A 72089-nucleotide genomic window follows, 5' to 3' on the forward strand; every position below is an offset into this window, starting at 1 on the left:
CCATAACATGGCTATTTATTCCTAAGAGTATCTTGGATTTTTTGGTGCCTCTCTTCTCTCTGTTTCTCTCTCTCTCTCTCTCTCTCTCTCTCTCTCTCTCTCTCTCTCTCTCTCGTTCATTCTTGTTGCTTATGGTGTTTGTGACTCCATTAGAGGTGCAACACATGGGGCACTAGGCTTTCAAAAGTCAAGATTAAAGAGGTTTGTGATTGTTATTGCTACATAAACATCAAGGTGATATTCCTAACCCTATTGATATGTAATTTGCAGATTTGTATGGTAGTGAATTAGCGTTTATTGCTTTGGTATTCAGTGTTATATGTTCAAATTAGAAAAACCTAGATTAAAGCAATTACGGTTGCATTAACACCATAGGAATGGTGTTATGATCATAGTCCATCAATAACATAGTTTTAGTTCATAATAAAACTATAAAAAGACTGTTTTTCCAATTTCTGTAATTGTACTCTTTAAAAACCCTGTAAGTCTAACTGTGCCTGGCTCCACCAATTGTAATTGTAAATTGTAATGTAATAGTGTAAATCGTATTATTGTAAAACTGGTACTATGTATTCGTACTCCTTGGTTTAATTATCCATACACTAAACATATTATTTAATATCATTTTCTCAGTTATTATAACCATACTAAGACTAGTGGGCCTGATATGATGCTTTGAAGGCGTCAGAACTGTAATGGCATTTGTCACTCGTAAGCATACCAATCTAACTCTAAATAGTTTCAGTGCGGGATTGTAAATCCCGTATAGATCTATACACATATGCATCGCTCCCTGTCCGGAGATTCTGATTATAATATCAGGACTTTAACAGTATTGCTTAAATAAAAAGAAACTAAACAATGTCTTACAAAAACTATATTAATGCTTACGTGTATAATTGTAACGACCCAAATTTCAAGGCCAAAAATTTCATTTTTAAATTAACGCATTTAATAAACATTTTACCAAAACCTTGTCAATAAGACATTTCATTACAAAGTCATAATGTTGTATTTCAAACCATAACATCATAAGTATTTAAAAATCAAAGTGCAGTCCCAAAAACTTCTTGCAAAAACATGTGTGTGTCTGATGCGCTGCTACACCGCCGGCTCTTTCCCCATCGATGAAGAGGTGCCTGAAACCAAAACCAAAACTATAAGCACAAAGCTTACTGAGTTCCCCCATCATACCACATACCATACAATATCGTCGGTATCTTTCAACCGATAACCTTCAACGGTATCTTTCAACCGGTAACCATCATCGATATCTTTCAACCGGTAATCAACATCGGTATCTTTCAACCAGTAACCGGAGACTATCTCATCCCTACCACTAGCATACAATCAACAAATATAAGCATACAATCAGGCATATCCGGGTACTGACCTACCATAGGGTCCTAAGGACCACTATCAGGGAAAATAATACCTACCATACACATAACATACTATCTAGATAAACCTCATAACCAACACATAACCAGACCAAGATAATTATCACAAAGACCATTATCTTTTAAATACCCCTTTTTGGTGGGTCGGCATTATGGCCTTAGACCAACCCCTACTGGAAGGTAACTCACCTCAATGTCGTCCAATGTCTGAACTATCCTCGGTGCACAAGTCAACTCCCAACGACTCCTTGATCCCTACACGACAACCTTCAAGTCAACACATACCACATACAACCCCAAACAGGGTTAGCCTAAGTTCAGTCAAAGTGAACATTGGTCAAAGTCAACATTAAGTTGACCTGACTTGCCGAGTTGGCCTACCAACTCATCGAGTCCATGCTTCTATAATCCCACACAAAACCCCGGCTCCACTCATCGATTCTAGCAAAAACTCGACGGGTTCTCCTTCAATCATAACATCGGGACCATCTTCATCCGACTCGCCGAGTTCCTACTTGAACTCGACGAGTTCATCTCCAACATAAGAACTTTTCCAGTCTATGACTCACCGAGTTGTTTGAACAACTCGTCAAGTCCATCTTCAAAGATTGGGAGATTGCTATGGACTCGTCGAGTCTGCTCATACCACTCGCCGATTCCCATGACTTCCAGGTCCCTTTTTGCATCTAAACCCACAAGGGACTTCCTTCCTAACACTTAACCATTCACCGAATGGGTTTCGAAGCACAATGGTCACCGACGCGTCGATTGCTAAGAGCAACTCGCCGAGTCCAACTTTGACCAATTCCATACAGTCGATTTAAATGAGGTCTAACACACCAAAAACATAGATATGGCCTCCTAATGTCCATTTTATACGTAAAGTTCCAAACTTGATGCACATGCATGGGGTTTTTAGCTGAAAAATCCATATAAAGTTTCCTAGAATGTGCATGGGCCTCTCATGGCCCTAAAGTTGGCACCGTTATGCCATGAGACCCCTCTTAAGGCCCATATCTGAAGACTGGAGTCCACATAACACCCTTTAAATCCAAAAATGGCTTAAAAGCCCTAAATGCACCCAAGATCAACAATCTAAAGATGAACAACCAAATGGAAGACCAAAGCAGGAGCATTTTACCTTGATTAAGCTGAAGATGGAATGAGATATATGGATCCACAAACCTAAGTTGAATACTCAAGCTGCTCTTCTTCCTTTCAAGCTTAATAAGTCAACAAAAGCAACAAAATGGCCTTAACACACACACACAATCGGCTTGGGTTTCGACATGCAGATCTAAGAGAGTGTTAGGAACAAGGGAGGTTGACTTAATGTGTTTATATAAGGTGAAAACCCTCATATTAGGGTTTTTGTCCAGACAGAATGGACTCGTCGAGTCCGGTCCCTGATTCGCCGATTCAACCACTTAACTCCCGTGTCCAAATCGCTTCTACTCGACAAGTTGGGACACCAACTCGTCGAGTCCCAAGAAAAAATGCAAAATGCTTAATTTAAAAATACGTACCAAGAACCAGGTGTTACAAATCTCCCCCACTTATTTTAGACTTCGTCCTCGAAGTATGTTGCTTCTTCTTGCATAAGCTCTGGGTAAAGCTCCATCATCTCATCCACCGGCTCCTAAGTCCACTCCGAGCCCTTTCGGTGCTGCCACTGCACCTTTACTAGCTCAACTCTCTTGTTCCTCAGATCCTTTAACTTCCTGTCAAGGATAGCTACTAGCCGCTCGATGTAGTTCAGGCTGTCGTCAACCTGAATGTCCTCTAAAGGCACTACTGCCAAATCGTCCACCAAAAATTTCCACAACTGGGAAACGTGAAAGGTGTTATGAATCTGATTGAGTTTGGTTGGCAGATCCAGCCTATATGCCACCTTGCCCACCCAGGCTACAACCCTGAAAGGTCCAATATACCTAGGGCCTAACTTTCCCCGCTTCCTGAATCGAATGACACCCTTCCAAGGTGACACCTTCAGGAGCACCATATCCCCGACCTGGAATTTCATGTCGGATCGTCGCTTGTTGGCAAAACTTTTCTGCCGACTCTGAGTAGTCTGAAGCTTGCTCCGGACCTGCTGGATCCTCTCTGTAGTCTTAAGTACCACTTCAGTACTCCCCGTAACCCTCTGACCAACCTCAACCTAACATATCGGGGTCATGCACTTCCTCCAGTACAACATCTCGAAGGGAGGACGGTGAATACTCCCGTGATAGCTATTGTTTTATGAGTACTCAGCCAAAGGAAGGTAAGTATCCAAACTACCTCCAAATTCTAAGACACACGCCCGCAACATATCTTCCAAAGTCTGGATAGTCCGCTCACTCTGTCCATATGTCTGCGGGTGAAAGGCGGTGCTAAAATGTAGATGAGTACCAAACTCGTCATGAAATTTCCTCCAAAACCTGGAAGTGAACCGCACATCCCTGTCGGAAATCACAAAAACTGGCGCACCGTGTCGCGCAACCACCTCCCGGATATAGATGCCGATCAACTTCTCGACCGAGATGCTCTCCTGAATCAGGATAAAATGGGTGCTCTTGGTCAATCGATCGACGATAACCAAGATCGAATCCATTCCCCGCGCAGTCCTGGGAAGCTTAGTGATAAAATCCATGCTGATGTCTTCCAATTTCCACAATGGAATATCCAACGCTTGCATCATGCCGTGAGGTCTCTGATGCTCGGCCTTGAGCTTCCTGCAGGTCCAGCACCACTCTACATACCATGCCACATCCCGCTTCATGTAGGGACACCAATACTCCACACAAAGATCCATATACATCTTCGTCGCCCTAGGGTGAATGAGGAATCGAGATTTGTGTGGCTCCTCTGTCAATATCTGGCGCACACCCCCATAATATGGGACCCACACCCTATGGTGCAGAGTCAACAACCCCCGGCAGTCATAGTCAAAGGAAGAAACCTGACCCACAATCTGCTCACTCTTCCGATGTTCCTCCTTCATGGCCTCCTGCTCGGACTCCAGAATCAGCTCCAACAGCGGAGTCACCACCGTCATCCTCAGGTAGATATCCCTGATCGGTGCTGCCTTGTGGTTAAGCGTGTTGACCACCACATTGGCCTTTCCCGGGTGATAAAGGATCTCCTAATCGTAATCGTTTACCACGTCCATCCACCAACGCTGCCTCATATTTAGATTTGGCTGGTCCATGAGGTACCTCAAACTCTTATGGTCCGTGTAGATAGTACAGCAAACCCTATAGAGTTAATGACGCCAAATCTTGAGGGCGAAAACAACAGCCCCCAACTCCAAATCGTGTGTCTGGTAGTTCTCCTCGTGAGGCTTCAACAGCGTTGATGCATAGGCAATAACATGCCCTCTCTGCATCAGAACTGCGCCCAATTCTGAGATGGCGCATCACAATACACAAGAAAATCCTACATGCGCTCTAGCAGGGCTAAGATTGGCGCCTCACACCACGGGCACATCGTCCACCGTCTCCTTACCCGCCTCCCAGGTGTCCATAACGTAGGCGACATATCCTGTGCAACCGTGCTAAAGGTAACGCCTAGCTCTCTCTGCTAAACATACTGTTGGTCCTCGCTGCGGCCTCTCGCCCTGAACTACCAACTCTCCCCTTCTTGGGGTTCTGATCCGAACCAGTTGATGCGCGCAATCTATCACTACCCTATTGGGGCTCAACCAATCCATTCATATAATCACCTTGTTCCCCCTTAGCGAAATAGGAACTAGGTCTACCAGGTAACACTCCTTGAACAACCTCAAAATACAGTCCCGATAGACCTCCGATGCTCGTACCGACCGGTTGTCTGCAAGCTCGACCTCTAGAGGGCAATCCAACATACCCGAAGATTCCATTCTTGCTAAGCGCAAGAGAGACAAATGATCGGGTGTCACCCAAATCAAACAACACCTGAACTAGGATTCCGTTCACATGGAATGATCCTAAGCAAGGCACATGATATATCAAAATCACAGTGATATACTAGAAAAGCATAAGGATAAGAAATCATACCCATCACCACATCGGGTGCAACGCGTGCCTCCTCGGTTGTCAGCTGAAATGCTTGGCTCTGAACCACTAGAGCCTCCATCTTGACCTTCCGGCCATCCACAACCCAACCCGTCGCTAGATTCAGTGCCACTTCCGGTGCCGCTGCTGCTGCCAATCTAGGGAAATTGGCCTTTTTACGGCACTTCTGATTGAAATGAAAGCAAATCAGGTTTGACATCTGTATCGCCGGGGTAGGGTTAGTACAATCCCTGCTAAAATGCCCAACCTTGCCGCACTTATAGCAGCCTGAACCCGGCCCAGTGCGACAAGCTCCCTCGTGTGACCGACCACATTTCCCACAGCGGTCCCGCCCTGACTGGCCTTTCAGCCTATCATCGGATCCCTTGGGCTTCTTCCCCGAAGCCCCAGCCGTTTGCCACTCCTCTTCCTTCCTCTTCCAGATGTTCTCCAGATCAATCTCCCTCTCCCTAGCCCTGGCAATCATGGAATCCAGGGTAGGGCAAGCTGAAAAAATGACATGCTCCCGGATGTTAGCTCGTAGCATGTCATGGTAGTAGGTCCTCTTCATGTCCTTATCACCCGCATACTGGGGCACCAACAAAGCCCTCTCCCGGAACATGGCGGTGATCTCCACCACAGTCTCCATAGTGTGTCTCAAATACAAGAATTCCCTGGCCAGCTGCTGAAGCTCTACAGCTGGCGCAAACTCTGGTCTGAACCGAGTCACAAAATCTAACCATGTCATAGCCTTAAAAGCCGAGACTCCCAGAGAGTCACTAACCAACTCCCACCAATCCTTAGCCCAGTCCCTCAAACACCCTGCTGCAAATCATACCTTCAACCCCTCAGGGCAGAAGTTGGTTAGTTGTGTAGACTCAATGTTCGTAATCCATCGTCTGGTAGCAATGGGGTCCTTCGCCCCATGGAAATCTGGCGCACCACTCCCTCTAAAGTCCGTAAAAGATAGTGTGTGTGGTCCTGACTGGCTAGTCGACATGTCTCTCCGGAACGCCCTGAGGCGATCCTCCATCAGCTCAATGATCCCCTCCTTGATTGACCCAAAGATAACCGGCATCGCATCAAGGATACCCCTCATGATCCCGGACGCAATGAACTCGCGCAACTCATCATCTACATGCTCGGACCCTGCCCCCGAGCCCGATCCTGACCCAGATCCTGAACCTCCTGCCCCATGTCGCATGACCACCATTCTGAAACAATAAAATACGAAAGTCAGGGTCACATATACTTTTGGAGGTCTCACACACTTTCCAAGTTTCCCGGTTCCATCTAAGCCCTCCTTGATTCAAGTACTGATCCTCTGCTTTCAGTAGTACGGGCCCATACTACCTTCCACATCTATCCATACTTTCCTCAAGAATTTCTTCGACGTCACCAAGTCCCTTTTTACCGATACCCTTTCCTTTGACCTCATCCTAGGCTTCCATAGGGCACTCTCTGACCTACCCTCCGCCATCAGTTGCACTAGGAGTCCCCACCATCTCCCCCTAACTAGCTTGCAGATACATGCATATCCGCTCCTAAGTTAGTTAAACCTAGTCAGAACCCCCATAGCACAAAGCAAGCAGCATTTGTGCTTTGAGTAACTAAACTAGGCATAACCTACACAGGCCACCCTACTGCTAACTAAACAGTCCTAGTATACAGCTCATGCGACATGCACATAAAGCATCCTTCCTAGATCCTTATCCCTAACTAGCATGCAATTCTCAGAATCATATATCAGGCACACAAGGCATCCTCCAACATCCTTAGTTCTATTCTAGCATTCAGTTCTCTGAATCAAAACCATATAACATAACATAACAAGTATAGATATCTTGGGGAAAACTTACTTCAGCCCTGCCGGTCGCACGCATCACACACTTTATCTTTCTAAAAAATTTCTCAGTTTAAACTTTAGAAAACCATTTTTCCTTGAAAGATCTTTCAGTCCCTTAGTTTGAGTCCATACACCCCCAAGAGTGTGTCCGAATCCCTCAAACCAGGGCTCTGATACTAACTTGTAGCTGTTGGATTAATGTCTAAGTCCATAACTATAACTGGTAAGACTTGACCCGACCCGGCATTGTCCATTTGGGTTGCATGGCATCATGCACTTGGATAGACTATAATGAGAGAAATAAGACGCTGATGGTTACTAATATATTATAAGTTCTAGTATATTAATAATAAGAATAATAAGATTATTTCATTAGTATTGATCAAGAATTAATCTAGGATTAATTAAGTGATCAAAAGAAGACTAATTAAATATATGGGTTGATTGTACAAATCATCCATACTTATATAGTGAGCTAAGGCTCCATGGATTATCTAGTTGGGCTAAAACCCATATGATGCTCCATGGATATTCCATGGTGTTTTTGTACCCATGGATCATGGAAATGAAAGGCCATGTCAATTAGGGTTTACATGGTGTATCCCAAACTATATAAGCATCTTATTCTTGACCAAAATCGGCCACTAGAGAGAGTAAGAAAGGGCTAGCCGATTTTCATGAAGTGTAGAATTCTCTCAAGTTATTCCAAGTGTATTTGATGTTGTGTGAACCATTTCAGGTGTCACACTTGGGGCACTAGGCACTCAAGCTTCATGAAGACTTCCTACATCAAAGAGGTATGTATTCAATCTTGTTACATTCATTGTTTTGTATGCTAGATTAGGATAATACCTTGGAAAGTTATTATTTGCATGTATAATAGAGAAAACATAGATCCAAGGTACTTAGGGTTGCATGTACACTTAGGAGTGTTAGAATGCTCATAACCCAACAGTGGTATCAGAGCCTAGGCTTGTTTTCTTGTTATACTTGCAAATGGAGCTGAAAAATCGAGTTTTGATGCTATCTGCCCAGCAGACTTGCCGAGTCCAAGGCAAAAAGCATCCAACTCACCAAGTTGGATCGTGCACTCGACGAGTTGGAGCCCCAGACAGCATATATTCGACTTTTTTAGCTAGAAATGGACTAGCAACATTACCCTAAGATGTTTTTGAATTTATAAACTTGCTTTTGATGTGGTAATGTTAATGCTAATCAAATTTAAAAGATAAATGTCAATAGATTCATGTTTTGTATTAGTTTAAGGTTTAGACTAATTACATGAAAAAGTTTGATTTGAATTATCTTGTTCTTATGAGTTGCGTAGATTAATAGAAAAGCTGAGTGAAATAGTTGTTTTCAATCAAAATTAATCTAAGAGTTGCGTAGATTAATAGAAAAGCTGAGTGAATTCTCTCAAGTTATATGAAAAGTTACATTTAAGTTTCATAAAACTCATAAAAGTTGGCAAAGGTTACAAAATGAAGAGTCTAGTTCTAATTAATTGGTGTTATGACTCCATAATTTGTCCTCAAGTTATGGAGGACCAAGAGTCTCTTCATTAAATAATAAATAAATAAAATGTAACCTTAATTAATTCCATAAGTTATAAAATAAAGAAAAGTTAATTCTTTTATTAGTTTAAAGTCTTCCATAACTTGTCCTCAAGTTATGGAACTTGAAGAGTTTTTGGATTAAAACTACTTTAAACACATAAGTTATGGAATTAATTAGTTTTGAATAGTTTCAAAACTTGCCCTCAAGTTTTGGAATTTGTAAAGTTTTCTCTTATGAATACTTTAATTCCAAGTTAGCCCTTAGAATTTTAAGAGTTAAAATTCAACCCTTATACTTTATAATATCATAAGTTAATAATATATATGTGTATAAGAGTAAAGTCAGTCCTACCGCTAGTACGCCTCATTCACGAAGCCGGTCTATAAGGTGGGTATAAGGTTGTTGCCTATAAAATGGCAACTTAATAGGTGTCCACTCTCACCCACTGCTTGCTTGACAGGTGGAGGGTCGTTAGCCGAACAGGTTTGACAGGAAAATAGTTCTCCCTTCATTAAAAGTATTAATGATAAATACTAAGTAACTAAACTCTTAATAATACCCAATCCTAGTTACTTAGGAAAATGTGAATAAGGTGCTAATGCATGAAATTACACTTTGCACTTTGTTTAAGTCGGTTAGTGGAGCGTGTGTGGTTAACCGGCACACTAACTCGTATTTAACAAGGTAGGCAAAGGGTAACTTAATGTTTATCATAGTATCGATGGAGCGTGTGTGGTTAACCGGCACATCGATTGAGGGGTAAACACTTAAGGGTACCAAGTTATTTGCATGGTTACTTCACACCTTGTTTTGTGATTCTCGGCATCCCAGTCACAAAACCTGAAGGGCACACTCGAGATTGAAACATGTCATTGAACAGTTCAATGAATCTCAAAGATCTAGGAGTTTCAAAACCAATTAAAACCTAATTATTATTTCGTTTTTCATGGTGGAAATTGGTGAATCGTCATTCACCTACCTTCAAATATTTTATAACTTGGATTGTGGCATCCCTCTTCTAAGTTATAAAATAGTTTGTTGGGTCCTAGCCTTAATATTTCAGATTGGGTGTCATATTAAGGACTTTAGATCAACTATCTTGAATATCTCCCAAAACATGTCTGGTTTAGACATTTATGATCTTCCCAAATCTCTTGAAACAAGCTTTCCTAAATGAAGATGATGTCCCTTGGAAATCATACTTCTTTCACCTCCTCAAATTATTCTCCCTAACCCACATGTTCAAAGTCACTTAAGCCCTATTGGCAAGGAAAGGTCTAAGTGTGATCACATCTTGGAGATGTAGTCACATATTGACAAGTCGGGAGAGTTGGGTGTCAAAGTCTTGAGAAAGTTGGTGGTTCAACTACTTTCGAAGTCACATAGTGAGTTCTTTTGGAACACCTATGAAACAGACTATGACAAGACCCTTAATGATCTTATCTATTTGCTAAGATCAACTTCCTAAAACTTTATGGACATTGACAATGGTGACACTGGAAATACAGAAAAAGCATTCTCTTCCCAAGGAAAGGGATTGACCATAGTCAACTAGGTTGACCAAATGGTAAAGAGAAAAGGCTAAGTCTGTGATAGTCCCATGTTTCATTACCAAAGGGTCCATATGTTTATATTGCCAAAGGAAGGGGCATTAGTTGTGAAGCTGCCTAATTTTACCTAAGGATGTTAAAGTCAATAAGTTTGACTCTACTTCAAGTAAAGTCCACTATCTAACTCTGCTAAATTTCTATTCTGAGATTCTTGATACATGGTGTGACTGGGTCACATGGTGATGTTTTGAGAATCAAAGAAAATGAAAGAAACTTAAACAAAGAGTATGCTGAATCTGATCGCGTAGATAGATTTCTATCACATAGTTTGAAGATTGGATTCTTGAGCTACTTCTTAGGAGTTATGAGATCTTGCTCAAGAATAGATAACAACAAGTTTTCATATGGATTGTAAGTATAAGTTTTTCCGCAAAGTTTTAAAATAAAAGAAAATTTTTTATTTTATTTATTTTAAAATATCCTTACAATGGCATTTGAGGAAAAATTGTTGCTTATATGATTCCATTAATAGCAAGAGTGGAAATATGAAATTGATTCATTCATTTGTGGTAATATCTAAATTTACCAAATAAGGAAAGATTCTTATCATGCAAGTCTCAATTGGACCGGGACTTGGAATCATCCAAGTTGTATAGCATGATGAATGAGAACTTTCAAGTATTGGAAAACTTAAGACTGATTACTTGTTCACATGGATGTGTGAGTCAAGTGAAGGACTAAGGGATCAAGTACACATTCTTGTGCACTGGTCGAGTTTACCACAAAAGATCGATAAGACTATTCGTCATAATTTACTATAGCTCAGTAAATATGGTTATACTTACAAGCTTAAGTGCAATTCTGAGAGATCGGAAAGAGGTTCCAATCTAAGGCAGAGCGAATAAGAAGAATCAAATTAGGCAGAAGGATAGAAGTTTCTCAAATCTGAAAAGATGGGAGAGTACTTTAGTATCAGTTTTGTGATCATCTTAATGATTAAGAAACCATATCAAAATTAGTTATCTAAGGAAAGAAGAGGAACTTGAATTGTTGAAGTGGTTAAATCAAGAAGATGAGTCATACTTCGTTCCAATACAAGTCTTAGAATCATACTCCAAGATTGTAATTTGAGTGACATGTCTTAAAGAAGGTTTAAAACACTTGTCAAATGTAAGAGTAAAAGTTTTCTAGTCTTGTACATTTGAAATTGGTAAGTTGTGAGGTTTTGGATAAAACAAAGACCAACTAAGGCCAATTGTGTGAAGTGTTTGTCTTGATTAGAATCCGCACTATCTCTTGGATGTTTGACAAGGGAGTCTTATAGGTTAAGAGGACAGTGGGAGTCTTAAAGGTCTTGAAAGTCTCAAGAACTAATCAAGAATAAAACCTAAAGTTCTTCACTAGCACACGACTTAAGGTTTATAACCTACCGTGTTGACATATTCTGTGCCCATTCCAATTAAAGTTGGCTTTGCATATGAGTTCTTAGAGTTCTCAATTGGTTGCACAACAACTTGGAAGCAATGGCAGGCCCTTGAGCTGCCAGGTGACAAGAAATTAAGATTGAGTTCAGTCCATATGAGTTTGGATTAGTTATTATCCTTGTCTTATGACTATGGTTTTGATAATTCACATGGACAAGAACACATACATCATTAAATCTAAGTGTCATAAGGTTTTTCTCCGATTCAGGAAAATGATGGTGAGGAAACACTTTCACTAAGTAGATTTTAGCTAGATAGCAATTGTGATATTTGCATTCTCAAAGTCGTTAGTGGAGCATGTGTGGTTTACCGGCACACTAACCTAGAATTATGAGAAGTGGCAAAAAGGTCTAACCATTATGATTACGGAATCCCTCTTCATAATTGTTTAGACACACAAGTGTGCTATCTAAGGGAAGGTGTATGATTTTGATAAAGTTTTATCAAAACAATCTAGTATCAGAAATCTGAACTTTGGTAAGAAAGTCAGCTGATTTCTGAGTAAATGTCAAAGCTAGTTGGAGCATAAGTGTTATGCTAATAATCATCATGTTAGTGGGAGCATGATAATTATGATAAGTATTGCAAGTTAGCAATGTTAATTATAGAAAACAAAAGTTTCAATTGGGAAAGAGTTGTTTTGCTATAATTAAGGGAGAGGAAATTATACTTCATCTCAAATCTATAAGCTTAGATCGTGAGGCTTTAATCGTTCAGTCAAGGAAATATATATGAATTTCATGTTGGAATTGCTCAACATAAGGAAATTATGTATATGGGTCCATTATTTGCGTTCTTAAATTTGATTATGATTACGGCATCCCTTTTCATCATCTGAATTATGAGAACTTGGCAAATAGAAATGGAAATGTTATAGCAAAAGACTGGTTTAGTCTTTATGTGAGACATCATGAATCGTGTCCCATATGCTTCAGATATAGGATCGATTACATGTGCTATATTCATCCTTTCTAAAATTTTCCAAATGCTTGGGGCATTAAGAAGGGAAAAGGTTTAGAACTGGATATGACTAAAAGGATTAAACAATTGTCGAGGACAATCTAAGGTTTACCAAAGATTGGTTGCTCAAGGACAGTTGGAAGTATAGTGATAATTCTGGAAGGACCATATTGACATAATCTGTAAAGAGGCAACTCTTGAAGTGATAGTCAAAATGGAATATGCAAATGTTTCAAAGTTAGAATTTTCAATCTGTTTAAGATTAGGAAACTTAATGCAAGAAGGATGTTTCTAAGGAGCTGATTTCCTTTGGAATGCTTTGTAATGGTTGTTGTCAAGTCTTTCTGACTTTGTGCATAATCATTACAAGAGGATCAATGCATATAAGTTTAGAATCTAACAGATTTCAGTAAATGACATGAATTTGGAATTCTTGTATTTGCAGTAAGGATTTGGGAGTGTGAAATGAGAATCATTGAAGTTATGTTCAATGGATCTAGTTCACAAAGTAAAGATCATAGACAAACATAGTATGCATACTTGGTGTATGGCATGACTAGTGTTTAGAAAACATAGTGTACATGCTTGGAGCATGGCGCAACTATTGTTTTAAATTCAAGAATAAAGTTGATAGCTGAAACAGTATACAATGAATAATGTGTAATCATATGGTGACAAATAAAAGGTGTTTTATTTATGTTCATAGGTTTTGATAGCATATTGGATTCAATTATTATTGTGTTTCACTTTGCATGTTTTGACTTCCCGAATAAACTAGGTTATTCTTCCGGAATGACTAAGTTATTTAAACCATCCACAGTCGGTCATATGTTGGAAGTAGATATGAATTAAGACTGTCATGGGTTGGCTTGTAGAGGTCTAAGGTGTTGGACAAAGGGCTACAACACTCATGTAACGACCCAAAATTTAAGACCAAAAATTTCTTTTAATAAATCATTACTTAAAGTAAAGTCATCATTCCAAAACATAATATGAGTATAAATTTACAAAACACATGTTCATTATCAGAGTAAACATTACCAGGCTGTCTAATCTATGGTGTGTGCCATGAGATCACCCCGAGCTCTTCCCTCCGCTACCAGAAGTACCTGAAACCAAAACTGAAAACCGTAAGCACGAAGCTTAGTGAGTTCCCCACCCTACCACATACCATGCATAACCACATACTGCACATACCGGGCGACGCCCACTATCTTGGGCCTCACCCCCTACCTCGGGCCTCACCCGCTACAACGGCCCCGCCACTCCAGGCCCCGCCTGGCTTCGAGCCTCGCTCGGATACAGATCTGTTTTACTTAGGCCTCGCCTGTCACATGGCGTCGCCCGCCAACAAATAATAAGCCATAAACATTTCACAACACATAACTAACACATACAACTGGTTCTATCCTAAGGCCTCGCCCATGTCCTGCTACTGATGAGTCATGGGACCTCGTCCACGCTCCTAATGGTAGTGAGGTACGGGCCTAGCCCACTCTCACTCCTGTTCTAGTTTGGGCCTCACCCCTATTCTGCTACTAATAAGATATGGAACCCCATCCACACTCTGCTATTAGCGAGATACGGAACCTCGCCCACACTTACTTCCCTACCAGGCACATACATGTATCACACAGACAACAAGTATAAACCATCAGATAAACAATTCCTTGCGCACCCGCCCGCTATTACTGGACCTTGTCCTGAAAATAATACTAGCATACTCTGCCTAGGGCTAACCCTCGGGTCTTCTACTCATAACTACATGGGCCGACATTGTGGCCTTAGACCTATTCACACAAAGGGAAACTCACCTGCACTGGCTGAACTTGCTGATGATCTCACTAGTTGCTGCCCGACAACTCACGGAACTCATGCTCCCCTTGCTTCCCGAACTACCAGTATCAATGCAACACTGAGTCTAACTGACCCCCGAAAGACAACCAAGTCCACCTGGTCCAAGGTCAAAGTCCTAGTCAAAGGCAACCTTCCAGGTCAACCCTACTCGCCGAGTCACCCTACTGACTCACCGAGTTCATAATGTTAAGATTCCTTCCATTCGCGACTCGACTCGCCGAGTTAGTCCATGACTCGCCGAGTCTACCGATTTCTGAGTCCAGACCTGTCCAACTCACTAAGTCTCCACCTGACTCACTGATTCGAGTCTCAACTCAAAGGGTCTGGGGTTTCGCAACCTGACTCGCCGAGTCCAAGAACAGACTCGCCGAGTACAAGGCAATCTTTATACGACTCGACGAGTTGTTCATCCCACTCGTCGAGTTTCTCCACAACTTCATGCTACTCGCCGAGTCCACTCAGAGGACTCGTCGAGTCCCTTCAGATCTCCTTACATGTAGAGGACATTTGAGTCATGCATGAAATCCAAAATGTAGATCCACCCTTCCAAAGCCTTTTCCCCACATAAAGTTGCAAACTTTACGTGTAGAGAAGGAGATCTAGGCAAAATATGCCATAAACTACGTCTTAAGGCAAAAAGGCTCCATGATCCACTCAATGGCTGACAATTTACGGATTTCTAGACCAACATAAGCATTTATCTGAGGTAGCAACCTCAGATCTGAACCTCTAGCTCAAAGGTTACTCTTAAGCCAAGAATGCCCAAAACACACACAAAGATCTAGGTGCAAATGAGGGGAGATAGCAGCTTGTTACCTCCAAGATGAACACCACTGAAGTAGATCTCGGATCTACACCTCCTCCTTGCAGCAACCTACTTTCCCTTCAAGTTCCTTTCCCCAAAGTTCCTTCCTCCAAGCTTTAACTCTCAAAATGATGGAAGCTCTCACGAAATCAAGGGTGCACTGGCTCTTTAGGGTGATATGGGGGCTGAGGGAGGGACATAACACCCTTTAAATAGGATACAACTCTCGGGATTAGAGTTTTCCTCGTTCAGACCAGACTCACCAAGTCACCTTGGCCGACTCGCCGAGTCGGTCGCTTACTCCTCGACCTGGATCCCGTTGGGACTCGCCGAATCGCTCCTTGGACTCGCCGAGCCTATCCTTAAATTAGGGCTTTTCTCTCCTTTCTTGGCCTTCGAAACTTTGGGTGTTACAACTCTCCCCCACTTAAACTAAACTTTTTCCTCGAAGTTTACTATACTCCACTGCCTGCGATCTGCCTTCAATACCTCACCATTCGTTCTAACACCAGCTGCCTAACTTTGCTGGCCCTCCACTCAGTCCTTCAGACTAACGTCAATCCTTACCGATAATGATCTCGGGTGCACCCTGACCCTGAACATCTTGGAAACACGACTTACTCAACCGACAATCTTCCTGGTATTCTCCGGGTACTGCAACATAGGGGTTCACCCCTTCTTTCCTTGCGCGATTTCCTTGCCTTCCCAAAGCAAAGCTCCATAACCATCTATCTCCTCTGCCACCGTGAAGACCCTGTCTTCCCCCAATTTATTACTCCCGCTACTCAGTACGGGTCATCATTGCCAGTATGCACTTGGCGTTCTTTCTACTACTGTTCGGTGTCAAGCAACCCTCGACCGACTAACTGAATTCCACCATACTCTGCATCCCCGCATCACTACTGACTAGAAATTCTGCTATTCCTTATCTGGCTTCCGGATGAACTGAGACCATCCTGGTCCCTACCAACCTATCAATATCTGGATTACCGACTCTCACCGATTGCTGATCCAACACAACCACTAGTCCCTCCCAGCGACATTCGAAGAAAATCCCGCCACCTATACTTCTCAATCTATTCTACCAAGCTGGCACTACAATATTCTGGGATCCTCGACCCCCCCTATCTAGACACTAAGATCCTTACCAGGTCCCACCTGCACTGCTAAAACTCACGGGCCTCGCCCACGGGCCACACCCAACCATACTACTGAGCAACCCTGCTCTCAGGTCTCACCTATACTGCTATCCTAATACGGGCCTCGCCCACGGGTCTCACCTGACTATATCCTAGAGCGGCCTCTTGCAAGGTCTCATCTCTCAATGGCTATACAGGCAACTCCATACCATTGTCATCCATTCCCTATTCCCGATCCCTATCTGAATGCTAGGAGATAAGGGCCTCGCCCGACTCCGCCAACGAAGCTACTACAGAATGCTACGGCTGCCCCGTAGTCTGACAACACTTCCACTACTGACTGCTAGTGAATGCTACGTCCGCCCCGTAGTCTTACATCACTTTCCACCACTGACTACTAACACGAAAACATCTCCTGCTATTTGACCTCAAGATCTCCATTCTGACTCACACGAGTCCTACATGCGACCCTTTAACCTGAATCACATACCCACCATTACCCTTTACACGCACGCACTGATGGGAAGTTCTCAAACTCCCAACCCTAAACTACTCAATCCGTCAAACGCTGAACTACCTCCTTTCCTTCTCAGAAATCACATACCCGATCTAGATTTGCGTGCCCTTACCCTTATACACTCGGAGGATTCTCCCCCACTTTGATCCTGCTTAGACCTCGATGCTCGATGAAGAGAAATCCCAATCCTTGCTACCATAATCAATCCGCTGAGGAATCCCAAGCTTACCATAGCTAAGGGTCTAGCCTGACCATTCTAAAATTTATATGGCTCCGAACTAGCGAGACATACCGAGTCTCTCCAAGGCATGCTACAGATACTGCACCCTAAGTAACCTTCTTCGATACAACCCATCCCTTAATTACTAACCAATATCCAAGGTATGCAGATGGCATAACTCGATCATAGTCAATCCGCTCAAACATAAGATACTCATACAGATAATGATGCAGAACCATAACAATATAATCATGCACAAAATAAAAGAACTAAAAACAGAAGTCGCATACCTGCAACCTCCGGTGCTGCTCATGTCTCCAAAGTAGCCATCTGAAAAGCCCTGCCTCCAACTGCAGGCACCTCCGCACGGCCCTGACGGCCGTCTATGATCCTCAAAGTTGCAGGGACAGGTGCCATCACCCATCCTGCTGAAAGCAAACTGGGGCACTGGGCCTTCTTGTGGCCCCGCTGATTGTAGTGAAAACATATCAAGTCTGATCCCTGAGTGATGGTAGCAGTACAATCTCTGCTAAAATAACCAGTCCGACCACACCTGAAACAGCCAGACTCACCACCACTACCACTCCTGCACGCGCCCGCGTGCGTCCTGCCACACCTTCCGCATCGACTGCGGTCCTGGTAATCCCTCGATCTCGACTCCGATCCCTTGGGCCTTTTGCTCGAACTTGCGGCTACCTGAACCTCATCCGGCTTCCTCTTCTGGATCTGCTCCAAATCAATTTCCCTCTCCTTGGCCCGAGAAATCATATCTTCCAGCGTCTTACAACTGGACCTGCTCACGAACTCCCTGATGTCATCCCTCAGCATCTCGTGATATCGTGCCTTCTGTTGGATTAGTGTCTAAGTCCATAACTATTTTGGTATGTACTTGACCCGATGGTGCATGGTCCTTTTGGGTTGCCTTCACCAAAGCAACTTGATAGGATGATTTATGGAGAGTAAGGATTAAATATGATTTATTAATGTATTATGAGAATAATATATTAAAGGAGAAACCATATTGTTTAATTAATATTAGTCAATAATTAATTGGTAATTAGTTTTGTGACTAAAAGAGATTAATTAAACTTAAGGGACTGGAATTATAATTATAGGATAATTGCAATTTGGGCCATGGATTGCCTTGTATTAAGGGATGGACGAATTCTAATGGGAAACCCATAAGGAAATCATCCATAGGCTTAATAAAAGGAGTCTATGGGTTGCTTAGGGCTTAAACATCCAAATTAGGGTTTCCTTGTTAGATAACCCTAATAGCCCAACTATATAAAGAACCCTTAAGGCTCAAAAACGAAGCTAAGCTTCTTGTAAGGGTTGACACACATTTTTGGCAGCCTCCAACCTCTCTCCTCTTCATCCTCTTGCTTATGGTGTTTGTGAGCCATTAGAGGAGTGACACTTGTGACTCTAAGCCTTCCAAAGTCAATACAAGGAGATTTGGGATTGTTATTGCTACATAACAATCAAGGTAACACTATAAACTTATTCTCATGTTAATATGATTATATGTATGCTAGAATTAGGGTTTATAGTCTTGGATTCAAAGCATGTACAATAGAGAAACCTAGATCCAAGCATTAGGGTTTGTATGAGCACATAGGATGTCATATGACCAAAACCCATCAGTGGTATCAGAGCCTAGATTGGTTTCAATTGTATTGATGCATATTTGATCGAAATAAGCACTGAAAATCGATTTTTTGAGTTTCTGAATGTTTGAGTCGCCGAGTCACTTGGTGAACTCGCCGAGTCAGCTGTACTCGACGAGTCCAGGTCCAGACTCGACGAGTCAAAGGGTCTGACAGCTCATATTCGCGATTTTCTTCCTGTTTTGGTTTTGGATAATTACCATAAACTCGTTTTTGTGATAAAATCCGAATTTTTTCATTATTATGTGATTATCCTTACCTAAATAGAAGATAATTGTCAAAATTTAGATAATCACTTGTTTTATTAGATAAAGTTTGATTATTTGTAATTTAGATTTGAATTATCTTGTGAAATAGTTTCAAATTTATCCCTTTAGGTTTTATAGTTTAAATTTGAACCCCAAAAGTTTTGTTGTTTTGAAATTTAAATAGTTAAAACCCTAATGTTTTGAAAAAGGTTTCAAAACTTTCCCTCAAGTTTTGGAATTTAAAAGTTGATTAAAAGTTTAATTAGAAATATTAAATTCTAAAACTCTAGTAATGTTTTGAAAAGTTCAAATCACACCCTTATGGTTTTATTAATTAATTAAGGAGTATAATTAAAAGAGGTTTAATAAATCCATAAAAGTTTAGGTTAACTATTTAATAAAATTAAAGGTGTAATTGTTAAAGTTAACCACACAGTATTTTACTGAATTAAAGGTGTAATTGTTAAAGTTAACCACATAGTATTTTAAAAGTTATAAAATACACCCTATACTATATATAACATTAAAAGTCTAACATTATATATATGTATAACTAAAAGTCAGTCTTACCGTTAGTAGACCTCATTCACGAAGCTGGTCTATAAGGGGTGTTTAAGGAAATTGCCTATAAAATGGCGATTGAATGGGTATCCACTCTTACCCACCGCACTCTTGACCAGTGGAGGGTCGCTAGCCGAACGGGTAGGATAGGACGAAACCTTCCATTATAAGTATAATGAAATACAAAGTAACTAAATGTTTTTCAAATTCCCAATCTTAGTTACTTAGGCAAAAGTGAAAAGATGCAATTCCATGAAATTACACTTTGTGCCCTTGCGAAGACGTTAGTGGAGCGTGTGTGGTTTACCGGCACACTAAATGGTTCTAAGCAAAGGTAGCAAAGGGTGACTCAATGTTTGTCATAGTTCGGTGGAGCGTGTGTGGTTTACCGGCACATCGAATAGGTGATTGTAACATGTGAGGGCACCATGTAGTTTGCATGGTTATTCACACCCGCTTTATGATCCTCGGCATCCCAGTCACAAACAAGAGGGGCATATCGAGATTTAAACATGCCATTGAAATGTTCAATGAATCTCAAAGGATCTAGGAGTTTTCATAGATTTAAAACCTAAATTTCTTTTTCGTTTTTCATGGTGGAAATTAGTGAATCGTCATTCACTTACCTTCAAATGTTCTGCAATTTGGGTTACGGCATCCCTCTCCCGAGTTGTAGGATATTGTGTTGGGTCCTAGCCTTGGAATTTCATTTGGGTGATTTACCAAGGACTCAATCAATCAACTAACTTGAATTCGTTTTTCTCCCGATGTCAAAGTTCGACAACTATGGTCTTCGCAAATTCCGTGGAACAAGCATTCCACATGAAGATGATATTCCACGATTCGATCAAGGAACAAGAAATCATGCTTCACTTCCTCCTCCTCCTCCAATTATTCTCCCTAACCCACAAGTTCAAAGGCTTGAAAAGTTCAAGATCACTCAAGCCCTTTTGGCAAGTGAACATAAAGAAGGAAAGTCGGTGTGTGCACAAGTCCTAGGGATGAAGTCACGCTGTTGGGATCCGTTGTCTGTGAGGAAATGGCTGTTGATTGGGTTCTTCAGTCACTTCCTAACTCATGTAGTAATTTCGCAAGAGAGTACTATATGATAGACCACGACGTGACCCTTATAGATCTCACCTATATGCTTGTTGCTGCTAAATCAGAAATGGTTTGGCGCAATAGAAAAGCAAAGTTGATTGGTGAATCTACCTTCAAGACCTCTATGGATATAGACAATGGCAATGAAAGACATGCAATGATCGAAAAGTTTGATCATAAGAGAAAGGCGATGTCTGAAGTAGTTCCATGTATTGTTCCAAAAGAGTCAATTTGCTTTTATTGCCAAGAGAAGGGGCATTGGAGATGAAGTTGCCCTATTTACCTAAGAGATCTAAGTGATGGGAGAGTCAAAAGTATGACTACGCTTTAGGTAAGAATCCACTATCTAACTCCATTGAGTTCCTATTCATTAATTCTTAATACATGATGTAATAAGATTGCATTTGAATGTTTTAAAGGATCGGTGAAAAGAAAGGAAGCTTGATAAGAGAGCAAGATGAATCTAATCACAAGATATGGATCTCGATCGCATGGACTTGAAGATTGGATTTTGAGCTTAGATAGTTATGACAGAGTTGTTAGAAATTTTCTTTTACATAGTTTTCAATAGATTTTGCATTGTAAGGACAAATGTTTTTCCGCTGCTTTTTATAAATAAAACAAATTTTGTTTATTTGTTTACTTCCTTGCAATGAAATCGTTATGTGAAAATTGATGTTCGCATATTTCTACAACGAATGAATATGATTCTTAGTTATGTTATTTATGGAAATGTCAAGAATTTACCAAATATGGAGAGTTTCTCATCGCCCAAGTTTCAATTGGACAGAAACTTGGAATCATGCAACTTGGTTGCATGATGAATGAGAAATTTCGTGTTTGGAAATTGGACTAATTCATTGACAAAGTGTCAAGTGAAGGACTAGGAGATCGAGTACACAAAGTTGTGTGTTGATCAAGTTCACCATAAGAGTAACAAAGATATTCGTCATGATTTACTAAAGGCTTAGTAAATATGATTACACTTACAAGATTAAGTGTAATTTTCAATTGATTAAAGGGTTTAGATCAATAGCAAAACGAATAAGAAGAATCAAGTAGGCAGAAAGATAAGAGTTTCTCCATTCTAAGAAGAAGGGAGAGTAGCTTTTATGCTTCATGATAAGTCTTAATGATTAAGAACCATATCTCAATTGATCCTCTAAGTGAGTCTTGGTACAATTGTATGTCCAAGAAGACGAATCAAAGATTGATGAAATGGTCAAATCAAGAAGACAATCATACTTCGTTCCAATAACAAGTCTTAAAGTTAAGATTGTGACAATGAGTAAAAAGTATTAAAGGTTTATAACATTCATCAAATGTGGAAAGTTGTGATGTCTTGGATAAGACAAAGACCAACTATGACCAATTTATGAAGTGTTTTGATACAAGCTACACTAACTCTTGAAAATTTGTTTGTCAAGAAATGTTTATTGACAAAAGAATCTTATATGTCAAGGAGTCAGTGGGAGTCTTAATGGTCTCGAAAAGTTTCAAGAACAAATCAAATAAACCTTATCGATCATCACTAGCACACGAGTTGAGGTTTACAACCTATCGTAAAGACATTATTTTGTTTCTGTGCCAATCCAATCGAGTTAATTATGCATGTGAGTCCTATGAGTTCTCATTTGAATGCGTAAAAGGCAAGGACCTTGATCAATGAAAGGTACATTGATAGGAAAAAGGTAAGATGCTTAACTACTTGGAAGACGTGGTGGGCAGCTGTGCTACCATAAGGCAAGAAAGCAAGATTAAGAAAGTTCGATCCATATGAGTTTGAATTTGTCGTAAACTTTGGTTTTAACAAATTCGCATGGATAGGAACAAATACACCGTTTAAATCTAAGTGTCAAGATTTCCTCCTTCATGAAAATGATTGAGAAAATGCTTTCACTAAGAAAGATTTTAAAAGATAGTGATTGTAAAATTGCATTCTCGAATTCGATCATGGTTACGGCATCCCTTTCCATAATTTGAATTGTGAGGTTTGGCAATTAGTCTTAATTGTTAAGACACACATATGAACTATCTAAAGCAAAAGTGTATAAGTTCAAGAAGTCTTGATAAAAGATTATCAAAGCACTAAGTATTAGAAACATGAACTTAAGAATTTCAATAAGTATTGTTTTTCTAAAAGTTAAGATGTTTATGAATACATGTCGAAGCTAGTGGGAGCATAAGTGTTATGTTCTATAATAATCATCATGATAGTAGGAGCATAAATGTTATGATTGTATGATTATTAAGGCAAGTATTGCATAATTGGCAATATTAATTATAGAAAACAAGAGTCATACTTTGCAAAGTTGTAAGAGTTGAAAGGTTGTTTTGCTATAATTAAGGGAGAGAATATTATGCTTCATTTCAAATCTAAAGGATTAGGTTGTGGAATGTTAATAAATTTAGTCAAAGGTACATAGTGTGTTCTTAAAATTTCGATTGTGATTACGGCATTCCTCTTCGCAATTCGAGTTTTGAGAACATAGCAAATAAAACATTGTGCGTCGTGTCCCATACACTTCGGGTATAGGATCGATTGCGAATGCTTTAATGTTTGACCATTCTAAAATTTTCCAAATGTATAGTGCATTTAGAGGGAAAAGGGACTAGAATTGGTTTTGACTAAAATAATTAAACAACTATCAAAGGACAATCCAAAGTTCGACGAGGATTGGTCGCTTGCCAGTAGTTGGAAGTATGGTATTGGAAATTATGGAAGTGTTTCCATATTGGATGGACGATATCGACATCATTACGAATAGATAAGATTCTATTAAGAATGAGTTGTCATATAGAAAATATGGAAGTGTGTCCATGTTGGGAAGTAAAATCTATGTCTAGACTAGAAACTTTATGCGAAAGGATGTTCAAAGGAATGTACTTTGAGTGAGAGACATCATATCTAAGGAATTGTCTTGTAACAATCTCCGATAGAGGAATTTGTAACATCATTGGCAATAGTCTTTGAGACTTTAGTGCAGTGACATTACAAAAGGATCGTTGCATAAAGTGTTAGAATCTAGTATATTCTATAAGTAACAAGAATTTGACATTCTTACACTCAAGAAAAAAGGAATTGGTGTTGTAAAATGAGAAAGATTGGAAATGTGTTCAATTTGTCTATTTCGCAAAAGTAAGAACCATAGGTAAACATTGTGTGCATGCTAGGAGCATGGGACAAGTGTTGGAATTCAAATGCGAAGTTGATTACCCGAAACGACAAATAATGAGTAATCGATATGGTGATAAATAAAACGTGTTTGTTTATACTCAAAGGTTTGAGGCCATATGGGATTAGTATTATTCTTGTGTTTCACCTTGCATGTTTTGACTTCCAGAATAATTGAGTTTATTAAGAATAATCGAATTATTCAAACGGGCCACAGTCGTTCATATGTTGGAAGTATATATGAATGAAGACTGTCGTGAATTGGTGTGTGGATTGTCTAGAAGAGTATTAGACATAAGCAAATGTTTGCTGCAACGTTCATGAGTGCTTATGAATATGATTTGAGCATTGGATTAAACCCACGCTCACTTGGATCACTCCATGAATTGTATTACGAGTGATTAGTGAGACGATAACATCTTATATTCTTGAAACCGAGATGTGTGAGTTGTATCTTGCGAATCGGTTGCACATTGATAATATGTAAACGCACCAGTAACTTGGTGTTATAAAACATATTATTGTGTGTAATTCGGTGAGTGAGTGCAAGGGAGCATTGTATCAAAGTTTATCCGTTCCTTTTATCCAAAGTAGGATAAAAGCGATATCTTTGGGCCCCTCGATGGCTTAGTGATGACATACGTAAATGCTCGGCCGGGCTAGGGCTAATTTGATTTGTTCAATTAGTCTGTTGTCATAAATCGGAAATCAAGAAGTAGTACAAAGAGAATGATTTGAAATCATATCTCATACGATATCTAGAATGGAGGAATATATGATCCCTTATCTAAGGACACGCGTATCTGATATGATCAGAGTTGACAGCGGCTTTGGAAAGCTACGATTACAGATCAGGATTTGAAGTCATACGCAGAATAGTTGTTAGACTTATCCAAGTGGGAGACTGTTGGATTAGTGTCTAAGTCCATAACTATTTTGGTATGTACTTGACCCGATGGTGCATGGTCCTTTTGGGTTGCCTTCACCAAAGCAACTTGATAGGATGATTTATGGAGAGTAAGGATTAAATATGATTTATTAATGTATTATGAGAATAATATATTAAAGGAGAAATCATATTGTTTAATTAATATTAGTCAATAATTAATTGGTAATTAGTTTTGTGACTAAAAGAGATTAATTAAACTTAAGGGACTGGAATTGTAATTATAGGATAATTGCAATTTGGGCCATGGATTGCCTTGTATTAAGGGATGGACGAATTCTAATGGGAAACCCATAAGGAAATCGTCCATAGGCTTAATAAAAGGAGTCTATGGGTTGCTTAGGGCTTAAGCATCCAAATTAGGGTTTCCTTGTTAGATAACCCTAATAGCCCAACTATATAAAGAACCCTTAAGGCTCAAAAACGAAGCTAAGCTTCTTGTAAGGGTTGACACACGTTTTTGGCAGCCTCCAACCTCTCTCCTCTTCATCCTCTTGCTTATGGTGTTTGTGAGCCATTAGAGGAGTGACACTTGTGACTCTAAGCCTTCCAAAGTCAATACAAGGAGATTTGGGATTGTTATTGCTACATAACAATCAAGGTAACACTATAAACTTATTCTCATGTTAATATGATTATATGTATGCTAGAATTAGGGTTTATAGTCTTGGATTCAAAGCATGTACAATAGAGAAACCTAGATCCAAGCATTAGGGTTTGTATGAGCACATAGGATGTCATATGACCAAAACCCATCACCTTCTTCATCTCCTCATCCGTGACATACTGCGGAACAAGTAGGGCTCTCTCCCTGAACTTGGCGGTGATCTCTACCACAGTCTCAGTAGTCTGCGTCAAATCCTGAAACTCCCGGGCCAACTTCCGCACCTCAATAATCGGCGAAAACTCCGCTCTGAACCTAGCTGAGAAATCACTCCAAGTCATCGCGTCCAACGCGGTGCCATCACCCAAAGCATGACCAATCTCTTCCCACCAATCCCTCGCTCTGTCCTTCAGAAGACAAGAAGCGAGTCTGACCTTGTCCTCCTCAGGACACCAGCTCGTACGGAATGCATTGGCAACATCAGCCAACCATCTGCTGCTAGCGATGGGGTCGCTAGCCCCATGATAATCTGGTGCCCCGCAAGCCCTGAACTCCCGAAATTTCAAGGTACGCGCTCCCAGCAAGGCCATCATCTCAGTACGGAAGGCTCCCAGCCTCTCATCCAAAATCTCCAATATACCCTCCTTGACCGTGCCAAAGATCACAGGAGTCTAAGCTAGACTACTACGCATCACCTCGGCTGATATCAACTCTCTCATCCACTCCTCGAGCTGCTCGGCCCCTAAACCCGAGCCCAATCCCTCTCCGGCGCCTAATCCGACCGCTGGTCCCTCTTGCAATGTCACCATACTGAAACATATAACATAACCATTATCAGAATAATCCGACCGCTGGTCCCTCTTGCAATCTCTTTTCAAAGTTCTTTTCTTTCTGAATTCTTTTTACTTTTCTCAAACCATTTTCTTTCTCAAAACTCTTTTTACAAAACTGTCTTTCCATTTTGAAAACTTCCTTACCAATTCCTTAGTTTGAGTTCAGACACACCCGAGAGCATGTCCGAATCCCTCAAACCAAGCTTCTGATACCAACTTGTAACGACCCAAAACTTAAGACCAAAAATTTCTTTTAATAAATCATTACTTAAAGTAAAGTCATCATTCCAAAACATAATATGAGTATAAATTTTCAAAACACATGTTCATTATCAGAGTAAACATTCCCAGGCTGTCTAATCTATGGTGTGTGCCATGCGATCACCCCGAGCTCTTCCCTCCGCTACCAGAAGTACCTGAAACCAAAAATGAAAACCGTAAGCACGAATCTTAGTGAGTTCCTCACCCTACCACAAACCATGCATAACCACATACTGTACATACTGGACCACGCCCACTATCTTGGGCCTCGCCCCCTACCTCGGGCCTCGCCCGCTACAACGGCCCTACCGCTCCAGGCCCCGCCTGGCTTCTAGCCCCGCTCGGATACAGATCTGTTTTACTTAGGCCTCGCCTGTCACAGGGTCTCGCCCGCCAACAAATAATAACACATAAACATTTCACAACACATAACCAACACATACAACTGTTTCTGTCCTAAGGCCTCGCCTATCCTTGGCCTCGCCCATGTCCTGCTACTAATGAGTCATGGGACCCCGTCCACGCTCCTAATGGTAGTGAGGTACGGGCCTAGCCCACTCTCACTCCTGTTCTAGTTTAGGCCTCGCCCCTATTCTGCTACTAATGAGATATGGAACCCCATCCACACTCTGCTATTTAGCGAGATACGGGACCTCGCCCACACTCACCTCCCTACCAGGCACATACATGTATCACACAGACAACAAGTATAAACTATCATATAAACAATTCCTTGGGCACCCGCCCGCTATTACTGGACCTTGTCCTGAAAATAATACTAGCATATTGTGCCTAGCGCTAACCCCCGGGACTTCTACTGATAACTACATGGGCCAGCATTGTGGACTTAGACCCATTCACACAAAGGGAAACTCACCTGCATTGGCTGAACTTGCTGATGATCTCACTAGTTGCTGCCCGACAACTCACGGAACTCCTGCTCCCCTTGCTCCCCGAACTACCAATATCAATGCAACACTGAGTCTAACTGACCCCCGAAAGACAACCAAGTCCACCTGGTCCAAGGTCAAAGTCCTAGTCAAAGGCAACCTTCCAGGTCAACCCTACTCGCCGATTCACCCTACTGACTCACCGAGTTCATAATGTTCAGATTCCTTCCATTCGCGACTCGACTCGTCGAGTCAGTCCATGACTCGCCGAGTCTACCGATTTCTGAGTCCAGACCTGTCCAACTCACTGAGTCTCCACCCAACTCACTGATTCGAGTCTCAACTTGAAGAGTTTGGGGTTTCGTGACTTGACTCGCCGAGTCCAAGAACAGTCTCACTGAGTACAAGGCAATCTTCATACGACTCGACGAGTTGTTTATCCCACTCGTCGATTTTCTCCATAACTTCATGCTACTTGCCGAGTCCACTCAAAGGACTCGTCGAGTCCCTTCAGATCTCCTTACATGTAGAGGACATTTGAGTCATGCATGAAATCCAAACTGTAGATCCACCCTTCCAAAGCCTTTTCCCCACATAAAGTTGCAAACTTTACGTGTAGAGAAGGAGATCTAGGCAAAATATGCTATAAACTAGGGCTTAAGGCAAAAAGGCTCCATGATCCACTCAAGGGCAGATACTTTACGGAATTCTAGACCAAAATAAGCATGGATCTGAGGTAGCAACCTCAGATCTGAACCTCTAGCTCAAAGGTTACTCTTAAGCCAAGAATGCCCAAAACACACACAAAGATCTAGGTGCAAATGAGGGGAGATAGCAGCTTGTTACCTCCAAGATGAACACCACTGAAGTAGATCTCGGATCTACACCTCCTCCTTGTAGCAACCTACTTGCCCTTCAAGTTCCTTTCCCCAAAGTTCCTTCCTCCAAGCTTTAACTCTCAAAATGATGGAAGCTCTCACAAAATCAAGGGTGCACTGGCTCTCTAGGGTGATATGGGGGCTGAGGGAGGGACATAACACCCTTTAAATAGGATGCAACTCCCGAGATTAGGGTTTTCCTCGTTCATACCAGACTCGTCGAGTGACCTTGGCCGACTCGTCGAGTCGGTCACTTACTCCTCGACCCGGATCCCGCTCGGCCTCACCGAATCCCTCCTTGGACTCGCCGAGTCTACCCTTAAATTAGGGCTTTCTTGGCCTTCGAAACTTTGGGTGTTACAACTCATGAGTGCTCATAAGTTCTGAGTATGGGATCCAACCCACGCTCATTGGAATCTTTTCATGGATTTTATCACGAGTGATCATGAGACGATAATATCTTATAGTCTTCAAACCTAGAGATATGAGTTGTTACTATGAGTTGGTTGTACATTGATTGCACGAAAACGCATTCGGTAACTCGGTGCTATAAAACATGCCTTTGTGTATGATTCAACAAGTACTAGAACAAGCCATATGAGTCGAAGTTTATCCATTCCTTTTACCTTCGGGATAAAAGCGATATCTGTGGGCTCCTCGATGATTTGATGATGACAAATGGAAGTTCTCGGCCGGGCCAGGACTGATTTGATTTGTTCAATTAGTCAGTCGTCATAAATCGGAAATAGGGAAACAACAAATGGACAAAGAAAATGATTATAATCCATGTCTCAGTCCGTATGATATCTAGAATGGAGGAATATATTGTCCCTTATCTAATGGACAAGTCATTGACAAAGGTAAGAGTTCATTTACTAGGTCAGAGTTCGACAGAAGCTTTTGAGAGCTACGATTGCCAGTCGGTTCCTGAAGTCATACGCAATATTAGTTTTAGACTTATCCAAGTGGGAGACTATTGGATTAATGTCTAAGTCCATAACTATAATTGGTAAGACTTGACCCGACCCGGCATGGTCCATTTGGGTTGCATGGCATCATGCACTTGGATAGACTATAATGAGAGAAATAAGACACTTATGGTTATTAATATATTATAAGTTCTAGTATATTAATAATAAGAATAATAAGATTATTTAATTAGTATTGATCAAGAATTAATCTAGGATTAATTAAGTGATCAAAAGAAGACTAATTAAATATATGGGTTGATTGTACAAATCATCCATACTTATATAGTGAGCTAAGGCTCCATGGATTATCTAGTTGGGCTAAAACCCATATGATTCTCCATGGATGCTCCATGGTGTTTTGGTACCCATGGATCATGGAAATGAAAGGCCATGTCAATTAGGGTTTACATGGTGTAACCCTAACTATATAAGCATCTTATTCTTGACCAAAATCGGCCACTAGAGAGAGTAAGAAAGGGCTAGCCGATTTTCATGAAGTGTAGAATTCTCTCAAGTTATTCCAAGTGTATTTGGTGTTGTGTGAACCATTTGAGGTGTCACACTTGGGGCACTAGGCACTCAAGCTTCATGAAGACTTCCTACATCAAAGAGGTATGTATTCTATCTTGTTACATTCATTGTTTTGTATGCTAGATTAGGATAATACCTCGGAAAGTTCTTATTTGCATGTATAATAGAGAAAACATAGATCCAAGGTATTAAGGGTTGCATGTACACTTAGGAGTGTTAGAATGCTCATAACCCAACAGTAACGACCCAAACTTCAAGGCCAAAAATTTTATTTTCAAATTAACGCATTTAATAAACATTTTACCAAAACCTTGTCAATAAAACATCTCATTACAAATTCATAAGTATTGAAAAATCAGAGTGCAGTCCCAAAAACTTCTTGGGGACACATGTGTGTGTGTGTGATACGCTGCTCACCGTCAACTCGTTCCCCTTCGACAAAGAGGTGCCTGAAACCAAAACAAAAATTGTAAGCACAAAGCTTAGTGAGTTCCCCCATCATACCACATACCATAGAATATGGTCAGTATCTTTCAACCGGTAACCTTCATCGGTATCTTTCAACCGGAAACCATGATCGGTATCTTTCAACGGGAAACCATGATCGGTATCTTTCAACCGGAAACCATGATCGGTATCTTTCAACCGGTAATCAACATCGGTATCTTTCAACCGGTAATCGGGGACTATTTCACCCCTACCACTAGCATACAATTAACAGATATAAGCATATAGTCAGGCATATCCGGGTACTGACCTACCCTTGGTCCTAAGGACCACTGTCAGGGAAACTAATCCCTACCATACACATTACATACTATCTAGATAAACCTCATAACCAACACATAACCAGACCAAGATAATTATCACAATGACCATTATCTTTTAAATACCCCTTTTTGGTGGGCTGACATTGTGGCCTTAGACCTACCCCTACTGGAAGGTAACTCACCTCAATGTCGTTCAATTTCTGGACTATCCTCGGCGCACAAGTCAACTCCCAACGACTCCTTGATCCCTACATGATAACCTTAAAGTCAACAAATATCACATACAACCCTAAACAAGGTTAGCCCAAGTTCAGTCAAAGTCAACATTGGTCAAAGTCAACATTAAGTTGACCTGACTCGCCGAGTTGGCCTACCAACTCGTCGAGTCCATGCTTCTCTAATCCCACACAAAACCTTGGCTCCACTCGTCGAGTATAGCAAAAACTCGACGGGTTCTCCTTCAATCATAACATCAGGACCATATTTATCCGACTCGCCGAGTTCCTTCTTGAACTCGTCGAGTTCATCTCCAACTTAAGAACTTGTCCAGTCTATGACTTGCTGAGTTGTTTGAACAACTCGTCGAGTCCGTCTTCAAAGATTGGGAGATTGCTATGGACTCGCCGACTCTGCTCATACCACTCACCGAGTCCCATGACTTGCAAGTCCTTTTTCATGTTTAAACCCACAAGGGACTTCCTTCGTAACACTTACCCATTCACCGAAAGGGTTTCGAAGCACAATGGTCACCGACTCGTCGAGTGCCAAGAGCAACTCGTCGAGTCCAACTTTGACCAATTCCATACAGTCGATTTAAATGAGGTGTAACACACCAAAACCATAGATCTGGCTTCCTAATGTCCATTTTATATGTAAAGCTCCAAACTTGATGCACATGCATGGGGTTTTTAGCGAAAAAATCCATATAAAGTGTCCTACAATGTGCATGGGGCTCTCATGGCGCTAAAGTTGGCACCTTTATGCCATGAGACCCATCTTAAGGCCCAGATCTGAAAGCTAGAGTCCACATAACACCCTTTAAATCCAAAAAAGGCTTGAAAGCCCTAAATGCACCCAAGATCTACAATCTAAAGATGAACAACCAAATGGAAGACCAAAGCAGGAGCATTTTACCTTGATTAAGTTGAATATGGAATGCGATCTCTGGATCCACAAGCCCCAAGTCAAATACTCAAGCTCCTCTTGTTCCTTTCAAGCTTCAAAAGTCAACAAAAGCACCAAAATGACCTTAACACACATAATCAACTAGGGTTTCGATATGCAGCTCTATGAGAGTGTTAGGGACTAGGGAGGTTGAGTTAAGGTGTTTATATAGGGTGCAAACCCTCATATTATGGTTTTTGTCCAGACAGCACGGACTCGTCGAGTCCGGTCTCTGACTCGCCGAGTCAACCACTTAACTCACGTGTCCAAACCGCTTCTACTCGATGAGTTGGGCCACCAACTCGCCGAGTCCCAGGCCAAAATGAAAAATACTTAATTTAAAAATACATACTAGAAACCAGGTGTTACATTAATAATGAAAAGTTACTTTTTAATAGAAAATCTGTAATGTAATCTGAACTTTGTAAAATAGTATGTTTGAATCATAAACTTTACTTATTATAGTTTATATGTTTGTCTCTGTATTGTATGTTGAACTTGTAAAGTAATATGCTTGAATAAAAACTATACATATTATAGTTTATATGTTTGTTTCTTTATTAAAATCATCAACTAAAAGCTATTTCAAAACTATTGATTTTTAACACATGAATTAATACTTATATAGATATAATATTTCTATAGTTTTTGATCAAACGGACATTCAAATAAATAATTCCACTTCAAACCCACAACCTAACAAGGAACAGGAAATGGAGCCAAATCATCACTTCTAAGTTTGTTGAACCCTAATTACATAATTTATACATACATAAATCTATAATTTCATTAATAGCAATAATTAAATAAATATCAAAAACATTTATATTTTATCACACAAATATTTTGTGTTTTAAACTTGTATTTCTTCCCCTAAAAAAAGTGAAAATTTATGAAAAAAGTTGGGGTATGAACTCACTTGATGAGTGGTGATTTTGATAGCGTTTTGTTTCTAGTAAGGATTTTTCTTGATGAAACTGAGAGTTTTTGAGGAAAAGTCAGGCTTCACGTGAGTAGAGTTTCGACTGGAAAAACTTCTTTTCACGAGGGCTTCAGGACTCCTGGCTTTCTTAGAGTGTTAGGGGTGTATTCTAGGCTTCGGGGGGCTAAGAGTGGCTTGAAAGAGTGTTTAAAAGGAAATAGGTTTTGAAAATGTTAAGCCAAACTCGAAGGCTTAGCATCCTATTTATAGGAGGCTGAGGTCCATTATTACGATGAGCATAATATTCTTGTACACTGGGCATACTCGTTTGAGTCTTATCCGAACTTTGGATGCGGCGAGGCTACGAGATACGCTTCAAGTCTAGTGAGATTACGTTGGGCGTAATCTTCTTGTACGTTGGGCTACTAATGTGAGCAGCAGTACATTGGTCGTACATCTACCATACGGGGCGTAATCTCATTCATCAATATCCTAAGTCTCGGACGTCTTTGACACGTGCTGCATGCGAGGGTAAGGTCGATGTGATCAAACTGAGGCCTAGCTTTTGAGTACGTTGGGTGTACTCCTTATACGCAGGGCGTACTTGAATTTTTGAAACATAAAAAAGTCATAACTTTCACATACGATGTCCGTTTTTGACGTTTTGTTATATCCACACGTAGCGCGAGACCATGCTCTAAAACTTTGGTTTAGACTCCGTCGGCTAATTTTGACTTTATTTTTAAATTTATATTTTTAACAGGCCGGTACAGGAAATGTTTGTTGAAAATTCGTAACTTCTTTATCCGACTTCCGTTTTCATCTGTCTTTTTACCATTACACTACTATTAACGAGACCTTCAATTCTTGTTTAGGTTGTGTCGGCTAAAAATCATCCGATCTTTATTTCAAATTTCAAGCTATGCACTGCTATGTAGAATCTTAGAAAAATCATAACTTCATCCTACAAAGTCAGATTTGGACATACTTTATATGGACACTCTTAGTATAACGTATACTACAACTTTCATTTACAGAGTTAAGGTTAAAAAGCATGTTACTAAAAACTCACTTTTTACGCTAAACTGCATTTTGCTGGTTTTTTCGCGAATCTTCGATTGGTTATAATTTCTTCGTTATTACTTGGGCTTTAGTGTTCGTTATATTTTCGGAATCATTGTCACAACCACTACGAATTTTCTCATAGATATCATGTTCATTTAACTATTTGTATTCTGAGAATCAAATAAGTAAATGCACATAGTGTTCAAAAATTTCTCTTTATTACTTTAAAAACTAATTACAAGTTAATCTAAACTATTACATGGATTAGAAATAACTGATCGTTACACCAAAGATTGCATTATAACACCAGTTAGCCATAATTTCCTAACTAAACGATATACCTTAATGAATATTAATCCTTGAAAAGGCTAGAAAACATACATAACAAAGAAAATGCACACACACATACAAATAAACAAATCACTCCTCACACAAATAATCATTGATTTGAATCATACATATAGTTTTGAAACAAACTCTATGTTTATTTTGACAATAATATTGTTGGTATTTTAGCTTTTTAATGTATCTACCATTTCGTCTAAAAAATGAATTTATGGAAACACCAATGATCATTGGCATAAAAAACTACATAAGTACTTATTTTATATATATATATATATATATATATATATATATATATATATATATATATATATATATAACCTAATAAAAATAACAAAAAAACATTTATAAATTCAAAATTTCCAAACGGTTATTTGTTTGAGACAATAGATTGAACACCTTGTGAGTAGTATTGTATTAAGCTTCACTTTGATGCTTTTATTTTAATTCATCATAAGAAATCTATTCAAAACTATAAATTGATAAGTATTTATTGTAGTATTGAATCTCATTGACAATAAAGCTTAAATCAACAAGAAGATGAAACTAGGGCTTCAACAAATAAAAATTGTAACTTTATTTAGGATTTATCATAACACATCAAATATCATTGAAGATTATACTCGTTGTCACTTGTAAAATATCGTAAAAACAACAAATCAAAGAAAAAATGTAACATAAACATCAACAAATAGCTAAGATCAAACTAAAACGAAGCTAAAAATGATAGAAATTAGAAAATATATATATATATATATATATATATATATATATATATATATATATATATAAATATATATATATATATATATATATATATATATATATATATATATATATATATATATATATACTTCCATAACTTGAAGTTTAACCAAAATGAACCTTAAAAATGAGGAATTAGAACCAATACGAGATCAAGCGAATGTTAACATGAATGATTCATATTTAACCATAAGAATTCTTCAAGAACTTAGACAAATATGAAGAAAAATCAACTTAAATGTTCATCCACTGAATTAGAAAATAACGTTGACCAATTTGCCCTTGAAACTTTTTCCCGTAAGGAGAGCACGACAGAAAGTTGGGGTTATTTACAAAAATGTATCCATGTCTATCCATTACAAAAAAAATAAAATAAAATAAAATAAAATAAAAAAAATGCACAACCACAAATTATAGTAGATGAAAGGCTAATATTTGTCCTCGCAATCCTTACTAAGAATAGATTCCCAACCAACCTCTTATAAACTCAATTTCTTTTTAATTTGATAATATGATAGCTAAATTCTTTGTAGGACAGTTTTGTAATTACTATTTAATAAAATTAAACTCCGATTGTATCCATAAATTCTTTGAATTTTGATTTCGTTCAATCTTTTTATTTTTTAAATCCACAAATCGTGATTCTTTGTTTATCTTATTTTAAATAGTCTCATTTCGATTCTATATATTATCATCAACAATTCTATCTACAATTGATTTTAGTTCATTGACAAAATCAAAGTCTGCATCGTCAATGAAATTTTCTGATGTTGCTAAAAATAGGTAATGCACTATCAAACACTATAGAATATTATTGTTAATTTGATCAACAATGGATTATAGTTTATTCTAAAGATTCTGATTGACATAATTGATTGATTTAACGATTTTCAAAAAAATATTAATCAATTTGAAAAAAACAGGTATGAATTTGTTATGAGGTTTGTTATGTTAGTTTTTAAGTTTCAAATGATATTATTTTTTTCATTATTCTGTACATTTGATTTGTATTACAGTTCTTCAAGCTTTTAAAATACATTAGATCAATGGTTGTTTCTTCTCAAGTGTCCATTGCAAAGAATGCGGTTTCTTATGAATTTGTTAATTCAGGTAATTATTTAACATCATCAGTAGGAATATATTTTTATTTCGATTCTTCTGAATTTGTGACTATATCTAACTTATTTTTTAATTGATTTAAAAAAATGAATCTTTTATTTAACACATTTTATATGTGTTAGTTTGTTTCATATGTTTTAATTATATCTTTATGTTATTATTTTTTACAAAAATTGTGAAGGATATCCCTGAGAGTACTACTTTTTATTCGTCTCAACTCACAAGTGAAGGTATCATAAGCATTAAAGTTTTAATGCTTTTTATATGCTTTTGTTCCATGCATACGTTTTACTTATCTCTTTTTTTTTTTTTTTAAATTGTAGAAGATATCTTTGAGAATACTACTTTACATGCCTATGTCTAAAATATAATGTCTCATCTAAACTAGGAATTTATCTTTTAGACAACTTTGATGATTAGAAGCTGATAATTTCAACAAATCAAATTGAAATTCCGATTGATGTGTATCAGAATCACGTTATGAAAATATAATCAATCACAGTAAGAACGCGTCGAGTAAATAAGACCTGATTGGCTCATTAATATCTTTAAATGGTATATGAGTTTGAGAGAGTTTACAATCACGAACATTGCAAAGATACTCTCTACCCTCATACCTACCCTATTTATAAGGTGTTACAGACGCCCAAAAAATACAAGTGCTAAACGTTATATTTTGAAGTCGACTTATGCCTTGTAAATACATACACTTCGAAATCAACCTGATTTCGCAAACTAGCAGACTTAGACCTATTTCGACCTTTCACTATTATAAATTTCGAACCTAGCAATCTCCCCCATAGTGAGAAAAGACAAAATCATGCTATTTGCTCCAGAGTCTGTAGATTTACATTGCAAACCTCTATATACAAAAGTATCGTCTTTCAAATCTTAGCATTGTCTTTGCATTCATTCCTTTCCATTCTTTTTCTTCCCTTGAAGCACCACACCAAATGGTTGATGTATTATTTCTCCATTTTTAAACTTTTCAATGTTATCCTTCTCCTTCTACAAAGACTGAGGAATCTTTGAAGTCTTGTTAACTACCATATCAAGCTCAATATCAATTATTTCTAGGAAATAATAGTAGTTATCTATGAAAACCTTAATGTGAGCAAAACCAATAATGAAATCATTTTTCTTCGGCTCAGGCAGTTTCGAAATGTCAAAATTACTCAAAAATTATTGTCACCATCGCCAAGTCATTCAAGTTCAGGAGAAGGAAGTCAGTAAACAAAAATTCACACACCGCGTTGTTTTCTATCAAGACCATATATCGAAGATTTTGTAAAAGACCTTCGAATAGGTTTTCTCGAGTGATGGACATCACATTCAAAATCTTTAATGATGACCACAGCTTTTCTTCATTTTTTCCACAATATAACATGAAATCGCATCTTGAGCATTTTATACTCATCTTTATCATTGAAGTCTTCTGTAATTTTGAATTAAGAATAAGTAAAAAAACATATGGTTCACAAGAAAGTCAAGCAGATTAAAATTCGAGTTCTCAATGTCATAACTCTTTTTCAACGCTTTGCGAAAGTGGTCGTTCATCCCAATCGAAACTATATCTTCAGTAGTTTCATAACACCACTGCTTGTTGGGATCACCCATATTTAAGCGAGGTGGGTCATTCTTCTTTCGCCTCATAATGTTGTTTAGTTGCCTTTACTTCTCAATCTCTAGGGTCTATTGCTTTTTGTTTTCTTCTTCAGAAGGAATCACCATAATACCTTTTCCTTTATCACCTTGACCATATTTCGAAGGTAGGTGCATAGAACTTGAACTTGAGATTCCAAATTTTTCGTTAATAACAATCTCTTTCGTGATTTTTCTTGCTGTTGTTGTAGTTAAATTTGCAGACAATGAAACAGGTAATGAAGTGGATATTTTAGTCGAAATAACTTTTCCAACTACTGCGCCTTTTTCTTAATCTTTCGAAGACCCAACAACAGCATATGCTTTGTCTCCCGCTTGCGACACTTGCACTGCGTGAAGAGCATTTGTTGGTAAGTGAAGCACCAACTCAAGGATGGTTGCGAGCTTAGTTTTGATATTTCTCTCAATCTTCGTAATCAACTGAAATATTGACTCCTGTGGCACGATTGGCTGAGACGAAAGATCAACTTTCAAAATAGACTCCTTAATGCTTGATAGGAACACCTCCAGCTTAGTAAACACTTTCGAATCCTACTCCAATTTCGCGTCAAGTTTAGTGGAATTGGAAGAACTGATTCAACCAACTTCGGAATTGCATTTGCAACAACATCAGCCTTACCGTGCAACACAGTATAAGTCTTATCCGTTTTCTCAACCTCTATTGCCATTGTTGACTTGATTTCAGCCATGTGAACATCAATATAATCATTTATCTTCTCTACGTGTTTGATTAAAAGGTCATGACGCTCCTTGGCCACATCACGAATCTTTTGTATTTCATACTCAAAATTTCTAGAATGAACTCTTAATTGTTCGACCTATTTTGTTTCAAGGCTTTTAACCAAGGTGTGAAGATGATTCTCCTACGATCTCAATAAATACTCCATCACTACTCCAGTTACAAATTTCTTGCTCCGAGTATCAGCTTGAGATTGTAGAAGCTTATTGATTTCGGAGTTACAAATTTTGAGTTGTTTACCTAACATGATCATATCATCAAGAACATTATGCTCTTCAGGATCGAACTACATGTCAACAAAGGAAACCATCACATCATAATCATTCAGTTCGACATCCAGGATAAGTCAATCTACTTCAGTAGATTGGGATGAAAAAAAGTAATAATAGGTTCTTGCATAATGGTGGAGTAATTTGGTGAAATGGTTGAAATTGGAACTGAAGTTGGGATAGGTGATGAAAATGGAGGCAATGACGTTGATGTTTCATTGGTTGATGTTTTGCTTTTGGGATTTGAAAGCGAAACCATATGCAATAATTTGCGAAATCTAGGTTTCGAGTTGATATTACCCAAAACCTAAGGATTCTAGTATGATTCTTTTATTGGCAGGAAATGAGCAGATTTGGTTAACCTATCAACTATCACCCAGATAGCATCCAATCTTTCTGTTGTCTTAGATAATATGGTTATGAAGTCCATGGTAATCCTTTCTCATTTCCACTCGGGTATTGCTGGCTGATGTAATAATCCCGAGGGCTTCTCATACTCTATTTTCATCTCTGCCTTCATATTTGGCCACCAATAATGTTGTTTAATATTCAGGTACATTTTATCTGAACCTGGATGAACAGAATATCGTTTTTTATGAGCCTCGTTCATGACTATCTCTCTAAATCCCCCAAATTTTGGGACCTGGATTCTATTCATGAAGTAGTGAGCTCCGTACTCTTTGGCTTCCAGGATTTTATCCATCCCACACAGCGTTTCATTTGCGGCATTCTCTGGCTTCAATGCATCAGATTGGGCTCCATTCATCTATGAGGTTAGGTGGGAGTGGATGGTTATCGATAATGTCTTCACCCGGCAACCTAACTATTCTTTCCTACTCAGGGAATTAGCTACCACCTTAGCCTTTCCCGGGTGGTACTTGATCTCGCATTCGTAATCACTTAGCAGCTCAACCCACCTTCGCTGCCTCATGTTCAGCTTCTTTTGGTTTAGAATGTGCTGGGGGCTATTGTGATCTGTGAATATCGTGCACTTCGTACCATAGAGGTAGTGCCTCCAAATCTTTAGGGCGAAGATCACAACTCCCAGCTCGAGATCATGGGTGGTGTAATTTACTTCATGTGTCTTTAATTTCCTAGATGTGTAAGCAATCACCTTTCCACGCTGAATGAGGATACAGCCTAACCCTTGGTTTGAAGCATCGCAGTATACTATGAAGTATTATGTTACCTCCGGTAAGGATAGCACTGGTGCACTACAAAGCACTCACTTCAAGGTTTGGAAGGCAGCTTCTTATTTGTTCGTCTAGTTGAAAGATATACCTTTTTGTGTCAAGGTGGTGAGGGGCTTGGCTTGCTTGGAGAGGTTCTGAATAAACCTTTGGTAGTAGCCTGCAATACCCAAGAATTTACGAATTTCTGTTATGGTTTTCGGAATCGCCCAGCCTTCATATCTTGGAAGGATCTACATGAATCCCTTCCTCACTAACTATATGACAAAAGAAGTTTACACTGTGAATCCAAAACATGCATTTGGAGAGTTTCGCATATAGCCTTTCAGCTCTTAGAGTTTCCAAGATTTGACAGAGATGTTAACTGTGCTCCTCCTTGCTTCGTGAGTATATGAGAATATCGTTGATGAAGATAATTATAAAATTATCAAGGAATGGGCGGCAGACTCGATTCATGAGGCCCATAAATGATGTGAGGGCATTTTTCAGATCAAAAGGCATCATGATGAATTCATAATGGTCGTATCGAGTTCGGAAAGCTGTTTTTAGAATGTCATCTCCTCAGACTCGGAGCTGATGAAGACTCGGAGCTGATGATAATTGGATCTTAGATCTATTTTGGAGAAGTAACTAGCTCCTTGAATCTGGTTAAATAGATCTTCAATCCGAGGGAGTGGGTATCATTTTTTTTTACAGTGAGCTTATTCAATTCCCTATAATAGATGCACATCATAAAGGATCCATCCTTCTTCTTGAAAAACAAGACCGGAGCTCCCCAGGATGAGAATCTTGGTCTGCTGAATCCATTGTTCAACAGTTCACTTAATTGACTAGATAACTCTTGCATTTCAGCGGGAGCTAACCTATAGGGTGATTTGGAAATTAATATGGCTCCTGGTATGAGCTAAATTCAGAATTCAACTAGTCTTTCTTGGGGTATTCCCGTAAGGTCTTCAGGAAATACATCCAGGAAATCGCATGCCACTGGGATATATTTAATGTTTATTTCTTATTTGGCTTTGTCCACAACATGAGCGAGGAAAGCATAGTTCTTCTTGTGCAGGCACTTATGTGCCTTGATTCACGATATGAGAAGAAGATTGTCACCAGTCTTATCACCATAGATCATTATGGGTTCGTGATTGGGGAGGTGAAGGTGAATGACCTTGTTGTGACACATAATATCAGCATGGTGGAGGCTTAATCAATCCATGTCGATTATCACATCAAAACTCCTAATATATACTGGCATCAAATCTATTTGAAATATATGGTTATTTAGTATTAATGTGCACCCTACGTAAACATCTTTGGTTGTTTCGGTTTTCCCAGTAGCCATCTCCATCATGAAGGCTTTGTTTATCTTCTGGAGTTGTTGCTTTAGTAAGTGTTTGAATTTGTTACTAACAAAGCTCCGCTCGAGTCTGCTATCGAATAAGATGCATGTGAAATTATTACTAAGTGGGAACGTACCGATAACAACCGTTGGGTCTTGAAATGCCTCACCCATACCCAAAGTCAAGATCCTTCTAGATCCTCCCGCCCCTTGGTTGTTTCCTTTGGGGAAATTTCGTCTGAAATGACCGGTTCCTCCACATCCATAACAAGTGTGACTAGCCCCAACGTTATTATTGTTGTGGTTTGTTGTTGTTGTTGTTGTTGTTGTTGTTGTTGTTGTTGTTGTTGTTGTTGTTTGGTTGTTGGTTCTGTTGGGGTTGAGATCTGCATTATCGAGCAGTATGGCCCTTTCGGTTGCAACTTGTACACTAAATATGTCTCTGCATTCTCTATAGTGGTGGTAGCTGCATTTGTTACACTTAGGCAGGGTTCCAGAGTTTTGCCTGGTAGTAGTTTGCATAGCTGAGGCTGGAGCATGTGGTGTTAAGGAAACCTGAGCAGTAGCACTGTGGACTGCTACAGTTTGCTTTTTTTTTATGACTTTTGGCTTTGTCACCCCTTTCGTTTGTTGTCTTTGTTCTTCTTGTTATCCTTTCCCTCTTTGTTCCCTTCAGTTTCTCCAGATTTGTCACCTTTCTTGTTGCAATGGTCGTACAACTTCTTGTCTAGTGTTTTAGCACTGTCGTACTTTTCCGGGTTTGCTAATATTACATTTCATTGAATTGGAGAGGTCAGTGCCCAAATGAATCTTTCAATCTTCCTTCCTTCAAACATGATCATGTCTTGACACAAGATGGACAACTCAATAAACCTCGAGATGTAAGCATCGATGTCGGAGTTCCGAACTATGAGATTCCACAGTTGCTGTTCCATCTTCTGGATCTCCCCTTTGGGACAGTGTTCCGCCATTAACATTTCATTCAGCTCCTCCCATGGCATAGCGTTTACCACTAGAAGCCTCATGGCCTCCAGATGACCATTCCACTAAGAAAGCACTTGATCGAAAAATCTGCAAGCTACAAACTTTACCTTGCACTCTTTGGGACAATAGCAGATCTTGAATACTGATTCAACTTTTTCTATCCACCGCTTTAGATTTATCGTGTCTCTCGTTCTGTTGAAGGTCCGAGGCTTGGCATTCGTGAAATATTTGTTGGTACAGACCATTGTAAGTCCTTGGTTCATCCCCTGATTTGAACTTCCGGCTCATTGCCCGTTACCTCCTTCGTTATTCCCGTTGTGATCTGTGCTAGTGTTGCGGTGACCGCAGCTGACACTGCTGCTTGGAACGTAGCCAAGTTTACCTCCGGTCGTGTTTGTGCCGTGCTGTTTCTGTGATTTCATCTTTGAGGCATCTTTCTGTCATGGAACTGAAAGATGTTGAGTATTTAGTGCATTCTAGTTTCGAGATTCCATAATTATAGAATAGTTTGGGTGATAGGGTTGCGCATGTAAATGAATTCATACAATTAACATGAAATAAAATAATAGCACACATAACATATAACAACATCACGAAAAAAATATATATGTAACTGCATTCATTAGTAATAATCTTTTAGTACATGAAAATTTTCATATATAAGGCATATAAAACATTAATAAAATCCGACAGCATGACGACTCCATGAGTAGTGTAATTACTTAATCATGCAGTCGATAGTACATATAGTGGTACATAAAAGAAATCCTAATAGTAGTGGTGGTATGTGAAGTTGATCCTAGTACCGGTAAGGAAGGTCTAGTGCTGAAATCACATGCCAAAATGTCGTGCCACGAGATCATCCATCTCGCTCATCTCCATAGTGACCGCGTCCCTCTCATGCTCTGCTTATACGGCTCGGGCTTCTACTACTAAAAGTTGTTGTCGAAGGGTGCCAACCTCCTCCTCTAAGGATCAAGTCTGATAGATGGGATCCCTGTGAGCTGTAGGGCAGTCCTGCATCACGTCTAAAGTGGGAGGCTCGTTAGGAACTTCATTAATGTCCCCGACTTCCTCCATATCCTCATCAGGTTCCCCGAACTCATAGTCGGTCTCCAAATATATCTCAAGTCCTAATACTGGATTTTCCTCCTGATCTATAACAGGTCCTCCTTGAATCAACCCATTGGCCATTAGGTCCTAATAGAAAAAGATACCTTGTTGGAATTCTTCCATGATGACTGCACGAGAAACTGAAGGATGAGAAGTGTGTGTAAGGAAAGTGCATGTAGTTAGCATTCAAATTACTTTTATAGTATTTGTTTATGTTTGAGTTTCTTAAAAACTTTTTGATACAAGGTTGGTTAGTTTCTAGATTCACTGCCCACCATGATCACTCCCAAACACATGTTGGTCGTATTTTGAATAAATATAGTTTATCAGGCTCTATTGATCCCCAAATGCGACTACATAACTATCCGGGTTTAACCACAGTGTTTAGTTTCCTCCAGAAGCTGTTAGAGTTATAGTATAAACGCACATCTAGGTATTATTTTATTCAGAGTGTTTTAGTCCCATTGTATTTATAGTTTCATATCTTGTATGATTAGATATGACAGTTCACTATAAACAATGTTATGATACCAATCTGTCACACCCCTAAACCAGACAGCGGAAATGCCTGGGGGCTTGGGTGACATCATTATGGCAGTAGCATCACATTGTATATAATTGAAACATAACATCATCATCATCACACATGTAAGGTTTGTCACCCTAGATTGGCCTAGACTAACTATAACGAATAGCTCTGATGTGGGGTGTCACCCCCATAAAGATCTATACACAAACTCTTTCTCTCTCTCTCTCTGGGAGACTCTGTTATAACTACAGGCTACGTTTGTACAATCATTTGGTACCAAAAAAACATCTCACTAGATCCTTATTCGAATTTATGTGAATAAACATGAAAGGTATATTCGAGTCCCAATAAACATGTAAGTGGACAACAAAGGCCCACTAAACATGTAAATTATATTCCTGGCTCAATATACATATAATGTATATCCCAGGCCCAATAAATATGTAAATGGACAACTAAGGCCCACCAAGCATGTAAATTATATTCCAGGTCGAATGAGCATATAAGGTATATTCCAGCCCAATAAACATGTAAGTGAGCAACTAAGGCCCACTAAGCATGTAAATTATATTCCAGGCCGAATGAGCATATAAGTTATATTCTAGGCCCAATAAATATGTAAGCGGACAACTAAGGCCCACTAAGCATATAAATTATATTCCAAGCCCAATAAAAGTATAAATGACGTAATTGATCTGTGGGTTGTTACATTAGTTGATTAAGCTTCGTTGTTAACCAAAATGACATAAAAAGCCATTCTTTTGGTAAAAATGTCATTTTAGGTCCTTTAAGTCCAAAGTTTACTTTTAAGGTTAGTTTTAGTAAAAATAACATTTTAACTCAATTTTGTCAAAAATATCACTTTTGGCTTCGTTTTTTGAAAATGTGCATTCTTGGCCCATTTATAAATAAATTTATCTTTTTGGCCCAAGTTTTAATAAATTTACATTTTCAGTTCTTATCAAAAATTTGTTGAAACGGACACTTAACCCACAAAAGTCCAAAAATTTACAAAGTTGACCGTAAGACTAAAAAGTTGCGACGCAAGATGGTCGATTTAGTGCTTGTGCAATGGAAATATACGAATGGGCCAAATCTCACCTGAGAAACGGAGAGTGACATGATGAGTCGCTACCCGCATTTGTTTGCTGATGTGTGATTCCGGGGACGGAATCATCCTAAGGGGGAGAGAATATTAACGCCCGTGTTTTTGGGCTAAAAGCATTAATAAAGTTGTAATAGTCTAGGTCAACCTTTGTAACTCATTTTAATGTAACAAAGAGGAATTATGTGAATATTATGTGAATTATATGCTTATTTGCTTAATTATTATGATTTAATTAATTAATAACCAAATTAATGTCACACCCCGAAAACCGAAGGCAGAAACGTTTTCGGGGTTGACTCCACGTCGAGTATCAAATCCAATGTACATAGTAAGTAAAGTAAATCAACCATTACATTACATATATGAAAGTTTTATATTTGTTTCAAAAGCATAAGTTATACAAGTGATACATAGTATATATGAACAATACAAAATGAGTCTTCTGAGAACTCCGTCTTCACACAAAAGGATCTTCGGGTACCTGTCTAACATGGACCTGAGAATACAAGCAGTTTGAAAATCAGCATAAAGCTGGTGAGTTCATAAGCGGTTATTTTTTTTTTTTTTTTTTGAAAATGTACGAGTTCCTTTGTTTTCCTGAAAAGTGATTATCCAAGAAAATCCCATATTTTCTTATGTAAAGTTAGTTTCCAAATCGATGTCTAATTAAAACATGATTGTTCTTGTGAAATGTAGTTCAATTGTTTAACTTATTACACTTCTCTACTTTCGTACTACTGTTATTCAGGAAGAACCCCATGTTCTCCTGACTGTGTGTGTGTGTGAACTGTTACTAGTTCTGATTATGTTCGGTGTCCTTCCCAGGAAAACCCCATGTTTCCCTGACTGTGTGTGTGTGTGTGAACTGTTACTAGTTCTGATTATGTTCGGTGTCCTTCCCAGGAAAACCCCATGTTTCCCTGACTGTGTGTATGTGTGAACTCTTACTAGTTCTGGTTATGTTCGGTGTCCTTCCCAGGAAAACCCCATGTTTCCCTGACTGTGTGTATATCTTTACTGGTTTTGGTTATGTTCAGTGTTCTTCCCAGGAAAACCCCATGTTTCCCTGACTGTGTGTGTATCTTTACTGGTTATGGTTATGTGCAGTGTTCTTCCCAGTAAGACCCCATGTTTTCCTGACTGTGTGTGTATCTGTCATCCCTAGATGTACATTAGCTTTACTACGTACATAAAGCTAGTAAATGAGTCTGAAACGTTAATAATCTAGATTGCGAGCCCTTAACCATACTTAGACTGGATATGACTCGGACCATGGTCAGTATCCTATTTATGACTTTTTTCACCCTTGAACTATTTGGTTCGGCTGTAGCTAGCAGCCAGGTGTGGGATTGTCAGTCCCGTATAGATCTATACACTCAAGCCACGCTCTCCTACGAACGGAGATTCTGGTTACAGAGTTAGTCCTCCACTATCTTGTGTCATGGAAGTGTTACAAGGACGTGTCTCCAATCATTAAGATTACTCTTTACTTTTCGACTAGGAAAGTAGTATTTACGACTGACTATACTCTACGTACCTGTGCTTTACACTCGAGCCTAGGTGTTTTATTAAGGACATTACACTCGAGCCCATGTGTCATTTAATGAGGGCTGTCCTTTTACACTCGACCTTAGGTGTATTATTAAGGACATTACACTCGAACCTAGGTGTTATTTAATGATGACTGTCCTTTTACACTCGACCCTAGGTGTATTATTAAGGACATTACACTCGAACCTAGGTGTTATTTAATGATTATAGTCCTTTACACTCGTTCCTAGGTGTATTGTTAAGGACATATAGATGTTTTATGTTTTCTAATGGAGTCTGTCTTTTACACTCGAACCTTAGTGTTTTATTACAGACATTACAGTGGTTTATGTATTCTATCAGTTTAAATGTGAACAATCAATTACAAAGTACACAATATAACAGTGTATAATAAGAATTGAAAATCGGGTTAAAAACAAACAACTCTGCAAGTTAAAACAGTTTGTTTAAAAGGTTTTCAATTCTTAAAGTGTACAATTATGAAACCATTTAATTGAAATCATGTGATTGAGTACAAGATATACTTGTACTTTTGCTTGTATTCCCCCCTTGAAAACATTGAAAAACCATTGAAAAAGGGTAGGGGTATGAACTCACCGGACGCGGAAGTGTGCCGATTTCGGATGCTAAACGTCGAATCGGGGCCTGATAACACGCAAGGTTCCTATGTAAAATGAAATGGCGTACAAATATATCTAATTAGATTTACAAACTCTAATTAGATATGAAGTTACACTCCAACGAACAAAAACACCTCAAAACTGGTGTTTGAAGTGACCCAGGTGACATCTACGGACGGGAATTGAAGCGTGGGACTTGGGATTTGAGTTTACTCCCCAAGAGTAAACTTCCTAATTGAGTTTATGACCTAAACACCCATTCCCCATGAGTTTACGGCCGTAAAATCATAGAGGGGTGGTTTATGGTGTTTAATGGCTCACAATTGGATATAGACACTTGGAAATGCTTGGAATAATTTTAACTAAGGCTTGGATTGAATTAAAATCACCAAATGCAACACTTAAAGGAGTTTACGGCCTAGGCATGGGTTCTATGGCCGTAAACTCACATATCTCTTAGAATAAGTGTTGTTAAGGTCCCAAAATTAATCACATGTGATTCTAAAAATTCTAACAAGCCTAGAAATCAATTCTGGGCACCATTTAACATCCATTTAGGAGTTTACGGCCATGGGGCATGTTCTATGGCCGTAAACTCTCAAATGTGGGATTTTGATGTGTTTGAAGCCCTTAAACTATTTTTGGTTGGTTCTATGAATTATTCCAAGGCTTTTGGTGGTGTTGGATGGCTTTCTAACACCTTAGAATTGAATTTATACCCCTTTTTGAGGAGTTTACGGCCCAAGCACATGCCTTGGCCGTAAACTCATATAAACCTCTCGAAATTTATGTTTGAAGTGTTCTAAGTCCAATTCTAATATTCTAAAAATCATATCTAAGTCTTGTTTGTGTTTTGGAAGGGTTAAATGGCTTTAAAACCCTTTAAATATGTGTTTACATCCTAGGCACCTTCCAAGGCCGTAAACTCATATACAAGGCTTCAAATCTTGGTTTGAGGCATTCTAATTCCATTTCATAAAGTCTTTTATTCATATACAAGGTCCAATTGACGTTTGGAAGGGTTTTGTTGCTCCAAAAACCCCCCTTTATGTGAGTTTACGGCCTAGGACTGTTCTAGGGCCATAAACTCATGTTAATGGTCCTATCCCATGGTTTGAACTCGAATTTGAGGGCTAAATATGTTGCATAACAAATTAGGGAAGGTACCTTGGTGATTTGATGCCTTAAACTTGAGATTTTAACCCTTAAATCTAGTTTGAGGAGAGAGGTTGGAGTGATAGTTGTAAAATGGAGCAAAAGCTTCAAAATGGAGACTTGAATCACTTTAAATAGTGTCCAAGTTCGGGACATGGTAGAATTCTACCCGATACCGGCGTTAGACGGGGCTTTTGGTCGCACCCGGCCAATTTGCCGTAACCCGATATGGTTGGTTCTAAAAATGTTCCGATCATTAATATGAGACGTTAGAATGAGTTCTAAGGGTAATAAGACACTTATTAAGTCATAAAATAAAATTCACATTAACGACTTAATAAAAGGTCGGAAACGGAAACGAAATCGGAAACGGCGATTGGATGATCGGAACGAGTCGCGAAAAGGGTTACAATTAAGGATATGAATTTCGGGTTGTTACATTATCCCCCTGTTAGAGGGAATTTCGTCCCGAAATTCAAAGATTCGAACACAGATCACGAAGTGGAAAGATATATGGGGATGAATTTACTGCATTCGGGTTTCCGCTTAACATTCTAGCGAACCCTCACTGTCAGGATGTGGCTTTGTTACGTATGATTAACCTCTCAATCTACGATCTCAATTGATTCATACATGAAAATTTGGATTTTTATTTCCTCAAAGGAATTTACTCGGGTTTCGTCAGGTCGGCAAGCCTTACGAATAAAGATGCGGAATACCAGATGATTGCTACTGAGTCCTTAAGATAGCTCGGAGAGGGCTATGGAATCGATTCCTAATGAAGATCTCGAAAGGTCTAAGGTTCCACAAGTTAAGTTTTCTGCACTTCCCAAGACGTACTATGTCTTTCTAGGGTAAAACCTTCAACAAGTGGGTACGCTTTCACATGTCAGAGTAACTAAAGGTCCAATGGTTTTAAGGGGAAACTTCTACGTGAGTCTACGATTGTAGCCGACGGGACCCAAAGATCGATAGGTTCCATGGGTGCTCCCGGTGTCGACTAATTCTTTATTGCCTTAGCTTTTGAAAGGATCTACGAGTATGACTGCTTTGCTTATCTACATGAACAAGAGAATGGTTCGACCGAAGGGCGTCACTACCTCCTCGTAGTGACCACATCATGCCCTGATTGCTGACTTGCACACATTGTGCTTACTGAGGTTTGGTTACGAGGAAATTCTCAGGATTTGGTCGATGCGAGACTAGACTACGCGTTCGGAAAGAATTCTTAAGAATTCTTTAGAAACAGCATCGAGAAAGGATCATAGACTTCTCGTTTCTCGATGATCACTTGGACGAGAGATACATGGGCAAAATTTTTAAGCTTTGATGTACGAAGATCATGAGAGTTGAGTTGGAGGAAGATTAAAATAAATGGCTTTCTCGAAACTAGGAAAGACAGTATGAATGAGGCTCAGTCATTACATGCTAAGGGTGACATCAAAGCATTTCATAAAAAAATTACCAATAGATCGAATGGAAAAGAATAATCACTCGGATTGAGAAAACAATCTACGAATACGACACAAGTGTTCTCGTTTTTATGTGATAACCATCTCGAAGACATACATTTTCGGTTACTCGTAAACGACAGGGGTTACAAAATGTTCAAATGGATGGTTAATGAATTTCTTTCGGTGCTAGAATCGAAAAGAATCACAGGCATATAAATTTAACGAGGGAAAATATACCTGTGGCAACGGTGGGATCGGTAGTTGTCTCCTCTCGTCCTATTGCTAGAACTCTTCCGGTGTTCCTAGGTGTTGTAGCCTTGGGGCAGTTTCGCTTGAGATGTCCCACTTCTCCACAACCATAGCAGGCCCGACCGATGCCCGCTCCGGAAGTTTGACTCGTTGATTGAGTTGGCGTCTTACAGTTCTTCGCCATGTGACCGTTTATGCCACATTTGTTGCAAAATTACCTCTATACATGGACCGGAAGAAAGATGATGATAGCTGCACTTGCCACAACTAGGAAGGGTTCCAGCATACCTATTAGCAGATTTTTGGGTTGAGGACCCATCAACAGAAACAGTTGCAGAGGAAGTGACAGCGTGAATTGCCACCCTTTGCTGTCTCTTTGAAGATTCATGTGATGTTTGGCTTTTCTCTTTCTTCCCAAGTTTTCTTTTCTCACCGCTCCTCACCATCGGCTCAGTAGTGGTAACTGCCTCTTCAAGGTCATCACTGTGATCGATTAGGATTTGTGCTAAACATTTGGCGCTGTCGTACGTATCCGGCCTCGCAGCTATGAAATTTCCTTTCGTTGGCTGAGTCAGCCCCCAGATAAATCTCTCTATCTTCTTACTTTCCGTAGTAACCATTCCCGGAAAAAGTAGTGCCAAGTCGTCGAACCTGGAAGTATAAGCAGCAATATCGGAACCTTTCATCTTCAGGTTCCACAGTTCATGTTCTAACTTCTGCATTTCTCCCCGATGGCAGTACTCAGCCAGCAAAAGTTCCTTCATGGCTTCCCAACCCATGGCGTTGGCTACATGTAAGGTTAGGGATTTGACTCGGTCGTTCCACCAAGTCAGAGCTTTGTCGAGAAAGGTGCAGGCGGAAAACTTCACCTTATCTGAATCTGCACAAGCGCAGATTTCAAAGATAGATTCGATCTTCTCGAACCATCGGGTAAGTGAAATGACACCTCCAGTGCCATCAAAAGACATGGGTTTGGCATTCATGAAATCCTCATAGGAACCCTCTTTCCGGTGTCCCTGGCTATCTTCTGGGTTTTGGGGCTGGGGACCACCTCCGGAGCTACCGGAATTCATTTGTGACATGGCTGCCACCATTGCAGCAGTCAGAACTGTTTGAAGTGATGCGAGATCAAATTGAGGAGAAGGTGGTGGCGGAGGAGGATTGTCGTTGTTCTTCGAGCTGGGTCTCTTTCTCGAAGGCATCTTAATCTAAAAAGATCAGGAAAGAGAGGATCATAAGTCCTCTAAATTGAATCAAGAGATATGGAACAGGGGATATCTCATCAAGACAGATATAGCATCATACTAAGCGATAAAGTAGGAAAGAGTTATCAAGACAGAACATTTTATCGCTAGTGGAATGGTCAAGTAACTTCGCGTATACGAGGATTTTCTACGAAGGATTGGCTCGAGAAATACTCCCATAGTATTTCATGGTTCGCTGCAGCGACGATTCGTTGTTTGAGATATTAGGTAAGTTTTAGGCATGCTGCGTACCACAGTCACTCCCAAGCACATCTTGGCCGTGTCTCGAATGAATATAGTTGGCCAGACTATATTGATCCTAGACACGACTACATAACTGCCCAGGTTTAACCGCAGTGTACAACATCCATTTACTTATGTTTTGTTCTACTTGTAGTTACGGATTTCGACAGGTCGGTATACTTGTATACTTTTGAAAATACTTATAGTTTTGAAGATACTTTTAATCCAGAGCACTGAGGCCCATTAATGTTTATAGTTTTATACCATGTAAGGTTTGGTATACTTCATTCACTATAAACAAGGGCTCTGATACCAATCTGTCACACCCCGAAAACCGAAGGCGGAAACGTTTCCGGGGTTGACTCCACGTCGAGTATCAAATCCAATGTACATAGTAAGTAAAGTAAATCTACCATTATATTACATATATGAAAGTTTTACATTTGTTTCAAAAGCATAAGTTATACAAGTGATACATAGTATATATGAACAATACAAAATGAGTCTTCTGAGAACTCCGTCTTCACACAAAAGGATCTTCGGGTACCTGTCTAACATCGACCTGAGAATACAAGCGGTTTGAAAATCAGCATAAAGCTGGTGAGTTCATAAGCGGTTAGTTTTTTTTTTGAAAATGTACGAGTTCCTTTGTTTTCCTGAAAAGTGATTATCCAAGAAAATCCCATATTTTCTTATGTAAAGTTAGTTTCCAAATCCAAAAGTAAAGTAAACGATGTCTAATTAAAACATGATTGTTCTTGTGAAATGTAGTTCAATTGTTTAACTTATTACACTTCTCTAATTTCGTACACTATTATTCAGGAAGAACCCCATGTTCTCCTAACTGTGTGTGTGTGTGAACTGTTACTAGTTCTGATTATGTCCGGTGTCCTTCCCAGGAAAACCTCATGTTTCCCTGACTGTGTGTGTGTGAACTGTTACTAGTTCTGATTATGTTCGGTATCCTTCCCATGAAAACCCCATGTTTCCCTGACTGTGTGTATGTGTGAACTGTTACTAGTTCTGGTTATGTTCGGTGTCCTTCCCAGGAAAACCCCATGTTTCCCTGACTGTGTGTATATCTTTACTGGTTTTGGTTATGTTCAGTGTTCTTCCCAGGAAAACCCCATGTTTCCCTGACTGTGTGTGTGTGTCTTTACTGGTTATGGTTATGTGCAGTGTTCTTCCCAGGAAAACCCCATGTTTTCCTGACTGTGTGTGTGTATCTGTCATCCCTAGATGTAAATTAGCTTTACTACATACATAAAGCTAGTAAATGAGTCTGAAACGTTAATAATCTAGATTGTGAGTCCTTAACCATACATAGACTGGATATGACTCGGACCATGGTCAGTATCCTATTTATGAATTTTGTCACCCTTGAACTATTTGGTTCGGCTGTAGCTAGCAGCCAGGTGTGGGATTGTCAGTCCCGTATAGATCTATACACTCAAGCCACGCTCTCCTACGAACGGAGATTCTGGTTACAGAGTTAGTCCTCCACTATCTCGTGTCATGGAAGTGTTACAAGGACTTGTCTCCAATCATTAAGATTACTCTTTACTTTTCAACTAGGAAAGTAGTATTTACGACTGACTATACTCTACGTACCTGTCCTTTACACTCGAGCCTAGGCGTTTTATTAAGGACATTACACTCGAGCCTTGGTGTCATTTATTGATGGTTGTCCTTTTACACTCGACCCTAGGTGTATTATTAAGGACATTACACTCGAACCTAGGTGTTATTTAATGATGACTGTCCTTTTACACTCGACCCTAGGTGTATTATTAAGGACATTACACTCGAACCTAGGTGTTATTTAATGATTATAGTCCTTTACACTCGTTCCTAGGTGTATTGTTAAGGAAATATAGATGTTTTATGTTTTCTAATGGAGTCTGTCTTTTACACTCGAACCTTACTGTTTTATTACAGACATTACAGTGGTTTATGTATTCTATCAGTTTAAATGTGAACAATCAATTACAAAGTACACAATATAACAGTGTATAATAAGAATTGAAAATCAGGTTAAAAACAAACAACTCTGCAAGTTAAAACAGTTTGTTTAAAAGGTTTTCAATTCTTAAAGCGTACAATTATGAAACCCTTTAATTGAAATCATGTGATTGAGTACAAGATATACTTGTACTTTTGCTTGTATTCCCCCCTTGAAAACATTGAAAAACCATTGAAAAAGGGTAGGGGTATGAACTCACCGAACGCGGAAGTGTGCCGATTTCGGATGCTAAACGTCGAATCGGGGCCTGATAACACGCTAGGTTCCTATGTAAAATGAAATGGCATACAAATATATCTAATTAGATTTACAAACTCTAATTAGATATGAAGTTACACTCCAACGAACAAAAACACCTCAAAACGGGTGTTTGGAGTGACCCGGGTGACATCTACGGACGGGAATTGAAGCGTGCGACTTGGGATTTGAGTTTACTCCCCAAGAGTAAACTTCCTAATTGAGTTTATGACCTAAACACCCATTCCCCATGAGTTTACGGTCGTAAACTCATAGAGGGGTGGTTTATGGTGTTTAATGGCTCACAATTGGATATAGACACTTGGAAATGCTTGGAATAATTTTAACTAAGGCTTGGATTGAATTAAAATCACCAAATGCAACACTTAAAGGAGTTTACGGCCTAGGCATGGGTTCTATGGCCGTAAACTCACATATCTCTTAGAATAAGTGTTGTTAAGGTCCCAAAATTAATCACATGTGATTCTAAAAATTCTAACAAGCCTAGAAATCAATTCTGGGCACCATTTAACATCCATTTAGGAGTTTACGGCCATGGGGCATGTTCTATGGCCGTAAACTCTCAAATGTGGGATTTTGATGTGTTTGAAGCCCTTAAACTATTTTTGGTTGGTTCTATGAATTATTCCAAGGCTTTTGGTGGTGTTGGATGGATTTCTAACACCTTAGAATTGAATTTATACCCCTTTTTGAGGATTTTACAGCCCAAGCACATGCCTTGGCCGTAAACTCATATAAACCTCTCAAAATTTATGTTTGAAGTGTTCTAAGTCCACTTCTAATATTCTAAAAATCATATCTAAGTCTTGTTTGTGTTTTGGAAGGGTTAAATGGCTTAAAAATCCTTTAAATATGTGTTTACGGCCTAGACACCTTCCAAGGCCGTAAACTCATATATAAGGCTTCAAATCTTGGTTTGAGGCATTCTAATTCCATTTCATAAAGTCTTCTATTCATATACAAGGTCCAATTGAGGTTTGGAAGGGTTTTGTTGCTCCAAAAACCCCCCTTTTTGTGAGGTTACGGCCTAGGACTGTTCTAGGGCCGTAAACTCATGTTAATGGTCCTATCCCATGGTTTGAACTCGAATTTGAGGGCTAAATATGTTGCATAACAAATTAGGGAAGGTACCTTGGTGATTTGAAGCCTTAAACTTGAGATTTTAACCCTTAAATCTAGTTTGAGGAGAGAGGTTGGAGTGATAGTTGTAAAATGGAGCTAAATCTTCAAAATGGAGACTTGAATCACTTTAAATAGTGTCCAAGTTCGGGACATGGTAGAATTCTACCCGATACCGGCATTAGACGGGGCTTTTGGTCGCACCCGCCAATTTGCCGTAACCCGATATGGTTAGTTCTAAATGTTCCGATCATTAATATGAGACGTTAGAATGAGTTCTAAGGGTAATAAGACACTTATTAAGTCATAAAATAAAATTCACATTAACGACTTAATAAAAGGTCGGAAACGGAAACGAAATCGGAAACGGTGATTGGATGATCGGAACGAGTCGCGAAAAGGGTTACAATTAAGGATATGAATTTCGGGTTGTTACAAATAAGCATTTAAAATAAATATTAGAAAAAGCCGATATCTTTTTGAAAGTTGTAGTGGCCGAAACAAGGATTCCGGAGATATAAAGAACGCCGAAATCCGAGTTGTAACGAAGAAGTTATGACCTGTCGAAGTTTCGCGACGAAACCGGCATGGCACCGGGAAGCGTAAAAAGTGAATATTGTGATAAAGTGATTTTTAGCCTTAACAATCTAAACAAAACCCATAGTATTCGTTAAACCGAGAATTTTTATAAAAAGAACGTCCAAATCTGACTTCGTATGAGGAAGTTATGATTTTTCTAAGTTTTAGCTTAACAGTAGACAGCTAAATACTCGAATTTAAGATTGAGCGATATTTAGCCGACAGAACCTAAATGATAATCGAAGGTCTCATCAATACTAGTACAACGGTAAAAAGACTGACGAAAATGGACGTCGGATGAAGAAGTTACGAATTTTTAACGGATTTTCCTGTCCCGGTCTGTTAAAAATAATAATATTAAAATTAAATTCAAAACTTGCCGATGAAGTCTAAATGAAACTTGTAGAGCCTAATTTTAGCTACGCATGCATATAAAGAACGTAAAAAACAGAGCTTGTATGCGAAAGTTATGGATTTTAGAAGTTTAGGGCTCAAAATTCGAAAAATTTCGCATGAACAGTAACCGGACACGTCACCTCGCCGAAGCTACTGCGTCACCGAGGATGTGGTCGAATCTGGATCCGACGCGTGTCGCTATTCCCTCGGACCGATGTCTCGGCCAATCAGAAGACGCCTCGTAGCCGCCGCGTGTCCGAGTCTCATAGGGCCACGTCCGAGCCTTGTAGCTCGCCTCGCTACTGCCACGTGCCTCGCCCCTTCGCAGCCACTTTTTCTTCCGTGACCGAACCTTGCAGGCACTACGTGGAAGCTTCTCAGCTACAAAGACCTCGACCTCGCATCCTATATAAAGGGGGGCTGCGAGCCTTCCTGACTACTTTTATAAATTTGACATTTTTCACCCCTAAACTTATATTTTCACTATTTTGACTTCCCCCGAAGCCCCGGTATAGTTTTTAAAGCCCGGAATACGTCCCAAAGTGCCCGAAAACCCGGAAATTTTTATCTTTTCGGTTTTGAAGCTCCAACTCTCGCAGAGCCTAGTTTCTCAATAAAACTCCCGGTTTTATCAGAAACGATCATTTTAAGGAACGAATTGCTGCCCGATTATCATCAAATCATGTGAGTGTATAGTCACATTCATCTTACATGTAGATATGAAGTATTTTCTATGAAATACGTGTTATGTGTAATTATATTGATTGTTTATTTGAGATGATTGTTGAGTACAATGTTTTATACAAGTTATAAACTTTATATGTATTTTATCTACAAATATGTTGGGTAAAACATGGGTAGACGAAATATTTGATGTGTGTTAAAAATGATGAGAGGCCTCGATGTTGTTTTTGTTCCAGTCATCTAGTGGAGTATGCATGACGACCACGGACTCTTCTAGACAGTCCAGTGGAACGCTGGTAGGCTCGCAACCTGTAGGTGTTGTGAACGATGTGTTCACCGGTGTACTCCATCCCCCTCATGCTTTCCTTTAGGACATTTATTGTTGAGGAACCCCCTTAACAGTAGTGTCCATCCCGATGATAAAATCCTTAGACTAGGTCCCTTGTATAGGTGTTTAGGGACGTAAAGTGAGGATAACGGGAATGGGTAATCAGGGTTATTGTTGGTTGATGAAATTAATAAATTTATTGTTGATCGATGAAATTAATAAATTTATTATTATTTGTGGGTTGAAAACCCAATATGCTCACCAGGCTCCCAAGCCTAACCCACCCAGCTTTCTGTTTTACAGGTAGTGGACTCAAAGCATAATTGTGATGATGATGAGGGCTTTTGGATTATAGGCCATTAGTTGTAAATAACTGTTGTAAGGCTTATAATGTACTGTTTATACTTATGTACTGTATCGAACATGACATCCCAAGTCTTTTAATGAAATACATTTCTAAGGAAATGCTTTTGATAAATCTTTATCATATTATTATTTTGGGACAAATTCCACAATTCTTTTATTAAAAGGTTACTCTGATTTTGAAATAAAGTATAAACAAAACCGGTGTTTTCTGGTCGTGAAAATGGGGATGTCGTAATATATATATATATATATATATATATATATATATATATATATATATATATATATATATATATATATATATATATATATATATAACGGAAACAATTTTACCTTTCGCCATATTCATTTGAAACTGTCATGATGCATTTTACTCAAACCATATTCATTTGAAACCTCTTATTTTAATGAATATCACTCAAAAGTATCTTAATAATGATTTATCATTCAAAGGTTTATAACTTATATAGTATGTTTAATAAGTAATTAATGGATAGTCTACTATAAAAGATCACTCTCTTTGTATAGACACACATATATCAATCACATATAAAATTTACAAAAAAAACAAAGTCTAAAGGCTTTGGTGTTGGGTTGAGGGTTTTGGACCATTTTTCTATTCATGTTATTATGTTAAAGTTTTTAATTTGTAAGTTTTTTATATACTAAATTTTTTTCGTGGTTTAAGTATTCTTTTAACGAAATCGTTGTATGTTGTGGTTGAAATTTTAATGTAATTAGATAAGATTCATGTTATCGATCATATGTTATGGAATGTGATATAAATAATATTTAATTAAATATTGTATATATGTTTGTTTGTTTGTGTTGCTTCAAAACAATAATTAATTAAAAATCAAGGATATGTCATATTATCCATTTTATCCATGTAAGTCTTTTTTAATCTTCAAATTGTCTATCTTATTATTTTGTATTTTTTTATATGTTTAACATTTTAAGTATAATAATAAGTGATTTTTAAAAGTTTTCTTTCACTTATTAATAATAATAAGTGGTTTTAAAATTAATAAACATTAGTTATAAATAATAAAATCAATTTATATAAATCATGGATATTTCATATTATTTATGCAAGTCTCTTTTGAAATGCAAATTGTTAATGTTATAACTTCATTATTTACTATATGTTTCATATTTAAATAATAATATTAAGTGTTTCTAAAAAGTCTTGTTTAACTTATTAATAATAAAGCTGGTTTAAAAAATGTTAGCAAAAAAAAATTGTATTTTAAATGAACATCATTAATGAAATTGTAACGACCCAATTTTCACGTCTAAAAATTTTGTTTTTAAAACATCACTTTAGGAAACATTAGTAATTAAAACATTGTTCAGTTAAACCATTTCACATTCACAAAGATAAATGGTCAACATATCAGAGTATCAATCCTAGGTAAAACACATAAATGCGGAAACAAGGGCGTGTGTGACATGCTGCTACCGCACCAGCTCCTTCCCCTTGGCTGAAGAGGTACCTGAAACAACAACTGAAAAACGTAAGCACAAATCTTAGTGAATTCCCCCACTGTACCACATACCACATAATCACATAACATACGTAAATTGTCAGGCATATCTAGGTGCCCGACCTACCCCTTCGGTCCTCTCGACCGGATACTGCCTAGCATATATGGGTGCTGGCCTCCCCTTCGGTCCTCTCGACTGGATACTGAGGAATATTTCACCCCCTACCACTACCACATAACACGTATCACATAATCTATTTTACATGGCTGAGCTTGACTGCCCCTTCGGCCCTATCGACCGGTAACATGGGGAATATCTCCCCTACTACCACTAGCAAATAACATCATATCATACAAACACATAAACACAACACAGGTAGTAGCAACCCTAGATGAATATCACAGAGACAATCATCTAATCATATACTCCCTACTAGTGGGCCGACATTGTGGCCTTAGACCCACTACTACTACTAGAAAGTAACTCACCTCAAAGTAGCTGCTGAACTAATCGGGAACTGACTGACTACTGCTGCTGCTGCTCCGGAAATCCTCCGACTGCAATTCCTGCAACATACTCAATCAAACACTGCTAACTGTCCTTTGGGTAAAATGACCATTTTACCCCTGGTCAAGCCCTAAGTCAAAGTCAGAGTCAACTTTCAGTTGACCCAACTCGCCGAGTTCCTATCCATGCGATTGTCCTGAGTCCCTGTTTCTACTCGTCGAGTTAGGCTATGACTCGACGAGTTCTTCTTCTAAACTGACATTGAAGTCCTTCATCCTACTCGCCGAGTTGTATGACAACTCGTCGAGTTCATCTTCATCCGATGAACACTCATGCTTAGACTCACCGAGTTGTATGAACAACTCGTCGAATCTGTTCTTGATCTATGAAGATTGTCTTGGACTCGCCGAGCCAGGCCATGACTCGCCGAGTCCTACCATGGGTGAGTTCAACTTCCAACTCACCGAGTCACACCCTGTGACTCACTGCTCAAACTCGATACAACAAAAAGGGGACAACTCGGAGACTCGCAAGCAGACTCGCCGAGTCATATAAACGCCTCGCCGAGTCGTTGCCATGCACTCATAAAATACACAGATTTACTCGATTCCAGTTCATGCCATTCACAGATCTGGACTCCTAGGACACGAATCACACGTAAAGTTTCCAACTTTACGTGTAGATACTCACCATTATGGTTTTTAGGGTTCCAAATGCACTCAAAATGGTAGATCTTGGGTAAACAAGCAACATGGGTCCATAAAGCTAACAGATCTGAGCTCCTGGAGCTCAATCTTGTCCAGATCTAGAGGCCAATCAACTTATTACCAACCCTCAAGCATACACAATCTAGGAAACGGCTCAAAAAGGACTTTAATGGAGCTATAAGGGACAATAAGCTTAAAAACAGAGGGGGAACGAGCTATACCTTAGGGGAAACGTTGGAATGACACAAAGATGCTTGGCCTCCTTCTCCTCTTCTTGATTCCCTCTTCTTTTCCCTCAAAAACTTCAAGACCACCACAAAGACACCTCAAACTCACAGGAAACACGGCTAAAGAGAGACACAGGGCTCTGAGAGTGAATGGGGACAGAGTTGGGGCAGATATGTTGTTTAAATAGGGTGCAAACCCCTTAAACTTAGGGTTTCATCCAACAGCGGTGACTCGCCGAGTCCAAGAGATGGACTCGCCGAGTCGCCAACTTAAACGTGTCCTGGGTCCCGTCCCTACTCGGCGAGTCGGACCTATGACTCGCCGAGTCCAAGGCTAAAAATGGAAAATACTCAAATAAGATTGACATACCAGGAACCAGGTGCTACAAATCTCCCCCACTTATTTTAGACTTCGTCCTCGAAGTCTGCTGCTCGATCCTGAAATAGCTCGGGGTAATACTCCATCATCTCGTCCACCGGCTCCCATGTCGATTCCGAACCCCTGCGGTGCTGCCATTGCACCTTTACTAGCTCCACCCTCTTGTTCCTCAAATACTTCGACTTCCTGTCAAGGATTGCGACTGGGCGCTCAATGTAATTCAGGCTGTCATCAACCTGAATATCCTCTAACGGCACTACCGCTGAATCGTCCACTAGGCACTTCCGCAGCTGAGAAACATGGAAAGTGCTGTGGATCTGGCTGAGCTCGGCTGGCAGATCCAGCTTATACGCCACCTTGCCCACCCGGGCTACAACCCTGAACGGTCCGATGAATCTCGGGCCCAACTTGCCCCGCTTCCTGAATCGAATGACGCCTTTCCAAGGCGACACCTTCAGGAGAACCATATCCCCGACTTGGAACTCCAGGTCGGATCGACGCTTGTCGGCGTAGCTTTTCTGCCGGCTCTGAGCGGTCTGAAGCCTGCTCCGTACTTGCTGGATCCTCTCGGTGATTTTTGAGCACCACTTCGGTGCTCCCCATGACTCTCTGGCCAACTTCACCCCAGCATATCGGGGTCCTGCACCTTCGTCCGTACAACAGCTCAAAAGGAGGATGGTCAATACTCGCGTGATAGCTGTTGTTGTATGAGAACTCGGCCAGGGGAAGATAGGTATCCCAGCTACCACCGAAGTCTAGCACGCATGCCCGCAGCATATCCTCCAAAGTTTGGATGGTCCGCTCGCTTTGGCCATCCGTCTGCGGGTGAAAGGCGGTGCTCAAATGCAAACGAGTGCCCAACTCGTCATGGAATCTCTTCCAAAACCTGGAAGTAAAACGCACATCCCTGTCCGAGATCACCGATACCGGCACCCCGTGCCGCGCCACGATCTCCCTGATATAGATGTCGGCCAATTTCTTGGCCGATATGCTCTCCTGAATCGGAATAAAGTGAGCACCCTTGGTCAGTCGATCCACGATGACCCAAATCGAATCCACTCTACACGCGGTCCTGGGAAGCTTTGTAATAAAATCCATTGTGATATCTTCCCATTTCCACAGTGGAATGTCCAACGGCTGCATCTTACCATGCGGTCTCTGATGTTCGGCCTTGACCTTCCTGCAGGTCAAGCACCACTCAACGTACCATGCCACATCCTGCTTCATGCAGGGCCACCAATAATCCAGACGAAGATCCCTATACATCTTCGTCGCCCCGGGATGAATAGAGAATCGGGACTTGTGCGCCTCCTCCATCAAAATCTGGCGCACACCTCCGTGATACGGCACCCACACCCTACGGTGTAGTATCAATAGTCCTCGGCTATCATAATCAAAGGAGGACACCTGACCCACCACGCGCTCGCTCTTCCGATGCTCCTCCTTGATAGCCTCCTGTTGAGCCTCCCGAATTCGCTCCAATAGGGGAGTCACTACGGTCATCCTCATGCATACGTCCCTGATCGGCACCGCCTTGCGGCTAAGCGCATCGGCCACCACGTTGGCCTTCCCCGAGTGGTAAAGGATCTCGCAATCATAATATTTCACCACATCCAACCACCGACACTGCCTCATGTTCAGATTCGGTTGATCCATGAGATACCTCAGACTCTTGTGGTCCGTGTAGATGGTACAACGAACCCCGTAGAGGTAATGTCGCCAAATCTTGAGGGCAAAAACCACAGCCCCCAACTCCAAATCATGCGTCAGGTAGTTCGCCTCGTGAGGCTAGAGCTGCCTCGAAGCGTAGGCAATGACATGCCCCCTCTGCATCAGAACTGCGCCTAACCCTGAAATGGACGCATCACAGTAAACCACAAAATCCTCTACGCCCTCTGGCAGGGCTAAGATCGGCGCCTCGCACAATCTCTGTCTCAGTGTCTCAAATGCAGCCTGCTGCTCGGGTCCCCACCGAAAGACCACGGCTTTCTTCGTCAGCCGCGTAAGGGGTACGGCTATCTTGGAGAAATCCTGAATGAATCTCCGATAGTAGCCCGCTAATCCCAGGAAACTCCAAATCTCAGATGGAGACTTCGGAACCTCCCATCTCATCACGACCTCGACCTTGGCCGGATCGACCAGAATCTCGTTCTGGTTGACGAGGTGTCCAAGAAATTGCACCTCGTGCAACCAGAACTCACACTTGGAGAACTTGGCATACAGGCTCTCCCTCCTCAGGGCCTCCAACACCTCTCTCAGATGCTCCTCATGCTCCTATTGAGTCTTGGAATAAACCAAGATGTCATCGATAAAGACTATCACAGACCGATCCAGCATTGGTCTGCCAACGCGGTTCATGAGGTCCATGAACGCGGCAGGAGCATTGGTGAGCCCAAACGGCATCACCACAAACTCATAGTGGCCATAGCGCGTCCGAAACGTGGTCTTCTGCGTATCCTCCTCCATGACCCTCATCTGATGATAACCCGAATGCAAGTCAATCTTGGAGAACCAAGATGCTCCCTGAAGTTGGTCGAAGAGGTCATCAATCCTCGGGAGTAGGTAACGGTTCTTCACCGTCACCTTGTTCAACTCCCGGTAATCTATACACATCCGATGCGACCCATCCTTCTTCTTCACAAATAGAATCGGGGCTCCCCAAGGCGAACTACTCGGACGAATGAATCCCTTGTCTAGCAGCTCCTGCAGCTGCGTACACAACTCCTGCATCTCGGGAGGAGCCAACCGATACGGTGCTTTGGCTATCGGAGCCGCACCGGGGATAAGGTCAATCCTGAACTCCACCTGACGCTCCGGAGGTATCCCAGGTAGCTCCTCCGGGAAAACATCTGCAAAATCTCGAACCACCGAAACCTCATTCACTGTCGCCTTACCCGCCTCCCGGGTATCCATCACATACGCGACATACACTGCGCATCCCTGCTGAAGATAGCGCCTACCCCTCGCTGCTGAACATACAGTGGGTCCCGTAAACACCCTGCTGCATACCTCACCTTCGACCCCTCGGGGCAGAAGCTAATCAACTGTGCAGACTCGATGTCTACAATCCATCGCCTGGCAGCAATGAGGTCTTTTACCCCATGGAAATCCGGCGCACCATTGCCCCTGAAGTCCTTGAAGGACAGTGTGCGTGACCCCGACTGGATAGATGCCAAATCACTCCTGAATGCCCGCAGGCGATCCTCCATCAACTCCATGATCCCTTCCTTGATCGAACCGAAGATAATGGGAGTCGACTCAAGGATACCCCTAGTGATCTCTGACGCGATGAACTCACGTAGCCCCTCATCTACCGGCTCGGAACCTGATCTCGAACCTGACCCCTCTCCAGAACCACCATCCACCGGCCTCGATCGAAGTACCACCATTCTGCAATACATCACAACAATCATTAGATATACTGATACTTCCTGAGGGATCACAGCTACTTACAAGTTCCCTGGTCTTGTCTTGGCCTTCCTTGGTTCGGGTACGGATCCTCTGCTTTCAATAGTACGGGCCCATACTACCTTCCACATCTATCCGTACCTTCTTCAAGGACTGCCTCGACTCCACCAGGTCCCTTACACTATGGCTGGTTACTACTTTACTCATCCCAGGCTCGCCCTAGAGAAATCTCCGGCTCTACTCGATCCAGTCCTCAGCTGCTGTAGGCCTCCTTGTAATGCCAATTAGCCATCACCCGAATACCATCACATGCGATGAGACTTAGATAATCCATCGAGTACCCGACTCGTCCGTACAACGGTTGGACTCAAACAAGAGCTGTGCAGTAGGATCAAATCCGGTACTCTAAGATTATTCAACTCTGATCACATGTGATGTGACGTATTCGCCTAATGGCTAATTCCCATTATTCGGATTCCCACGTAGCACGAAGCAAGAAGCATTCAGACAAGGGAAACAACCTCAAGCAATTCCGCTCTCATAGAGAGGAACTGAACTAGCACACCGTGCTAACTCATACTATCAGGCACACCTTAACAGGCTACCCTACTGCTGTCTATTCTATACTAGCATGCAATTCTCATATAGGTTGAACACGTAAAGCAGGCACATAAGGCATCACTCCTAGATCCTTAGTCCTATTCTAGCATGCTGTTCTACAAAAGCTGATAAACATAACATAAACTTGTATGGGTACTTTGGGGAATACTTACTTCAGCTCGGCTGGTCGCGCACATCACACACTTCGTTCTTTCTTAACTCTTTTCTCAATTTTAGAAAACATTTTTTTTAAAATCTTTTAATGCCTCGATTTGAGTTTAGACATCCCCGAAGGTGAGTCCGAATCCCTCAAACCAGGGCTCTGATACCAACTTGTAACGACCCAATTTTCACGTCTAAAAATTTTGTTTTTAAAACATCACTTTAGGAAACATTAGTAATTAAAACATTGTTCAGTTAAACCATTTCACATTCACAAAGATAAATGGTCAACATATCAGAGCATCAATCCCAGGTAAAACACATAAATGCGGAAACAAGGGCGTGTGTGACATGCTGCTACCGCACCAGCTCCTTCCCCTTGGCTGAAGAGGTACCTGAAACAAGAACTGAAAAACGTAAGCACAAAGCTTAGTGAGTTCCTCCATTGTACCACATACCACATAATCACATAACATACGTAAATTGTCAGGCATATCTGGGTGCCCGACCTACCCCTTCGGTCCTCTCGACCAGATACTGCCTAGCATATCTGGGTGTTGGCCTCCCCTTCGGTCCTCTCGACCGGATACTGAGGAATATTTCACCCCCTACCACTACCACATAACACGTATCACATAATCTATTTAACATGGCTAAGCTTGACTGCCCCTTCGGCCCTATCGACCGGTAACCTGGGGACTGTCTCCCCTACTACCACTAGCAAATAACATCATATCATACAAACACATAAACATAACACAGGTAGTAGCAACCCTAGATGAATATCACAGAGACAATCATCTAATCATATACTCCCTACTAGTGGGCTGGCATTGTGGCCTTAGACCCACTACTACTAGAAAGTAACTCACCTCAAAGTAGCTGCTGAACTGATCGGGAACTGACTAACTGCTGCTGCTGCTCCGGAAATCCTCCGACTGCAATTCCCACAACATACATAATCAAACACTGCTAACTTTCCTTTGGGTAAAATGACCATTTTACCCCTGGTCAAGCCCTAAGTCAAAGTCAGAGTCAACTTTCAGTTGACCTGACTCGCCGAGTTAGCTCTCCAACTCGCCGAGTTTCTATCCAGACGATTGTCCTGAGTCCCTGTTTCTACTCGTCGAGTTAAGCTATGACTCGACGAGTTCTTCTTCTAAACTAACATTGAAGTCCTTCATCCTACTCGCCGAGTTGTATGAACAACTCGTCGAGTTCATCTTCATCCGATGAACACTCATGCTTAGACTCGCCGAGTTGTATGAATAACTCGCCGAGTCTGTTCTTGATCTATGAAGATTGCCTTGGACTTGCCGAGCCAGGCCATGACTCGCCGAGTCCTACCATGGGTGAGTTCAGCTTCCAACTCACCGAGTCACACCCTGTGACTCACTGCTCAAACTCGATACAACAAAAAGGGGACAACTCGGAGACTCGCGAGCAGACTCGCCGAGTCATATAAACGACTCGTCGAGTCGTTGCCATGCACTCATAAAATACACAGATTTGCTCGATTCCAATTCATGCCATTCACAGATCTGGACTCCTAGGACACGAATCACACGTAAAGTTTCCAACTTTACATGTAGATACTTACCAATATGGTTTTTAGGGTTCCAAATGCACTTAAAATGGTAGATCTTGGGTAAACAAGCAACATCGGTCCATAAAGGTAACAGATCTGAGCTCCTGGAGCTCAATCTTGTCCAGATCTAGAGGCCAATCAACTTATTACCAACCCTCAAGCATACACAATCTAGGAAACGGCTCAAAAAGGACTTTAATGGAGCTATAAGGGACAATAAGCTTAAAAACAGAGGGGAAACGAGCTATACCTTAGGGGTAACGTTGGAATGACACAGAGATGCTTGGCCTCCTTCTCCTCTTCTTGATTCCCTCTTCTTTTCCCTCAAAAACTTCAAGAGCACCACAAAGACACCTCAAACTCACAAGGAAACACGGCTAGAGAAAGACACAAGGCTCTAAGAGTGAATGGGGACAGAGTTGGGGCGGATATGCTGTTTAAATAGGGTGCAAACCCCTGAAACTTAGGGTTTCATCCAACAACGGTGACTCGCCGAGTCCATGATATGGACTCGCCGAGTCGCCAACTTAAATGTGTCCCGGGTCCCGTCCCTACTCGGCGAGTCGGACCTATGACTTGCCGAGTCCAAGGCTAAAAATAGAAAATACTCAAATAAGATTGACATGCCACGAACCAGGTGCTACAAAAATTTAAAAAATAATTGCATAAGTAAAAAATTTAAAATAATCAATCATAACAATTGTTAAAAATACAACTAAATACATAACTATATTTAATTATGTTAATGAGGAAGGTATGTTGATGTCACTAAATATTATTGTTAAAAATAATTGAGATTATATATATATATATATATATATATATATATATATATATATATATATATATATATATATATATATATATACACATATTAATGTAAAAATATATTATGTCAAAATTAATGTCAATAACATAACCATTATAAAGACAATTTTTTTTTTAATATTCTAAAAATATATTTTTAATTTGTACCGCATAACGCGCAAAAATTCGTCTACTATATATATATATATATATATATATATATATATATATATATATATATATATATATATATATATATATATATATATATCTCCCTCTTAAATATTTTTCGGTTTCAACTATAATATATATAACATAGTAGGTGTTCGGTAAAAAGATGTGATGTAGCAGGATGATAATAATGAAATTTCGAAAATCTTGATGGTAAATCAAGTTAGGAATTGACGTTAAAAAACATTATAATGAATATAGCAAACAAAATGATGTATTATGATAGATTTGGGTACCTAAGCTTGTATACCCTTAAGGGTATATTTACTTTTTATATATATATATATATATATATATATATATATATATATATATATATATATATATATATATATATATATATATATTTGCGGTAAAATTAAAAGAGGAATGAAAGATGAAAGGAATAAATGTATATGTAGGATTATCTGATATGATATCTCTAGGTTGCAAGATGCTTGAGGAAATCTAGGGTGAGATTGGCGAAAGTGACCTTTGAGATACACCCCCAAACAAAAATATGACTATGACGACTTTTGAGGGCTTCTTCGACAGCAGACACTATGACCCCACCACCCCCTCAACTATCAAACAAATATCCTTTACCCCCATGCCTTTTCCTTTTTTTATAGATAAGAAAAAGTATCCACTTCTAATAAGGACAAATAAATGATTAACAACTTTTTCAATATAGTAAATGCACCCATAAAAAGTAACATCATTTACTTTAAAGTTCCAACTATGTTATGTGTTTTTTTTTCTCACAGTTTTGACTTTTATTACCCTAATGTCTTGACTAAAACAAAAATTTCCACTTATTCAACACTGTAGGCATTTATGCAGATGTACTACTTGTGTTCTAGGTTTAGCTTGGTAGAATATCAAGGCTTCTTTATTTAAATTGGTTATCAATTTATTATATTTTTACATAATCAATTAAAAGTTTTATTTGTTTAACTAGAATAAAAGAAAAGCTTTTGTTAATTTATATGAATTGTGTTTTACAAGCGATTGCTACCTTTGGAATTGATATTACCATAATAATCTTATTATATATATATATATATATATATATATATATATATATATATATATATATATATATATATATATATATACACACTAACCGTTTACCCGCGCAAAACGGCGAACGACAAAGAGTTTGTTTCGACAATTAATTTCTTTTCGATGGAGAATGATTATTTTCAATTCAATCATTAGTTTGTTTTAGGAAACATGTCATATTAAAAATAAAAAAATTAATGGAATGACCAAATTATAAGAGTTTGTTTAAATTTTAATATTATTTCATTAATGATTAGTTGTAGAATTAGCTTAATGATTTGGACGTCTTAAAAAAATATTATTATTTTATTCAATCTATTTTTAGAAATAGTGAGGTTTGTTTTATAAGATAGTAAAGATATATATATATATATATATATATATATATATATATATATATATATATATATATATATATATATATATATAGTTTTGTTTTTCTATAATCTAATTATCATTGTATAACAAGTGAGATGACAAACAGGCAACAAGTTGCACCGCTAAGCTTTTTTGTATGGTTATGTAACTTTTTCGAAGACTACATCCATAGATCTAGGCATAAGATGCATGATCAACTGTACTCTATTAAGAAGCTTCACCATATTTGGTACGAGGAAACCAAACGTATCATATGCAAATGTTATGAACACGTGTTGATTTTCAATGTACGATTTCTTAAGTTTGGTGACTTTCCTATAACAACTTTTAAAGCAACTTGTCTCAACGTGAAACCCCCTTCCTTCAAGCCCACAAGAAGGGATACCCCTGTAAGGTCCACACATACATGTATCCTAATAATTCATCCAAAAATCAAAAGAGTCCAAACATGCATTGCGGCACGCTAGACATATCTCTTCACCTGGTAATATTGGAATCATAAGTCGATATTTGATGATAGTATGATACCCTATAGGAGGCATATGTTATCCAAGACCATTTATAGGTATAGATAGATTAAAATCTTGAGCATGTGGTGAACGTAAACACTGAAAAACCGCTTTTTGCCGAGCCGTCATGAGGAGATGTGGTTCCATATCTTAACAAGAAATCGAAAACCCAAAAACAAACATTGTGATGAACATATACATGAAGAGGTCTCGAATGACGATGATGATGGTCCCACAGGCTTATAAAAAATCTTAGAAATGGATCTCGTTCAGGATATACGTCATCCCGACCGACAACGATGATTTTTAAGAAGGTTTTCTTCAACTAGGTTTACAAACCCAAAGCATGAAACCCCTTGAGATAGCGTGAGACCTGGCTAGAAGGAGACAACAACCATGTTGCTTTGTTGCCGACTCTGTGGTGACAAAACCGTTGGTGACGATGTAGAACGACTGCCAACTTTGCACCATCCACCATCATTGCATGAATTTTGCACATTAACAAATGACATCGATTGATATCTTCAAAAATTGGTTGTCTATTTAGGTCGATAACATTAAGAAAAGAAGAAGATAAACATGTAACGGCATCTTAATGTCACATTCGTAGGAGGATGGTATTGTTGAAGGAGACAACTTCATCAAATCTAGGTTAAAAGTTGTGTCTCTAATAGTGGTTTTCTGGTAGTTCTCATATCTAGATTTAGATCTTAGAACTAAAATTGGGTGTGAGTTTTCTTGTTTGTATTTATGCTTTGATGATTTGGTTTTACTCCTGCAAAAATAGGTTCAAAAACTAAATAAATGTGTTTGTCTGTTCTTGCAACAGACCTTAGAAATGAAGAAAAAGTTCTAGGAGACGAACAAGTTTTACATGAGGGAGAGAGAGAGAGAGAGAGAGAGGGAGATGGCCAAAATTGATTATTTATTTTTTTCATTTAAATTATGTAGAGAAAACATAAAAAAATATATCAAAATGACATCACAATCATTTTATTTTATCGAGGGACCAAAATTACAAACAAACATGGTCAAAAGGACCATGAAACCAAAAAAAGTTGAGGTTTACACTAAACCTCAGAAAAAAATGCATACCACAGGTTTCAGTTTTCTAGTTTTGTTTATTAACTAGTTTTTAGCCCTTCACTCAAAGAAAACGTAAAACTACAGGAACCATTTTTGTAGTTTTGTGATATATATATATATATATATATATATATATATATATATATATATATATATATATATATATATATATATCATACATCATACATACTTATAAAGCTAGCATTTTTTCTTGAATCTCATACATTTGAAACCCCCTTTTTTAACTTTCTCAAACCACATTCATTTGAATCCCCTGTTTTTAACTAATGCAACTCAAAAGTTTTCTTAATTATGATTTAACACTCAAAGGTTTTATAACTTATATTATGTTTAATTAGCATTTAGTGAAAAGTTTACTATAAAAGGTTAATCTTCTGTGTCTTTTGTGTTATATAAAATCTTACATGTAATAATGAGTTGAAGATATTGTGATTTAAAAGTTTTCATATAGTTGAAGCATTCACGATCCAAATATGATGATTTGAAGAAATGGGTTTTGTCGTATCAACGGTAATTTTAATATGATTTTTTCTTTCTACCACAAACAAATGAAGTTTTTCTATTCTTTCTTTATATTCAGTTTCTCATTTAATCTTTATATGTGATTTGTGTGTATTACTCAATCTTGAATGTGACTCTCCAAACATCAATGTTTTGTTTGGAGTATCTTTCTACTCCTTCTTTTTCAAGAAAAATATTTTGATTGAAGGTTAAGGAAGAATTGTCATCAAGTTTCTATGGTTGAATGGTGTTAAATGAAGAAAGAGGATCCATAAAATGGATATAGGTGTTTTTGTTTGAGAAAAGTTGACGAATGTTAGTTTTTTCTTTATATTTTTAAATGTATGTTTATGTAACATCTTTATTTATATATTCAACCACCTAATGCTCTTATTTATTTGATTGTAGTTTTTCTATTTTGATTATGTTTATTTTATATTATTTTTTATTGGGTTATCCTACACAACATATTTAAAAGATAACATAATTTGAACATTTGATATGTGATTCTGATAAACTTATCATGATATGTTCTTCAATTGAAAGTAAGTTATCCATATTCCTACGACAATAATTACATATGACATTTACGAAAATATATATATTATATGTGATTTGTTTAACATTTATATGCACCTATGTATGTTATAAACTTATAATTAAATATACTTATGGTTAATAATTGAAGGGATTAAAATGATATATCAAAACCAATTATTTAAAACAATATAATAATAATAATAATAATAATAATAATAATAATAATAATAATAATAATAATAATAATAATAATACATTTCCAAGTACCACATTCATTTGAAACTCACACTACAACTCAAGAGTTTTCTAATTTATGTATATTTATTAGTTCCAACTCAAGAGTTTTAACTTATGATTATTAATTAGTAATCACTAATAACTTTTTATTTTCCTTTTTTTATAAGGTTGTAAAGTTTTGCTCATTAAAAGTATTAATGTATTTAAAAAGATTTGTGATTTAAATATGAAGAGTTAATATAAATGTTATAATATATGTTTTAGTATTTTTATGTTTTTAAAAGTTATACTCTTTATTTTTCA

General features: G+C 39.2%; 1 long non-coding RNA gene across 1 annotated transcript; it reads left to right on the plus strand.

Annotated features, from left to right (window-relative positions):
- Positions 1–35777: 35777 nt before the first annotated feature.
- On the plus strand, positions 35778–57393 carry LOC145033844 (uncharacterized). Its single transcript, XR_013677737.1, has 3 exons — positions 35778–35831; positions 36065–36158; positions 57304–57393. It is a non-coding gene; the product is annotated as an uncharacterized LOC145033844 (long non-coding RNA).
- Positions 57394–72089: the final 14696 nt, after the last annotated feature.

The sequence above is a fragment of the Lactuca saligna genome, chromosome 3 (assembly GCF_052625555.1).
Source record: "Lactuca saligna cultivar CGN05327 chromosome 3, ASM5262555v1, whole genome shotgun sequence".
Taxonomy (NCBI): Eukaryota; Viridiplantae; Streptophyta; class Magnoliopsida; order Asterales; family Asteraceae; genus Lactuca; species Lactuca saligna.